At 36.6% G+C, this 72089-nt stretch overlaps 6 protein-coding genes across 9 annotated transcripts in view; 3 read left to right on the top strand and 3 right to left on the bottom strand.

Moving 5' to 3' along the window:
* LOC112054071 (phospholipase A1) overlaps positions 1 to 4683 on the bottom strand; it is a 12021-nt gene extending 7338 nt beyond the window's left edge. Inside the window, exons 1-2 of the mRNA XM_024093727.2 lie at positions 4180 to 4683; positions 965 to 1089 (exon numbers count right to left, since the gene is read on the bottom strand). Coding sequence (XP_023949495.1) covers positions 965 to 1085 — 121 coding nt within the window. The 5' untranslated portion in view covers positions 1086 to 1089; positions 4180 to 4683. The remainder of the gene's footprint in view (positions 1 to 964; positions 1090 to 4179) is intronic.
* Positions 4684 to 19060: 14377 nt separating this feature from the next.
* On the top strand, positions 19061 to 20133 carry LOC112054070 (carbonyl reductase [NADPH] 3-like). The gene has a single exon (XM_024093726.2). It carries the CDS (start codon positions 19162 to 19164, stop codon positions 20011 to 20013), a length of 852 nt encoding a protein of 283 aa, XP_023949494.2. The 5' UTR covers positions 19061 to 19161; the 3' UTR covers positions 20014 to 20133.
* Positions 20134 to 21401: 1268 nt separating this feature from the next.
* Positions 21402 to 56613, top strand: LOC112054073 (snake venom 5'-nucleotidase). 4 transcript variants are annotated; one of them, XM_052889562.1, is made up of 16 exons: positions 21402 to 21582; positions 22554 to 22696; positions 26960 to 27080; positions 27750 to 27857; positions 28442 to 28528; positions 29210 to 29376; positions 30040 to 30138; positions 30971 to 31093; positions 31714 to 31879; positions 33449 to 33627; positions 35325 to 35480; positions 36286 to 36465; positions 43796 to 43920; positions 45397 to 45498; positions 47154 to 47250; positions 48036 to 56613. In XM_052889562.1, the coding sequence occupies exons 2-16, from the start codon at positions 22571 to 22573 to the stop codon at positions 48117 to 48119; spliced, it is 1920 nt and encodes a 639-aa protein (XP_052745522.1). In that variant the 5' UTR covers positions 21402 to 21582; positions 22554 to 22570; the 3' UTR covers positions 48120 to 56613. The 4 variants fall into 4 exon arrangements, with proteins under 4 accessions (XP_052745522.1, XP_052745528.1, XP_052745516.1 ...); XM_052889568.1 differs by lacking the exon at positions 22554 to 22696 and having other exon boundaries at positions 21403 to 21582; XM_052889556.1 differs by lacking the exon at positions 21402 to 21582 and having other exon boundaries at positions 22544 to 22696.
* LOC112054069 (uncharacterized oxidoreductase SERP2049-like) lies at positions 37055 to 39117 on the bottom strand. Its single transcript, XM_024093724.2, has 2 exons — positions 38478 to 39117; positions 37055 to 37697 (listed from the first exon to the last, which is right to left on the bottom strand). The coding sequence occupies exons 1-2, from the start codon at positions 39002 to 39004 to the stop codon at positions 37478 to 37480; spliced, it is 747 nt and encodes a 248-aa protein (XP_023949492.2). The 5' UTR covers positions 39005 to 39117; the 3' UTR covers positions 37055 to 37477.
* A 785-nt stretch (positions 56614 to 57398) lies between the features above and the next one.
* Positions 57399 to 61928, bottom strand: LOC112044684 (protein SYS1 homolog). The gene is made up of 3 exons (XM_024080603.2): positions 61556 to 61928; positions 60264 to 60385; positions 57399 to 59716 (listed from the first exon to the last, which is right to left on the bottom strand). Exons 1-3 carry the CDS (start codon positions 61733 to 61735, stop codon positions 59527 to 59529), a joined length of 492 nt encoding a protein of 163 aa, XP_023936371.1. The 5' UTR covers positions 61736 to 61928; the 3' UTR covers positions 57399 to 59526.
* A 1428-nt stretch (positions 61929 to 63356) lies between these two features.
* LOC112044689 (uncharacterized) lies at positions 63357 to 66220 on the top strand. The gene is made up of 4 exons (XM_024080610.2): positions 63357 to 63743; positions 64141 to 64250; positions 64901 to 65126; positions 65818 to 66220. Exons 1-4 carry the CDS (start codon positions 63675 to 63677, stop codon positions 66100 to 66102), a joined length of 690 nt encoding a protein of 229 aa, XP_023936378.2. The 5' UTR covers positions 63357 to 63674; the 3' UTR covers positions 66103 to 66220.
* The last annotated feature ends 5869 nt before the right edge of the window (positions 66221 to 72089 follow it).

Genomic DNA, 72089 nt, shown 5'->3' with positions numbered 1-72089 from the left:
TTATGATGTAAATTGTAAAGCATTTGATGAGGTTGAAGGAGATAAGAAGCGTTTGCTTAAAAATGCAAGATTTTAATATGTTGATTAATTAATGTGAAGATTATCTCTGTCTTCGTTTGTTAGTGCATATCACTTTGTCTACTTTTGGAAGTATTTGTGACTTTGAATGTATTACAGTAAGGTGTGTGAAATACAAGCGCAATTTTTGCGCAAAGGATCATCCTGGCTGTCCAGCGCGAAAATGCAGCCTTGCAATATTCTTGCCGCCATTCTACGTGGCCATGATTTGTATAGTTATTAGGATAAGTTAGCTTAAATTTCTTTCATAATAAAAATAAATTTAGAACTAAATGCTGAGCTGGTACCTTTTTCAAGATTGTGCCAACATGACAGTGTGGTGTTTGATGCTTCTTCTACTTGAGTTTTCGTCTTGCCTTGCTCAAGTGGTTGAGGTATTAGACGCGGCAATAGTGCTTTGGCATTGTGGTGTATATCGGTGTAGTATGAATTTTAAAATAAACGTTTTATTGGTAATTATCACAGAACAGACAACGCTAAAAGCTAACGCTTTTAGCAATAGAAGTAGCAATGGGGCGTGGCCCGCGTACACCCGGGTGTGCGGAACATCGCAAGTGTGTCCGCGCATGTACTAGCAGTCTTGTTGTGTTCTGTGACAAAAGGAATAAATAATATTCAACTCTAAAGTAAGGGTGACATATTTAATTAGGAAAAGGAATAAATAATATTCAACTCTAAAGTAAGGGTGACATATTTAATTAGGAAAAGGAATAAATAATATTCAACTCTAAAGTAAGGGTGACATATTTAATTTTTCACTAAATATTAAACAGCCATTTAGGCCACGCCCCTGCTGGGTACGCTGGTTTCAATACAAAGAATTGGCACTTTATAAATCTAGTTACCTCATAAATCTGTGGTAATTATGGTGTTTTAAAGTACGTACATTCTGGTATAAGCCCGGCTGGGTACCCTATCTGTGGTTGCGGTTCAAAAGCGCTGACGAGTGGTCCCAATAAATGGAGGAATATTGTGACGAGTGCAGTCACTTGGTGAATACCGTCCATCTTTCTGAAACAATGATTAATTATGCTTAGTTTTAATGATGATTAATTTTAATGATCGTATGCAAACTTGAAGAGTCCTAGGTTCATTTATAACTGGCAAATTTTTGCTTAGTTGAGAGATGAAAAGAGTTTTACTACAACAAAACTTTCGGTTGTTTTAAGCACGAGTACGCCATCGGAATAATTTTAAAGTAGAAGACTTTGAGAGCATGGGCCATGGTTTGATTATTTTAGAGCATGGGCCAGGAGCGAAGCTATCAATGATACGGGGCCCAAAGATTACAGGGGCCCCTTACGTGTGAAAGCAAAAATAAAAACAAGAAAAAACTGCAGAAATTACAAAAGTAAAAAAGCAATAATTTGTGGTAAAAGAGTATATCAAAAACTAAAGGGATTTTTCCGGATTACTGCTTGTCTATTGGGCTACTAAATTTGATACAGGGCCCTTCAAAGGCATGCCACTGGCTTGGGCTAACTTGTCATCAATACATACGAGTACATATACCTATCTAACAGCTAGAAAAGTGTCTGTCTGTGATTCCAAAATCACTATGTTTACTCTTGAGACAAATAACAATAATCTCTTGCGCTTGTGCTTAGTTATTTACACGATACTAAAAGCATCGAGCTCTTTTAAAACTTTGGTATGTCTGTCTGTCAGTTTGTCCTGGCAAACTTCTGGAACAGCTGTATTGATTTTAGCGGGTCTTTACTGGTAGATAGAGGAAGTAAACTTGAGCAACATATATAGCCTATAGGCTACTTTTAATCCCGATAAAATTCATGGTTCCCGCGGGATGAAAATGAACTGCCCTCTAGCCAAGTGGCACGTCGATTCTCTTTCTACGATCGCTAACGCTTCGAAAACTAGAAAGATGCATGGGAATGACAGATCGTGATCACGTGACCTGTCGATAGCAAATGCCATTCCCAAACATCTTTCTAGTATTCGAAGCGTTAGCGATCTTAGAAAGAGAATCGACGTGCCATTTGGCTAGGGAGGCTGATTTCACGCGGACGAAGTCGCGGACTTCCACTAATTTTATAAGAAACCATGAAATTCCAGCTTTAACAGACTCTGACTTAATTGCAAGCTAGTTTTCGTAGTTTCAGCTGAACGTTGTTAGTAAGACAGTCTTTCTTTTATACATACCTACCTAGATAACAATGCTGATTACACACTGACAGATTAAATACATATAGATAGTTTATTGAGAACGGCCATAAAGATGATTCTTAGATAAATCGTAGGATTAGTGTTCCCTAGATGTCGCCACATACAACAAGATGATCGCTTTCGGTCATTCACTGGGGTCGTTTACACTGGGTATCCATCAATATATAAATCGTTAGACGGGCGCCTCCATATTAAAGAACGCATAATGTTATGTCATTACTCAAAGACGTGCACGCACATCTTAACTTAGTGTGCACGTCTGTGCCCATGCTGTGACTTAAAAAATATTTTACTGTTTTTTTCTTGTTTATTCCCTTAATTATGCCTTCGTAATCGTTTTAGAAGTGTAAAAGCACAAGCCGCAACACGAATAATGAGAAAGATGTTACTTTTCATTGGTAAGTATTTGCGAAACCAATGACAATTCCGCGACGCTTCGAGGCCCATCTAACGATCTACGATCGATGGTAAAATCATTAATCATTTCCCAAATATTAAAGTAATTGCATGTCTTTATATTTATTCTTTTTATAAAATATCTAGGAAGGTTCCTATTTTTGTATCATAAAACTTCGATTATGAAATTTAAAAAATATCACAGCGACATAAAATATTCACGTGCTTATTGTAGTTTAAATTTAATAAGTAAATTGTTGAGTTTTTATCGATTTATATTACACACTAGAGAGACTTCACTAATGAGATATAATTATGATAATATATCTCATTAGTGACTTCTCAATGCTCTAGGAAATAGGCCTTTAGGTGTGTTATGAATATATCACTGGAGATTTAGATTACAGATGAGCATTTAGTTCTTAATTGTCGATTTGTTATTTTCTTTCTTTATTTAAAAATTCTGAACTCGCGCACCCCTTGTAACTACACGCCCTTAGGCACTCTATGATAGCCAAAATTCTGATCCAGGACTGTACGAAAATTCATACATAGTAGCCGTGGTATATTAGAGACGACTTTTGCATTTGAATTAGTATGGATATGCATAAAAATAACGAAAACAATATGCAAATCAGACAAACAATTTCTGAGAAACCGGGACATACAAACATAAGTTACATACAGCAGTATGAATGAAGAAACTCAAGCTTAAAATTCTGTTAAAATTGGCTTATTTCTTTTGTCTTATTACTAATTTCGTTTACATAATGATGAAGGCAAGATGGTAATCTTCATCCTGATGCTTAGGTCTATTCGAGATCTTAATCATAAGCTGTTCTTGCAACACATCGTGAACACACACTAGGAGATGAAATTTAATAAAACCTTTGTTTATTTCTGACTAGATGCCCTGCGGTTTTACTCGCGTAGTAGGTACCTACTGGTTCACGTGGGAATAAGCTATAAATCCCCGAATACTATAGGCTATATTATATTCCTGTATTCCTATCATTATCACTGCTGAGTATCCTCCAGAATGAGAAGGGTTAGGCCAATAGTCCACCACGCTGGCCCAATGCGGATTGGCAGACCTCCCACACGCAGAGAAATAGGAAAATTCTCTTTTATGCAGGTTTCCTCACGGTGTTTTTTCTTCACCGATTGAGACACGTGATATTTAATTTCTTAAAATGCACACAACTGAAAACTTGGAGGTGCATGCCCCAGACCGGATTTGAACCCACTCCTTCCGGGGTCACATCTACTGGGTAATCACGGCGTCTGCTAGTATTGAATAAAATGCATTCTGCTTTAAGCAATAAAACTCTAAAATGCAGCAAATAAATAAAAAAAAACGAGGCTACGTGTACAATCCTATGATTTTCCCACCAAAATTTCATATGAAAATATTGTACTAATTAACTCTCAAAATTAGCACGAAAAAAAAGATTTCAATAAATTGCGCGTTCTTATTCAAGGGTCATTGAATTGAATTAAAAAAAAATCAAATAAACTTACCCACGTATATCTTTGTACAATGGCGATTTTTTTTTATCTAAACATAATGATATTGTTTGACTTTGCTTTACTTGTTGGTAAGTACAACAAAAAAAAATTAAATTAAAAGTCGTATTTATAGGATTTCACTCGCAAATAACTCACATTTATTAATTAGTTATTTACTAATCTATTTTATTACATTAATTAACTAATCTATTTAAAGTGAAACAAATTTATTTAGCTTCTACCTCCTTTTAGAAACTATTGGCAAGATTTGGATTCCAGTCATAATTAATTTTAAAAAAACAATACCTTTATATTTTTAAATTTAAACCATTATTATTAGTTACTAATTTCTTAGGATCATATCTTTAAAACGAAATACATATTACACTAGTTTTAATTTAAAACACCTGTCAGATATCATACTTTTTTTAATTTATTATCTGTAGCAATAAATTTGAAATTAGAACTGAGTTGCGAAAGACATAACACGCGCGCGGCCAACGTTCGACTATCGGATACAAGTTTAAGGGCAAGGATCCAAAGCGTTCAGTTTCTCGGCAGGTCACTGGCACATCATTATACCTAAACACATAAATACGTACAAAGGGTACAAACAATAAAAATAAATTTGCAGAAAAAATCCCAAATGATGCCTGTAGATAATACGTTAATTCACGGTGCAGTGCGATTTATTTAAACAATAAACTCTTTTTTTTCTTGACGCTGCGAATCGTTTATTTTTAATCTATATGCAACAGATTATTTTTAATCGACTTGAAAAAAAGGAGTTTATTGTACGATTTAAAAATAGCAAATTATTAACCGATTTGTAAAAAGGTAATTCAAAATTAATAATTTAAAATTGATTTATTTCAAGTAGGCTCCGTTTACAAGCACTTTTGATATGTCAGTTGACTATTTGTAAAGATTCTACCACCGGTTCGAAAGGCAGGTTCTGCTGAGAAGAAACCGACTAGAAACTCAACAGTTGCTCTTTTAAAAAATATCATACAATATTATAATTGATGACAACATTACAATTTCTTATAGTTTCACTTCCTGTGTGAAGGTGGAAGCTGATCCAATGGCCTCCAAGCATCAAAGTCATCACGATATTTTTTTTATAGGTAGGTAGGGAAGAGAAGAGTGCAAGTTTTATCAAAAATCGGTTCAGTTTTGAGATACACGGTTAAAATTGTGTACCTAAGTAGAGATAGACAGTTAGATCGGTAACTAGGAAAACGTGTTTAACTGAACTGAAATAAAAAAAAAATAATATAAAATGCATGTCCAAGAATTCGACATTAATAATAAGCGAGTAACTCTTGAGTTGGCTAAATAACTGTGCTGGTAACACCTACCACTGACGAATCCGTTAGCATCATTCACCTAAAATGTTGGTAGGATTGCACTTTTTTATCAGTTTAATATTATAAAGCTGAAGAGTGAGTTTGTTTTCTTGAACGCGCTAATCTCAGAAACAACGGGTCCGATTTCAAAAATTCTTTTAGTGTTAGATAGCCCATTTATCGAGGAAGATTATAAGCTATATTTTATCACCGTATTCTTACGGGAACGGGAACCACGCGGGTGAAACCGCGCGGCATCAGCTAATCTTAATATAAAACTTATACATCGATGTATAACCCCGACTACGAGTAACTACGAATTGCACATACCACGGTTCTTAAAATGGTGGTAGCATTGCATTTTATAATCATATGCGTAGGAGTAATTACTAATTACGCGTACCACGGAGGAATTCGTAAAGGTACCTACCTAAAATGTTGGTATCATTGCACATTATAATCGTAAAATTTTTATTTTATTTATTTTATTTTTTATTTATTTACAAACTTACAAACTAGCATTACAGGTCAATACAAAAATAATTTAAAATCTCGTCTAAAAATATTAGCGATTAATTGAGTCATTATTTTTGTAAAAATAACAAAAATAACTGCGCTGGTAGCTCGAGAACATAAATACATAGTTTTATTTTGTAACTTCATTCATAACTTTGGAAATCGTAAGATTTTCTAAATGAATACCTTTCTTATGAATATTCAGGTTAGATGATAACTGTAAGCTATATCCTTATCTGACGTGTTAATTAAGTATTTTTTCATTTTTTTTTAATTCTTGACAAGTTTGCCCTTGACTACAATCTTACTTAATGGTAAATGATGATGCAATATAAGATGGAAGCAGGCTAACTTGATACGAGGAGGAAGAATTTCTAAAGTTAGTTTTTTTAGTTGTCCTAAACTTCATCATTGTCAGCCTTGATGGACGTCCACTGCTGGACATAGGCCTCTTGCATAGACTTCCAAACAAAACGGTCTCGAGCCGCCAGCATCCAGCGGCTCCCTGCAACTCGCTTGATGTCTTCGGTCCACCTAGTGGGGGGGTCGACCAACACTGCGCTTTCCGGTGCGGGGTCGCCATTCCAGCACCTTGGGACCCCAACGTCCATCGGCTCCTCGAACTATGTGGCCTGCTCACTGCCACTTCAGCTTCGCGACTCGCTGAGCTATATCAGTCCTAAACTTACTTACTTAATATTAAAGGCTCATACTTGGTGGAGATACTCAATAACGTGCAAGGCACTCGAGTAAATACTATAATAATTAACTATCTGGCATTTTATAATCGGGATCAATGTCTTCGTATAGTAATTATTTATAGGACTACGTTCCACTGTACTTATTAGCTATAGATATAAGAATGTCAAGGTAAAATGGTACCCCAGCTGCTCAGGGTCGTTGTACATCCTGCAACTACTGCATTCTTAAGGGCACAGATGAACTTGATTGTAATAAAGTTAAGTACCTACTTACGCAAACTGGAATTCAATAGCTATGAATTTACATTTTTCCCATACTTCATTAATAAATCTTTATTTGTTATTTATAACAATACGATTGTCGATAAAAAAGTTAAGTGCATTTCCACGTGATGAGTTCCAGCCTTTAATTAATTATTATTATATTTCGGAAATTCGATATCTATAGGTACCTACATCTTACAACATATTACATTTTTTAATGTTTTTAGTTGTTTTTTCTATCAATAAACACATGCGTTATCTATACTACGTAATACTATAATGGGGAAAGATTTGATTGATTGTTTGTTTGTATTGAATAGACTCTACTAACTACAGAACCGATTTAAAAAAATCTTTCACTGTTGGGAAGCTACACTATTCCCGAGTGCTATAAACCATATTTTATCCCCGTATTCCTACGGGAACGGAAACCACGCGGGTGAAACTGCGTCTGCTATATATTCACAAAACTGCTTTTGTGATGGAATGATCATATTATGATGCAAAGTTAAACGCGAGTTATTCACATAAATAATTAATAATATATTTTTTCACCATGAAGAAACCCATGACCCGGTTATATAACTAAACGATTTGAATAAATTATTCTGTTACTAAACATTTCAATGCCATATCGGAAAATGTTGTGTTTCAGAAATCGTCTTCTTTAAATTAAAATATAAAAATTTTTAATAATGTTTACTTCCCGTAGGCAGTTTGCGTTGACCCCAATACAGCGAATACTTTTTTACTTACTCCTTTGAAGTTCCACTTTCAGATCACGCAGTAACACCGTCCGCGTAAGATTACTTTTTTGGATTAGGTATTTTTTGTGTGTTTCGTTTTCATTGTCTTCCTTTTATATTTCTATTAGCGGACGCCCGCGACTTCGTCCGCGTGGAATTTAGTTTTTCACAAACCCCTCGGGAACCATGGATATTTCCGGGATTTAAAATAGTCTATGTGTTAATCCAGGCTATAATTTATCTTAATACCAAATTTCAGCTAATTCGGTTCAGTAGTTGAGGTGTGAAAGAGTAACAAACAAAATCATCAAAACCATCAGTTTTCGCAAATCTCGGGAAAACGTGGATTTTTCGGGATAAAAAGTAGCTTTTGTGTTGTTTTGTGCCAGAGTAAAATCTATTTCCATTCCAAATTTCAGCTAAATCGCTTCAGTAGTAGCGGCGTTATAGAGTAACAAACATTCAAACATCCAAACACCCATACAAACTTTCGCGTTTATAATATTAGTAGGATTGTAGGTACTTTGAGTACGTGCAGACTTTACACTCTGAATTAGGAATACTGCAGTTGCGGTAAGTATTCCTATTCAGAGAGTTAGTTTAAGTTAGTAAAATTATACTTAAGTAAATTCTTGTATCTAAATATAGAACTCGGAATCCACGTCGATACTGATGTTCATAAATGTCACTTGTCCCGTAAATGTCACGGGATTAATAGCATTGTCGGTTTAAAAATAATGAGTAGGTAATGACCACTTTTCTCAATGTGGGCAATCAAAGTATGTTTTTTAATTTTTAGGGTTCCGTACGTATGTACCTTAATAAGAGAATATACAACAATAATAGTCACTTTGTTGCCCCTCCCTACGGAATTCTGCCGCCAGGCAGGGCATGTCCGACTCGCACGAACTAAAATCATCATCATTATCCCATATACAGCTCAATGCTGAGCTCGAGTCTCCTCTCAGGATGAGAGGGGTTAGGCCAGTAGTCCACCACGCTGGCCCAATGCGGATTGGCAGACTTCACACACGCAGAGCATTAAGAAAATTCTTTGATGTGCAGGTTTCCTCACGATGTTTTCCTTCACCATTTGAGACACGTGATAATTAATTTCTTAAAATGCACACAACTAAAAAGTGCATGCCCCGGACCGGATTCGAACCAACGCCCTCCAGAATTGGAGGCAGAGGTCATATCCATTGGGCTATCACGGCTCACGGAAGTAAAATAGCCTCCCCCAACTCCTCGGTCATCACCAAACCGCCTACTTCGTGCTGAGCATACTTCGATCAGTTATCATTCCTCGCGTTCCTTTTTCTCTTGTCTACCTCCCTTTTCCTTCAGACCATTATTATTCGTAGCGTGTTAGTGCTCGTATGTCTGTCTAGATCTTTTGTTACAAGATCCTCGATTGCGGGTAGTATTACCATCCATTAAATATGTTATGACGGAGGGGACATATTAGTGTAAGTATAAAAGAGGGTATGATGACTTAAGATCAGTTGTTTGTTAGGCAGCGTGGACGCTGTCACTAATTTTTTGTGTTTTGTGGTTTAATTATTGATCATAAATTGTTAAGTGTTTTTAATTTTTTCTTTTTTTTTTTCTTTACAAGCTAGCCCTTGATTACAATCTCACCTGATGGTAAGTGATGATGCAGTCTAAGATGGAAGCGGGCTAACTTGTTAGGAGGAGGATGAAAATCCACACCCTTTTCAGTTTCTACAGGGCATCGTACCGGAACGTTAAATCGCTTGGCGGTACGTCTTTGACGGCAGGGTGGTAACTAGCTAGTGTGGGCATGGAGAACATATTGGGTAGGGAAGGTGAGTGTTTATGCATTCTCCAGTCACGTCATTATCTTGAGGACGCGTCGAATTATCCTGTTAAAACTAAAACTCCGTCACTCAACTCTTTTACCCCTTAAAAGCTGTGAAAGTATCAAACTTACGAAAAAAAGATACGGCCGATTATGCCGCTATTTTATTTCCACGCTGTCAAGGGAAGAATTTAAAAAGTACTTTCCGTTGGCCTAGAACTGTGAAATTTAGCAAGTAAATTAACTAAACAAGTAGGCTATTAGTGTAGGAAAATTTTCAGCTCGAGTTCTTTAGGTAGTTACTTATATAAAAAAAATATTTGTCACATTTAATCTATAAAACTAACATTACCAGCTTTAATTAAAGATTTAAAAACAAATATGTACCTGAAAGGAAACAAAAATGGCGAAACAGAAGATTAGCATCTATCGTAAATTAATTATTTGTCTTAAGCTATAAATAGAGCATTTTAACCTTTGGTAAACTTAGCGTTAAATAAAGCAAAGCAAATAAAGCATTCCTCTCGTTTAACGTAGCTTCGCTTACTCTGGTGGATAACCCTATAATGTTTCAAACGCGACTGTTGAGGAATTGGGTCTAGGAGACACAGGTGTAGTGTATTAAGTGATAAGTACTGACACAGACCTTAAAACTATTTACATCGTATTGATGTAAACAATCACCCTATAATTAATTTAATCTTGTTACCCGACTGCGTCAGAAGGAGGGTAATGTTTTTCGAGCGTATGTATTTGAGTATGTTTGTGTGTGGGACCATCGGAGTAAAATTTCCTAAGTAGAATTTATTCAAGTCAGGAATAGCATTGTCTATAATACAAGGTATGTGTTAAAAAAACTAAAAAGATCGAAAAAATAATATTATTATAAAAACAAAAAACCCGAATTCTATATTATTATAAATTCTTTGTAGCGGCGGGGACAAATAATATTTTCTTACGGGCAAAGAACGAAATACCAACGTTTGTCATTTAGTTAGAACTTCACGAGTATATCGATATTGTGATACTTGTTTTTCTCTTTTCAGTTCATTACGCTTAGGCAGCCGGGTTTTTTTGTTTTTATAATAATATTTTTTTTAACTAGTCACTAGGATACATCAATTTGAATTTCTAGTGACCTTCGTTTGATATTGCAAAGAGCAAATGCCTTATTCGGAGTTCTTTTTTCGGAAAATAGTACTGTTTCGTTACATTTTTAGCGGACTTCAAAGTAAAACATAAAATAATCTCCTTCAAACCGATCAAAATCCTCGAACCCTGCTACCTTTCAGAGCCACCACTGTCCAAACTCCTCTTACAACCTTTCATCATCATCATTATCATCATTATCAACCCTTATTGTTCGTTGTTAAGTTCTCTTCGAATGAGAGGGGTTAGGCTAATAGTCCACCACGTTGGCCCACTGCGGATTGGCAAAATTCACACACGGAAAGAATTGAGTTTTTCCCCCCGTCGCCCGCATATCATAGGAGTGTCATCAACGAACTTGCCAAGCTATAGCATATAATGTATGATTTATTTCTATTGACCTTTGACATTTGAAATGATTAACAATTCTATATTATTCTAAGCTACTCGACCTCGTCACTAATTCCTGAACTATCAAACCACAAGATTGTTTATCATAAAAAAAATACCTTGAAAGCCTACATAACCTCTTGTATAGGCACACTTAACAGATAATATTATCTGCTACTTGAAAGTAATTATTATTAATTGTGGCTTATGAAAAATATCCACTAGACTTTTTGCTGATTGAAAACGTTTAGCATAAATTTCGTGAAGTAATTTGCAATGTTGTTAGGATTCCGTTGTATCGTGGTAAAAACGGACAACAATCATACCTTTGTAAATGTAAAATTTAATGGGGTTAAAAAAGTGATTGGTAACCCCATTAAATTTTGCATTATTTACTCCGAAAATATTCATTTTAGAACACATGTTCCTTGAACATTTTTAATTAGTAATATAACCCCAGAGCTATGGGAAACACTCCCGAGCATTCTGTATACATATCAGCTATTATTGTAAAATTATAAAGGCAAACACACTATTGAGTAATGAACCTACACATATTTAACTGGGCACGCTCGACTGTTTTTTTTATATTGCCTCTGTGTCTTTGACATTCAATAACTGTATGGTGAGACCTTGCTAGGTTATTAGGTTATTATTTTTTGATCAATACATCCTCCACACGTTTAAATAAAATAAAATTATCAGTTATTTCATAATAGTCGAGTGATTTATTGTTGATAATATACATGATACTAAAACACAAACAAAATTTTTGTCTGTCTTATTGTCCAAGATACCTCATACCTAAGCCGAACCGATTTGAATAGGACACTGGAAGTTAGAGGAGGTTATTTAACAACATAAAGACTACTTGTAATCCCGGAAAATATAATAGTTCCCGCGGAATTTGTGAGAAACTAAGGATTCTTAAATTTGGTATAATGATGAAATAACTGACATTGTCATATTTTTTTATAAATAATATTCCGCATTAAATCGAATCATAGTGCCAATTTATCTTTATGGAGACAAGCAAAATGTCTTTGACCATTTTGGATTAAATTTTGCAAAAAAGAATCATCCAAATCAGTTAACACTATTAAAAGTTACGCGCAAAAAATATACGAGTCGAATAAAGAAGATCCTCCTTTTTTGTCGGTTAAAAACGAATTAAATGTTCAGAAGGTTACATCCATTAGGCCACATTAGACAGTTAGGCAATTTTAAACTATTTCAAGTTCAAAGTACTTATTGTACGGTGTATGAATGTTAATAGTTTCCAGGTACAACAGCGGTCATTGTTGTTTATAACTACGTCCATTCTGTTACATTTTTGCTTAGTTCCCACATCACGTCAGATGCTGTGTAAACAAGCTCGTTTTATTTATATTATGTACTAGAGGACGCCCGCGACTTCGTCCGCGTGGAATTTAGTTTTTCACAAATTTCTCGGGAACCATAGAGTTTTCCGGGATAAAAAGAAGCCTATGTAATTCATACTATAATATACCTCAATACCAAATTTCAGCTAATTCGGTTCAGTCGAGACGTGAAAGAGTAACATACATTCATATCATCAAAATCATCGGTTTTTGCAAATCTCGGGAAACCATGGATTTTTTCGGGATAAAATGTAGCCGATGTGTTAATTTGGAGTAAAAACTATTTCCATTCAAATCGCTTCAGTAGTAGCGGCGTTAAAGAGTAACAAACATCCAAAAAAACACATACAAACTTTCGCGTTTATAATATTAGTAGGATATTTTTTCTACGAGTATAAAGTTGTTTTCGATGTTTATGGGATAAAACTTTCCAACCAGTTTCTTGACCTATGTTTTTTAAGAATATTAGCCATATATATTTGGGTAAAACGGGCCCAGCAGGGCTAGCATGGGCAAGGAAGAAATTTATCCATGGGGAGAGGATAAAACGTTTATCCCCCACACTCGTTATATCCACTCTCCGAGCATGGGCACGCCGGTGGATATATTATCCCCGGTGGATAAACGGAGGGAAAGACTTGTCCACCCATTGTAGATATAAATTGGCATTATATAATATTTACGATATTAGTGTCAATCGGGGATTAATTTGTCTTTTTTATAACAAAAAATATAAAAAAATATATTTTAAGTGGCTCCCATACAATATACTTAAAGGTAATTTATCGGAACCCTTCAAGCGTGGGTTCGACTCGTAGTTGGCCGGTTTATTTTGACTACTAAGGAAAATATAGATCATAACTCATATTATAACACTATTTTTTTATTTATTCGACTAAAAAACAAGCCTTTAAAGTGGGGAATCTCTAAATGAAGATAATAATTTACACCCTACCTCTTTTAATTGATGAATAATATATTTTTCGTAGAAGGCTTCAAAAGTGGATTTAAAAAATAAGAAAACCAATGTTGAACAATGGTTATGATTCACAATATTTGTCAGAACAATTAACAAATAGTTTGATTTGTAACCAACCAAAATAAGACCCTAGGAAAAGAATGACCTTGAGTGGAGTCACGCACTTGTGTACGCTGTGTGTAGGGTTAAAGGCCTTTGACAGTTAACAAATACTCTCCTTTTCCACTCAAGTCACTCTCCCCGCCTATCCCAAGTACTCCATAAAGAATTACACGTCAAGAAATGTGGACGGCTCGAACGCCACGAGCATACTGAAGCCGACGACGACGACCGGGTCTTCCTCGGTAACCGTCACGGGTAACGGGGTAACAGTGATCGGGGCGTTGGCCCCTCTCTGTGGAGTTCAACGCCGCCTGAAACGACAGGCGGGGCACTGGGTGGGGCCTATTTAGGTCCGTGGTGTCTAATCCGGGTACGTCAGATCCGGTGACCACGCCGTGTTGCGATCGAGCCCGCGGATGTCGCGGGCGATCCGCGGAACAGCGGCGGGGGGGAGTAAATCCTGATGATTCTTCGCCCACTGCTCAGCGAGGTCGAGCTCGTCAGAGAAACTCCGACTAGCGCCCATCAGCCAGCAGTGAGGAAGTGGTCGTGTCCGGTGTGTTCAGGAGATCAGGTCTCGTGGCAATCCTCGTGAGTCCGGCGGTCGCCGATGGTATGGCGCGATGCCTCGTAGGTGCTGGGATCGCGCTCCGTCAGCGCGAACGAACATTGAGATACTCAGGCGGCGAACATGGTCATCTAGGCTTTCCATTTGTAGGTCCCTGGAGATCACCTCGTTCCGTACGAAACGTGGGGCAGAGATAATTGTGCGGAGAGTCAGCGATTGTTGTGCCTGCAGCGTTTTGCGGCCTGACTCGCTAACCAAAGCGTACCACGCCGGGGCTGCGTAAGTGAGGCGCGTGCGGATGTACGCCTTGTAGACGCCCAGTTACGCACGGAGCGGCAGGTGAGACGCCAGCACAGGGTATAGAAGGGACCGTGCGGCGCGAGTCTGCGCGACCACGTTCTTCTCGTGAGGTCTCATGGAGAGTCTCCTGTCTATGGTTACCCCGAGGTATTTAGCCGTCGGGGACCACGTGACAGTCTCTCCTTTTAGCGACACCGGGGGCGGTGGGTTTCTAGACCGCCCAATGTAGATCGCCTGAGTCTTCGCGTCCGTCCGTGTGGGCCCGACAGCGATGTGGTGATAATTGCAGCGTCGTCGGCGTACAGCGCGAGCATGGCGCCGTTCGCAACTGGGATGTCGTCCGTGTATCTGCTGTAGCAGACGGGTGACAAGAAGCTTCCCTGGGGCACACCGGCACGGATGGGTCGTTCCGTGGACAGAGCGTCTTCAACCGCCACTTGAAAACGTCTGTCTTGTAGAAAGCTGTTCACAGTCTTAACTACTCGGCGAGGAGTAGTAGACGTGGACAGTTTGTATACCAGACCGGTGTGCCAGACGCGATCAAACGCTTTCTCCATGTCAAGGAATACTGCAATGGAGTGTTCTCGCTTGTTGTGGGCGGCAGCGAGGTGGTGCAGTACCCTCGTCGCTTGAAGCGTAGTGGAGTGTTCGGCGCGGAAACCAAACTGCTCGTCGCGTGGCTGTAGATGGGGCGTGATGTGCAGCAGAAGCAACTTCTCAAAGATCTTCGAGGTGGTTGATATCAACGTGATAGGACGATAGCTCTCCGGCAGCAGTATATTCTTCCCCTGCTTGGGGAGAAGGATGACTCGGCCGAGCTTCCACGCTGAGGGGAAGTACCCAGCCGACCGTCCGACGAGCACCTTATATCGCAAGTCGTTCCCGCCAACCGATCGCTACCTCTCTCTAAATCACTACTCTTTACGGAAACAAGTCGCGCCACCTAGCGACGGCAGGAGCCAACACGACGGACGTCATATTCGTTTAAGTCAGCCATTGACGATCAATTATTCTCACGTTTCTGCAGCGCAAACGGCAGCGTTTTATAAGTCGAGCCGTCATGCACGCAGCGACCAATGGTACACGATCAAATATAGTCGTGGGTACTGCAGAAACGCAAGAATAATTGATCGTCAATGGCGTGCGTAAGACTACTATTTCCTACTATATTTATATTTATTACGCTTAAAAATATAATTATTAATTAGTAAATAATTTTTATTGTAATTATGTACGAGTACAATGTTTTTCCTGCATTTAATGTAAAATAATATGTACCTAGCAATAAAATGTATAATAATAATATGTACCTACCGCAATTACCTACGTTATATCAATTACTTATTTACCCATGCATGCATAAAATATACCATATTAAAATGTAGGTAACTAAGTATTTAAATTTTATTTTTGTTTTTCTTCCTTCCCATCGGACATCCGGTTCCGGTCATCATCATTCTGATAATCGATCGTTAAAACGGCAAAAGAGACGATTAATCCAGAGAGGTTCAATAACCTATCTGGAATAATCGACCCGCCGGCATTTCGAAATATTTTTCTTATATGACTAACGACGAATGGGTGCAATAGTGTTTAGTACAATCACGCTGCTAGAATGCGTCTTGGAGGGGTTAGCGTGATAGAGGGGTTCGAACTGTTGTATGGAGGCTGGCCTTTACCCATAGGTGCCTACCACATACTCCTACCTACAACGTGGTAATAAAAATAGCCGGGGTTTTTATAACTCGACAGTGTAAGTTTCGAATTTCTCTCTACCTTTGTCTAACAAAATACTCATAATCATCATTATCAGCCGATGGACGTCCACTGCTGGACATAGGCCTCTTGTATGGACTTCCAAACAAAACGGTCTCGAGCCGCCAGCATCCAGCGGCTCCCTGCAACCCGCTTGATGTCTTCGGTTCACCTAGTGGAGGGTCGACCAACACTGCGCTTTTCCGGTTCGGCCATTCCAGCAGCTTGGGACCCCAACGTCCATCGGCTCTTCGAGCTATGTGGCCTGACCATTGCCACTTCAGCTTCGCGACTGGCTGAGTAATGTCAGTGACTTTGGTTCATCTGCAGATCTCCTCATTTCTGATTCGATCACGCAGAGACACTTCAAGCATAGCTCGCTCCATCGCCCGCTCAGTGACTTTGAGCCTACTAATAAGGCTCATAGTTAACGACAAAATACTATAGACAGAAAAAGATAGAGACGACTTTTAAGCTTGTACTGTCGAGCTAGAAACATCGTTGATTCGTTACATAATACATTATACTCGTAGAATACAGACGTAGATATAACATGTTGAGAATTTTCCACATAAAATCACCATTATTATGGTAGTTTACATTTCATACATACTAATATAATTATGATTAACTGTGAACTAGAAGATACGGTAGGTATTTAAGACTAATAAAACACATATGTTTTATGTGGTAAAACTAACATTGAAAGATCTCTTCCGAGTTCCAGAGTAGGTATGTACCTACTACCAACTGTGCTTATTTGTACCTTTTCATTCCTACGGCATTAACAACGAATATTCATTTTAGTATTAAAACTATAAAACTATGTATATAATATATCTACTACGACTCTTGACCAGGGTGAACTTTGTAGACGCAAAAATGTACTGCATACCCTGAGTATTCAATATGAACTTGAAAGAAGGAATGTTCCATTTTGGATTATTTGTACCTTAGTTAAAAGTCTTGTGTACGCCACTAACCCTGTTAGCTAATACAAGTAACTTTTTAAGAAGTTGGGCGTCTCATAAAGATACTCACGGAAAATTAGCTTGATAGTAATCAATTTCGAAAATAATCATTTATTATAACTAAGTACTGCCTGTAAGCATCGTTAACAACTTGATTTTATTGTATAATTTAAGTATACCTACCTACACGTGTAGTTACTCAATTATTCGCTAATTAAACGCCTTGGATGAGTATAATGTATTCAGTCAGCCAGTATTATTAACGGCAATTAAGTATCAAACAGCATTTTTAAAATAATAATAAAATCTTTTTAGCAAAAATATTGAACCAACTTCAAAATCATGAAACATATGATGTTATTTTTCGCTTTTTAGTTTATTTTCATGATTTTGAAGTCGATTCAATTTTTTTGTTAAATCATCTCAGTCAAATTCACCAACAAAATTTGTCTTTCGTTTTTTTTTTGAGGGGGACGAGGTAAACTCACAAATCGAAAATATTTAACACCTATAAATAATATATCCTGAGTCCTTGCACTGCACACAACTATCCACATAATATCTAGCTGCTACACAGCCACTAGGTCATATCACTACAAATAAATAAACTGCCATAGCTGACCTTCAAGGAAAATATTATAATTAAACCAACAGTATGTAACATAAATCTTTATTTATCATAACCTTGGTATTATGACAGAATAATAGATGTGTTAATTAGTTAAAATTCTTATACCTTTAGAATAAACAGACCCGTGATAGCCCAGTGGTTATGATTTAAAGCCGGTCCGGCTAACACGTGTCTCAAACGGTATTATTATTATTTTTATAAAAAGTCATACAAGTGTGTCCACAGATCCTCATTACGGATCGCACGAATATTCCGTAAAATTGTCCGACATTTGCGATGCTACGCCTTTAATAAGCTGTTGGTCCCGGTCATTATTATGACCCGATGATGTTTTATAATCGCAGCCCGCCAAGTCGCCGCACTTGCAAGATGGCTTGGTTTTGTAGTGGGTTTACAAAAAAAGGAAGTTAATATTGAATAATAATTTAATGATAGGCATAAAAATCAAGGCGAAAAATGACTCCAGGTCAAGGTTATAATATTATTATAAAAAAAAAAACAGGTCTATCGTGCATAAAAACGATTAATACTTGATACTTGTAGTAGATAAATATGTTCTAATAAAGTATACCTATATTTAATAAAGTATATAATATGGCTGATGCTTGAACCTACTCATCTATAGGTACAAATAAAGAGGATTATCGGCCTCTCAGGCTTACTTTATATTGCTGCAGTCCTGAGTTCAATTCCCAGCTCGGGTAAATATAGGATTTTAAAAGCTGTTTTATAAATTGGTACTAGTACTAGTGTGATAGTAGTCGTATAAAGGTACCTAATTATACAAATCCCAATTTTATTTTTCTTAGTCACGGCATCACGCGAGAATGGCTGTACCAATTTTGCTAGGTAGGTAAGTACCTAATTATTTTTTGTTGTGTTTTGTCAGGGTTATTTAATATTAGGAGTAGATTATGAAGGAGAAAATTTAGAAAGTTGCCTAGTAGTTCATTAGGTTGCAGTTTTACATTACACTTTCAAATTGATTTTATTAACAACACAGGATGGAAAAGAACAATCAGGGAATTTTACGCAGACGAAGTCGCAGGCGTCTGCTAGTATTAGATGTAGGACACAGATTAATAATAATAGGCAGATGGAGCGCACGGATCTTTATTCTGTGATGTAGGATAGTAAATTAAATCCAAGTTCTACATAACTCGTAGTTATGTAGAACTTGGATTTAAACAAATAGTTAAGTTAAACAATTATTGATAACATTATCATTTTGTACCTACCTATCACTGCATAAAAAAAACAAGACAGTTTCTGTCAGTCTCATTTCACTATCGTACATTGAAGGTCACTGATGCGTCAATCGCAGTTGGCATAAAATAAAGTCTTAACAAATACTTAACCATCGACCAGTATGGAAGACAAAGTTGCAGTAGTTACCGGTGCAAATAAAGGCCTAGGATTCGCAATTGTGAAAGGTTTGTGTCAAAAATACAGTGGAATCGTGTACCTGACAGCACGAGATGAATCACGAGGTTTGGAAGCTGTTAAAAAGTTGAACGATCTCGGATTAAAAGCAAAGTTTCATTCACTAGATGTGACAGATGAAAATAGCATCAAAAAACTGGCGGAATTTATCAAAACGGAACATGGTGGATTTGATGTGCTTGTGAATAACGCTGGTATTTTAGAGTGGGACGAAGTTTATCCTACATATGAAGTAGCGAAAAGAAATATTGAGACAAATTACAAAAGTTTATTAAATATTGAGGCAGTTTTATATCCCTTGCTAAGAGATGGCGCCAGAGTCGTCAATGTGTCAAGCGCGTGCGGACATCTTTCCAATTTACGCAACAAAAATTGGTTGGATATATTATCAAAACAAGATCTCAAGGAAGAAGATATAAATCATTTTGTTGATGAATATTTGGAGAGCATTAAAAATAATACTTTCAAGAAAGAAGATTTTGCAGATGATGGAAAACATGCAGAGCACAGAGTTTCGAAAGTAGCATTGACAGCTTTAACTGCTGTACAACAGAGAAAATATCCAAACTTTAGCATTAATGCTGTTCATCCTGGACTAATAGATACAGATATGGCAAAAGTGGAGGGGGGTGTTAATCCTGACGAGGCAGCAAAGACGATATTGTATCTGATTCTAGATGCTTCACCTAAATTGAAAGGAACTTTCATGTGGTTTAATAGAAAATTAATCGATTGGTATGACTATGAAGGTGAATATTATTATAAACATGGTGTGTGATAATATACCTACCTACTAGTAACTACCTAATTTAGCAAGTTTAAATATATTGTAAATGGCCTGTAACCTATTTTTTTATTTTTCAATTTTATTGCTAAATAAATAGCAAAATATGTAGTAGTAATTTTATTTCATTATAAATTATTATTATAAAACGAATGAAAGTAGAAAATCTCGATAGGTTGCAGAAAGAAAAGGAAAATACCTATTTAAATAACTAGCGGACCTGGTCCAGCTTCGCATAATTGCACTTCTTCCTTACCCCTACCACTACTATACCCTACCCCTACCCTAAAAGAATGTCCGTAAAAACCACTGTCGTATTTCAAGGAATATTCTAAAAAAATATTTTAAAAAACAAAAAACCATAAAGCGTACTGAACTGAATAGAGAAAAACAAGTATCACAATATCTTTATATAGTTCTGACTAAATTCTTTATGTTGCCGCATGTGGTGACAAAATTGGTATTTCATTCTTTGCCCGGTTGCCCCTAAGAAAGTATTAAGAATTTGTGGTACTGCAGGCTTGAATTGACTGCGGGCTTGAATTTTTACTACAGTTAAAGCTATTAAACAAAGCGTTAATATTTTTTTTGTTCATATAGAATTTATGTAGTCCAATATATTTTTGTTTTGGAACAGCACAAGATCTCATTATTTTTTTTATAAATTATTTTCTAATTTTTCCCACACAAAAGACAGTTAGGAACCAGTGATCAAAACGTCACTTTGACAGTTGCCTACCCCAATAAAGATGAACAAAATGAGCTAAAAAGTATTTCTGATGATCACAAAGGGCTAAAAATATAGTAATGATCTCAATCAAAGAATATATTATAGTGCGACACAAAAGAGTAGAAATTAAATGAGGGTGCTGTAGTCACATATTGTGGTTCTTATGGTAACTCTGTGTTCTGTCACCCACTTGGTATTGCAACTATAAATCTAGCCCGCGTTTACTACTACTATTACTAGCGTTACTATTTAACCCGGTAGAAAGAGAAGCATTTTGTGTTATGGGTAGGTGATTTCATGGTTTACATTTATTAAATTTTAATAAATTCAAGTCCTAAATAAATTGTATTTATTTTAATTTGTCTGGTAATTATCCGAATTTCCACTATGAAATTAATAATCTGATAAAACTATCAATAATTATTGGTTGCTCTATGTTGACGGATCTTTCTGATGATGACAGTAAATATGATGTTGCTACACAGTGAATAGTTTTAGTTCCAGTAGGTCTATTACTTCTCTTCTTCAAGTCGCACATATATTTGTCTCAATTCAAGTCTTTATTTTTCTAAATTGTAGTCGGTTTAGAAACTGCGAACGATTATGAGTACAAAGGAACGCAAAATATTTGACATCCGATCGAATTTGACATTTAACTGACAGTAGGTTTTAGGAATTCCGTTTGTGGGTGTTGCACTAAATTTTAAAATTTAGAATTTCTTATAGATCGAAATTTATTAAAATAAAACCGACGTACTAGTGTATTGTGAATGAAAAATATTTATTTAAACAAAATCCCAACATTTATATCACATAAACAACGAAACTGTTAGGTAAGTTCTGCTAAATTTATGTTTTTAAAAACATTTTGCGCAAAAATCGTATTGGACAAAAGGAATATAGCGATTATCTTCGTTCATAATATGTAAACAACAGTGTTTATTACGTGAACTGTCAGTGGAATCGTAATAAATATAGAATGCGGTATTAAGACATTGAAAATCGTTGCCCAAGTGCCTAAAATAAATTATCGCAGTGCTGAGTACCTTGACCTTAGTGTTGAATATTAGTATGCTTAACAGCACTGCGGTCTGCGGAACCCTAGTTAGATTTCACTTACAGTTTCACGTTGTACGATTTCTCACACCATAGTTCTCGAAATTGTTTTAATTTTAAAAGTAACATTAACAGCTCTAAAAAATGTTTAAAGTGACCTTGAATCCAGTGAAATCTAAATTTAATGAACACATGTTCTATAGCAAGATATGTGAATGTGTAAACAGTATTGGTGACATGTGTGACTGTATGAAAAGTAGCTTTTAACTCGTGAGATGAATAAAAAAGTGTTATGACCTCCATTCTCTACCTACTCACCAAAATAACAGTAATTTAGGAATATGAATGTACTAATCTGTGATAGGGAAACTGTTATCTGAAATTGGCTGTTTATTAAAAATCTGTACTTTGAACCCCATTTTAACACAAAACTTATGCTTGAAAGTGATGTGATGTGACATAGATTAACTATGTTTATATCAAGCCTTAAAGGCATTTAATCACAAACTGATAAAATGATTTGAACAATGATAATTAAAATAAAATGCACTGGCTTTATATAAAACTATACTTAATACATATAATTATGTTATAAAAAAGAAAACAGAATAATATTAGTTATATTATAATCATGTGGAAGATGTCTTTTAATAAGTGATATTGTTTTTCTAACAACAGAATCTAAACTCTATCTATAATAGTAATAGTGTATAAACTTGTCATAGACAATCATGAAAAATGTTTCTAGTGAAATCAGTGCGTGTGATGGCATCATTTGCCGCACAAGCCGCCCTCAGGTCAAGATGGAGCTCTTTGATAGAGTCGACGAGCGTAGATGTGCCGGGGGAGGTCACAGACAGTGTCCGATCTGTTGTCGGATGGCTCAAACAGGCATGGTCTATTAGCAATGTGCAAGTGCTATAAATGTTCTTGATATATGTAGTTTTTGTCATTTAGTATTGCTTGCATTGTAGTTTCTACAGTGGCGTACTTGTGTGGGGACAATTACCAATTACCAGGCAGCATATGAAATGAAACAGTAACAGTTTTGTCAATAAAAAAATATATTTTGTTTGTAATTGACAAAAGGTAGCATGAAAATATCCCTCTTACATAAGCAGAATGGCTAACCCAATTGGCCAAATGTGGAAAAGGCCCAAGAAAAAAGAAAATCTCCCTCTTCTAAGTCGTAGTCTAAGTCGCAGTATTCTTGGGCCTGCTCTGTTGATCAAGTCTTCTTATCAATTTGTAACCATTTCTGAGCAATGGTAGTTTATCATTATTTACAATAAGTTGTACAATGTAAATCAGGGCCATTGAATAAAATATTTTAACTTTAATGTAATAATTGAAATAGGGTAAGCAGCAAATATTCATTGGGCCCCGGGCTGTTTATTTCCCGTCAACCTCCTGATATAAATACCCACACTACGCCACTTGAGTTTGCTAGTAGTAGTAGTTTATTTCTATATGCACCTTATTTAATCTCAACAAATTAGTATCAAAAAACACTTCTCAGCTAAGTATGATTAAATTAACGAAAATAGCTTAGAAAATAAGGCTTTTGTTAATAAGTCATTGACAACCTTACACTTGTGCTAAGTGTTTTACATCTTCATTTTTATCATATGCATGTGTAAGATCTGAAATACCCAAAGTTAGTGTTTCTAGATTCTTACAACATCAAGTAAAGCATACAGTGGCAGATTTACGAATTTGTTGCCAGTAGGCTATTGAATTTTTGCTACTGGACTCTGAAATTCGATAGGTCTCCTTGTTCGCAATCAATACAATTACCTTAAATTGTGTCAATAAAATGGCAAGTTTTAATATGTTATAAGACAGGACTAAAATATTAAAATTATCGTTACATTTTCTTTATTTCTGTAGAAGAGAAAGTTTTTTGGGTCAAATTTGCCGCCCTAGGCTCCAGCCTACTTAGCCTACTGTCAAATCCACCACTGTAAGCGTAAATAATGAAATCAAAGTAAGAGCGTTCCACCTTTCAGTCTTTACATATAAAAATATTTATGTAAAAAGAAAAAATATTTAAATTAATTTTTAACTTCCCAGTTTTATCATTGCTCATACATCATCACTGCTTATGAGGTCATGAGTTTATCTTGATAGTAAAAAATGCTTAAAAGAACTATTTTTAACCGACTTTTAATATAGATCAAGGTATAACTAAAAAACAGGCTGTGAATAGAATTTCATGTTTAAGTATTTTATAAATTTGAAATAACTTAGTAAATTTAACCTCTGCAATTTTTTAATCTTGTTCCTCCTTCACTAGTATGATTTAAGAGGACTTTAAGATATCACAGGAATCTGCAACATAGCATAGTCCTATCCTTTGGATGTGGTTTTGTTCCTCACTGCAAATGTTTGGATTGCTATTCTTGCTACCATTTTAATCACCTACATACAATGTGAGCATCTTCAAGCCAAGAGTAAATAGGTTCAAGAGTAAATTATCATTATAATATCATGTCATTGCTTACAGTCAGGAATAATTATAGTCAAACACCAAACATTACCCTGTGTTAAAGAGTCCACTTTCTTTAAAATTGTTTTAAAGTTAATTTTCTATTTATATCTTTACTTTTTGTAAAGATATAGAAAACATTAAAGATAAGTCCCACTGCATTACATATATCTTTAAGCCAGAGAAAGAAGCGTAGGAAAAGTTTGTGTGTTATAAATAGTAATTGAATAATGATAGCTTTATTTGACAAAATGGAATAGGTGTGAAAATTACTTTGACATTGTACCAATTGTAATGGCCTTGTGTCACCCTTTTCTAACCATTATATGTCTGGCTAAAGTCACCATATTGATCAGAACTGAGCTATGATGAACAATGATATCGAGATTGATGATTGTATGATAACCAGTCAGTCAGTTATACAGTGGCAGACATACAAGTGTCATCGGCAGGCTATTTAATTCTGGCTGCACCTATTGGATCTCTAAAATTCGATAATCTACTTCTAAATCGTATTAATTTAGTTTTATTTTCTCAGAAAAATTGCAACTTTAAGATTTATGTATATTGTCTTAATTACATCAGATGGCCTAGTGGCAGTTTGATACTGTTACTATCGCGTTTACGTAAACGCGAATTTCAGAATAATTGAAACAGTGCCATCTAGTGGCACTACTTACTGCACAACTGTTTCAATTCCATATAAATTCGCGTTTACGTTAACGCGATAGTAACAGTATGAAAATATTGAAAACTCCCACTAGGCATACGGTTTATCGTTGAAATTTTCGTTATTTTATTAAGATTCGTTTTCTCAATGTATTTTATGTTCTCTCTACGTATGTTCGTAAATAATGATTGGTTTTATTTATTTCTGCAAAACGAAAATTTTTGGGCTCAATTAGCTTCGCTCCCTAAAATTTGCCGCCCTAGGCTCCACCCTACTCAGCCTACTGATAAATCCGCTACTGCAGTTATTAATACCAGACCAGGTTGGTTTAGACCAGATATTGGTAACCTTTATAGTAAAATCTGAAAATTGCAATTTACAAAATTGTACGGTTTTTATAGAGCCAAATTTTTCTTACCAATATTATAGAAACTGCTTGCTATAAAGGCACTAATGCCTGTGATTTATTCCACGGTAATTGGACTATTGAAAAATGTAAAACATAACAGTTAAAATGGGAATGATAGGTAGGTACTCGTAATATGAATACATTGATTGATGGTGTGTCTCTGGCATGTCCATGCAAATGGCATAGGCCTCTGGCATGGACGTCCAGCAGCTGATAATGATGATGATGATGTTTAGAGCTACCACCCTAACTGGCAAAGCCGTACAGCCAAGCGATTTGGTGTTTGAAGTTAAGCGGTGTACTATGTGTTGCCGCGTTAAATTTTAATAAACCTGTACCTACATCTTCCAAATACCTAATGTCAGCCACTGACGATCAAGTAATCTCACATGTCTGCAGCGCTAAGGGAGAAGCCACACGGTGCGGTATGGTAACGACTGCGGCGTCCTGCATAAAAAATATCAATGATATGCCAGAGGGCGCGTTGAAGCGCCGCACCGCAAGCACACTTTTTGCTGCGGCGCCGCAACAGTGCCATAATGCGACGTCGCGTACCACATGTGTACAGTGATGCGGCAAAATGTTACCGGTGTGGCTTCATTCTAACGGCTTGACTTCCGATAAAACTGATCATGTGTTTGGTCGCGATCGGCATAATGTCATCACATCACATCATGACCAATACGATCACGACCAGTTTTGTCGGCTATCAAGCAGTTAGAGCTGCAGGAATGTGAGATTATTTGATCGTCAGTGGCTGACATAAACACGCTTCTATACGTCATGGTTATTTAACATCAGGTGAGATCGCGCGCATGTTACGAGTGCATGCGACTCCTCAAATTTACATTATCAAACATAACATGTTTGTCATGCCCATGACATAATTAATAGTTAATTATAGAATTCAGCGATATCGTTGTTCGGCATTCAAAACTGTGAATATGTAAATTTTACGAAGATAATATTAAAATGGAGCCTGCGTAGCCATTTTTTATTTTATGACAAGTTAGTGACTTGAGGGGCAAAGCTACCAGATTTGAGACAATTTAGAAAATATAAAATTCTAAATTGACCGAGCTGGGGATTAAAGCCAGGATCGCTTGGGAACAGCAGCGCACAAGTGTTTCCAAAGATCCGCACCGTACACATCATATCAAACGGATTTTTAATTTTATACGGTAGATAACATCCGTTCGATGCGGATCAGTGGACTTATATGACTTTTTAAACAAAGAATACTTAAATCTAAAAATACGTACGAATTACGATGCGGATCTGAATTCTGAGATCGCCTGCCATTTGCCTAGGCTCTCATTGTAGGAGGAGACTCGAGCTCAACTATGAACAGAATTAGTTGTTAGTAGCGGCGAAGAGTTTATACAAGCCGATTCCCGTCGGGTAACCTTTAAAAATCAGTGCATATTCATTCTTGTACTGTATCTAGATATATGAGAAACCGGATTTCGTATCAAACTGTATGAATTTTCTTTTCTTTGGGACGGCTTACCTTCATCTAAATTCCATTCTTCGCCACTGGTTGTTAGTGATGATGATGATTGATGACTTACTTCATTACGATCGCAGGCATCGTTGGAGGTGCGGCAGGTGGGGCGGCGCGCGGTGAGCCAGCTGGCGGGCCGGGGCATGGCCGACGACGTGCTCATCGTCCACTTCAACGATGTCTACAACATCGAGCAGACTACAAGTAATGTCACATTAAGTCTTTTACTTATATACAGGAGTACTTTTTGTGGTTCGCAAAGTATTTATATTTTGGTAGGAACATAAACGAAATTTAATAAATACGTTTTTTTTTTTATTAACTAACTAGTAGCGAAAATGTTTACGTTAAAACACAGAAGGATCAGAGTTAAAGCTTGAAAATAACGCTTCCATTATTTTGTTATTTTTGGGGTCCGGAATTGAAAAAAAAATATATATAAAGTACCTACTGACTAAATCAGTGTTGTAGAAAATATATTCTATTATCCATACAGAAGCACTAAAAGAAATTTGCGCACTAAAAAAAATATCTGCCTGAGTAGGTAGGTATATTTTTTACTATTGCTTTTAGTTTTAACTATGTCTCACATAAAAAATAAAAAATCGTCGACCGAGAGCTTGCTTATAGCCTGATGCGTACATCATTTTATGAATATAAAACATAATTTTTATACAAGATATTTTTAGGAATCATATCCCCATTCTCCGAACCATTAGCTTTGTGCCAACTCTTTGCTAGATACCCTTAAAGTTTTCTAAAAAAACGTTATTTTACGAAAGCATGATTCCTAAGGGACTACATTTCTCATTTGTGATGATTCACATGTCGAAGAAATTTAGGGTAAAAAAATTGATTTATTTATACGGACAGACACGGAGCCGGTGGGCGGTGCATTGAGGTTCAGCACGGCTGTGAAGGCGCTGCAGCATCTGAACCCACTCGTACTATTCAGCGGGGACGCCTTCTCCCCTAGCATGTGTATGTATCTTTTTATTGCCTCTAGAAATACCCAATGGTAACAATTATGTAACTCCTTGTACGTCCGCGGGAAGAAATCATCCCGATTATATAATGATTTATTTATTTTGCTATCATCCGCGAAAAGTCGACGAACCCATGCGACAACGTCACCCAGGTCCGACAAAATACTCCCTACGTACGTTTCACCCCGAAACCGGAGCATTCTCAGGAGATATTGACTCTACAACGTGCAATTGCAAAGTCATAATAATAGGATGATAGCAAAATAAATAAATCATTATATAATCATGATGAACTTCCGCAAAGTAACGCCTGGTTCTATCCAAAATCATCCCGGTTTACAGGTAGTCCCTGATAATGTAACTTTCTATTGTTAAAAGAATTTTTCAAACCAGTCCAGTAGTTTTGAGATTTTGTTAAAAACATATACTTTTGGGTCAGACCAAAGCTAAATCATCTTCTGAAATAAGAAAGTCTATATATCTATTTGCACTCATTGTTATGCTCTTACCTATTATCTAATAGTTTCCTTCATCTGTATAAATTCAAATACGATTGTCAATAAAAGATTTGTTTTCCAGTAAGCACTTTTACAAAAGGCGAGCAAATGGTGCCTGTGTTGAACGAAATCGGAACGCATTGTGCAGTTTTTGGAAACCACGATTTTGGTAAGTGACATTTAAAGCTATAGCATCCAGTCCCTTTTTAGTCGCCAGTCCCGTACAATTTGCATGTATAGTGGCATTCAGTTTTCCACAAATACCACGAGAACCATGGGGATTTCCGGTATGAAAGTATCCTATGTGTTATTCAGAGTAAAAACTATTTCAATTCTAAATTTCAGCCAAATCGCTTCAATAGCCGCAGCAGAAGGAACAAACACACACTTACACACGCAAATTTTCGCCATTATAATATTAGTGTGATATGGAAATGCATGACGTTAGCTATGTTCTCCAAAATTCTAAAAAGCATAGATTCAAAAAAATACGACAGGCTTATACTTTGACCTATCCAAGGCATTTGATTTTGTGAGCCATTAAATTTTGGTTGCAAAATTAGAAAAGTAGTGATAAAAAGACATGTACTACAATGGTTAAAATCTTACCTGTGCAATCGAAGTCAGATAGTTATAATAAATGAAACTATTTAAATACGGCAACAGAAACATCAGATAAGGTGTACCGCAAGGGAGTATATTATGACCTTTTTTGTTTCTTACCTATATAATTAACACTTTTAATGCAACTAATTATCATTCGCAGATGACGCAATTATTGTATCTACGATCAAAATTACACATATTAAACTACACGCAAATGAAATAAACGTCACAAAATATGTTTCAGATTTCGGTCTGGATGTCCTGTCGAACCTGGTCGCTCAGTGCAACTTCCCGTGGTTGATGTCCAATGTGATAGACAACGAAACGGGCCGGCCGCTGGGTGACGGCAAGATCACACACGCACTGCTCTGCAACGGACATAAAATAGGACTCATAGGATTAGTGGAGCAGGTACTTTACCTGAACGATTGAGGGTCACTGCCTCGTTGGTTGGTTGGGTGTGGTTTCGGATCACGAGGTCTTGGATTAGAGTCCTGGCGACCAAACATCGTATCTCGTGAAGAGGAACAGACAACTGTCAACCGATAGCAGCGAAGTCGGAAATATCGCTCTCTTTCGTTGCGTTGGGACGAAATGGGAGATGGGACTACTACTCCGCCGCGATGGTTGATGGTTGACATTTTGTCTATTTCTCTACATGAGATCGTTTGACGCATGTTAGGGATACTAGTTCGAGCTACGTAATACAGGGCCATTCATTATTTTTAAGTTTTCAGTAAAAAAATTTTATTTTTTGTGCAATAAAGAATTAAAATAAATAAATAAGTAAAATTTCTTAGCCCGGATTTTTGGTGGTATTCACCCTTGCCTTGGGGAGCACGTTAAACCGCTGACACTTAACATTAACAGGATAATGATTTAATATGTTTGTATTGATTACGCTCTAAAATTACTTTACCTATTTGAATTCGTCCACCATTAGAATTATTTATTCCTGATCAAAATGGGTTATATTTCATCGCATATTTCCTTGGGAACGGAAACAGGTAAAATCGAGTGGCGTCTACTAGTACTATGTTATACTAATATAGTTCTTTTTATTGTTTTGGACAGGAATGGCTGGACACTTTGGCGACAATAAACCCTGAAGAGGTGACGTTCTTAGACTTCCTACAGGCGGGCGCTAAACTAGCCTCGCAGCTCAAACAAGAGGTATATATTTATTTATTTACACTTAATTTGAACATATATTGAACATTGAACAACTAAGTTACGATATAATCATTATTAAGTTAACTAGTTTTAAAGGAATCACTTAAACCTACATCCATCGGCCACAAGTCCGGGATTTCGCTCAGGGTTGACTGCCACACGATAGTTCATCCAATTTTCTACCCGATTTCATCCTTGATCAATTTATAATTACAGGGTATATGTAATTAAAGTGATCATTTCAATCGCTTGACAGTATTGTGTGAATTTGCCATCCCTACAATACAGCGGATTGCGTAGTCGATAGATAAGTAACTTTGTTAAATTAACATAATCTGAATCAACCAAAAAAAAAAGCGGCACGGCCATACCATACTTTTCTCGCAGCAATTCAAGCCATTTTAGACCCCCAATATAATTCTCATAAGAAGCCTCAAAGTCACACAGCGGCGAACGAGCTATGCTCGGAGTGTCTCTGCGTGATCGAATCAGAAATGTGGAGATTCGTAGAGGAACCAAAATCACCGACATAGTTCAACGACTCGCGAAGCTGAAGTGGCAATGGGCGGGGCACATAGTTCGAAGAGCCGATGGACGTTGGGGTCTCAAAGTGCTAGAATGGCAACCCCGCACCACCAGGTGGACTGACGACATCAAGCGAGTCGCAGGGATTCGCTGGATGTAGCTCAGGATCGTGATGTTTGGAAGTTTACAAAAGGCCTATATCTTGCAGTGGATGTCCATCGGTTGATATGATGATGATGTTGATGAATTCTGTCTCACAATCCAACATCATCAACGTATTTACTTGTTACATTATGATGTTTTCCAGGGTTGTGAATATGTGATAGCACTGACACACATGAGAACCCCGAATGACATCAAGTTAGCGGAGGGGTGTAACGACATCGATCTCATATTGGGAGGACACGACCATGTCTATGAAGTTTTAGAGGTAAGTGTAACACATGACAATACTACTAAAGTAAACTGATTAAATTACATTACTTTATCACCTAGTAGTAGCGAAGACTGAAATTTTCTAGTAGGTAACCCGTTAATGTGTTTTTTAGTCTAAATGTGTTTTTGGCTGAGTATGTTAAGTTATTAACATCCGTTAATAATTTAACGTTCTTAACACTTTTAAAAGGTAACCCGATAGGGTTGTTGGAACCATCGCCCCAACAGTACCTCCTGGTTTGATTCCCAGCTCGACTCAATTTAGGATTTTATATGTTCTAAATTGAATCATAATTTTAAATTAAGCCGTATTAGCCTAGTGGACCTCTGCCTTCAATTCGGAGGGCATACTTTTCAATCCGGTCCGAGGCATGCACCTCCAACTTTTCAGTTGTGTGCATTTTAAGAAATTAAATATCACGTGTCTCAATCGGTGGAGAAAAAACATCGTGCAAAAACCTGCACACCTGATAATTTTTTTAATCCTCTACGTGTGTGAAATCTGCTAATCCGCATTAAGCCCGCGTTGTGGACTAACCCATGTCATTCTGAGAAGACGCTCGTGCTGAACAGTGAACTGAAAATGACTGTGGTAAATACGTGTGTCTCGCTCAGGTGAACAACAAATACATAGTGAAGAGCGGGACAGACTTCCGCCAGTTCAGCAAGATCAACATAAACTTCAGCGCGGAGGCGGCGCGCGTCGACATCACCGACGTGGCCGTGAGCAGCGCTTACGCGGAGGACCCCGTGCTTAAGGCGAAGGTCGACAAGTACTCCGGTGGGTATTTTAGTTTTAAGCCTAACTTGTGGGCTGTGGCGTGCACAAAGTTATTAAGTAGGGTAGGCATTGTACGTACAAATTCAATGTAAATCTTGATATATAAATGCGAAAGGTCTCGAAATCCGCTTGACGTGCAAAGCTGAAATTTGGCAGAGAGGTAGTTTACTGTAAGAGGGCCGGATTAAGGAGGTCTAAAGGCGCACGAAGTCGCGGGCATCCGGTAGTATGCAATATACATTATATGTCAGAAGTATCAAACATTTTGTACAAAATGCTAAATAGACGTAACGTTTATGCAATTTGAATTTGTAGTTTAGGATAATATGATGAATATATTTAAAAACGATTAAATAAAGATATATTCTTTTTATTTCTTTTATCATTTTTAATACAATTTTACAGACTCTCAAAGATTGGTATTGTTTTTCTTACTAGCTGACGCGGCGTGGTTTCCCGTTCCCGTAGGAATACGGGTATAATTTAAAGCCTGTAGCTTTCCTCGATATATGGGCTATCTAACACTGAAAGAAAATTTTCAAATCGGACCTGAGTTTAGCGCAACTATTTCCTGAGATTTGCGCGTACATGCAAACAAACAAACAAAGAAACTCTTCAGCTTTATAAAATTAGTATAGATTTTCAAGAAATTCTCAATAACAGCCTGGTATTGAAAAATTGGTGATTGTACACCGTTTCTCGGAGAAAACTTTAAGCCGTCAGTCCATTATCATTTCCACATAATGTTGCTTGTAACAAAGTGAATCGTATTCGCCTTAAGCAAAACCGCATTCATTCAGTCTGGTATTTTAGTAGGCTATTGAAAATAGGCCAGATTTGTTGATGATGATGGTGACCCTAAGCCCGAGAACAAGCATTGTGGTGGGTCAAAGCTCCATATATAAGTAGAAAAGACTGCCAGTATTGAAAATAGGCCCGATTTGTTGATGATGATGGTGACCCTAAGCCCGAGAACAAGCATTGTGGTGGGTCAAAGCTCCATATATAAGTAGAAAAGACTGCCAGTATTGAAAATAGGCCCGATTTGTTGATGATGTTGGTGACCCTAAGCCCGAGAACAAGCATTGTGGTGGGTCAAAGCTCCATATATAAGTAGAAAAGACTGCCAGTATTGAAAATAGGCCCGATTTGTTGATGATGATGGTGACCCTAAGCCCGCGAACAAGCATTGTGGTGGGTCAAAGCTCCATATATAAGTAGAAAAGACTGCCAGTATTGAAAATAGGCCCGATTTGTTGATGATGATGGTGACCCTAAGCCCGCGAACAAGCATTGTGGTGGGTCAAAGCTCCATATATAAGTAGAAAAGACTGCCAGTATTGAAAATAGGCCCGATTTGTTGATGATGTTGGTGACCCTAAGCCCGCGAACAAGCATTGTGGTGGGTCAAAGCTCCATATATAAATAGAAAAGACTGCCAGTATTGAAAATAGGCCTGATTTGTTGATGAAAGATGTCACTTTCAGCCATGATAGACTAGAAAAGTCTGCTATTTTAGTAGGCTATTGAAAATAGGCCAGATTTGTTGATGAAAGATGTCACTTTCAGCCATGATAGACGGCAAGATGGACGAAGTTCTCGGCAAGTTCTGCGTGCCTCTGGAGGGAAGGTTCTCGGTGGTGCGGCGCCAGGAGTGCAACCTGGGCAACTGGGTGTGCGACGTGCTGCTGGCGGCCACTGGCGCCGACCTGCTGCTCCTCAACTCTGGCACCTTCCGGTCAGATCAGGTGGGTCCAGTAACTGTCAAATCCCTACGAAAACTGTAATTGAATGAATTTGTTGTCAAACGGATCTGGTCAAGTTAAGCAATTTAACAACTTTTCAGTTTTTTTTAGAAATTAAGAATAGAAGAATAAGAATAGTTTATTTGAAAAAACTCAGTACACAAATTTCAAATGACGTCCTGGCCCTTAAACTAGGTAAGCCTGTTTTAACGGCCGCGTGGCGCAGTGGGTAGTGACCCTGCTTTCTGCATCCACGGCCGTGGGTTCGATTCCCACAACTGGAAAATATTTGTGTGATGAGCATGGGAGTTTTCCAGTGTCTGTGTGTATTTATACATTATATAAGTATTTATATGTAGTATATAATAGTATATTAATATTATAATATCAACTATCTTAGCACCCATAACACAAGCTACTCTGTATGCTTACTTTGGGGCTAGATAGTGATGTGTATTGTTTAAGTATATTTATTTATTTATTTATAAGCCTGTTTCTTAAGGGCCAAAAGTATCATGTTTCTCAAACGGTGAAGGAAAACATCGTGAGGAAACCTGCACGCCAGATAATTTCTTAATTCTCTGCGTGTGTTAAGTTTGCTAATCCTCATTGGGCCAGCGTGGTGGACTATTGGCCTAACCCCTCTGATTATGAGAGGAGACTCGAGCTTAGCAGTGAGCCGTATATGGGTTGATAACAACGACGACTTTACTTTATTTTACTACTAGCTGACGCCGCGCGGTTAGATCCGCGTGGTTCCCGTTCCCGTAGGAATACGGAGATAATATATAGCCTGTAGCCTTCCTCGATATATGGGCACTAACACTGAAAGAATTTTTCAAATCGGACCAGTAGTTCCTGAGATTAGCGCGTTCAATCAAACAAACAAACAAACTCTTCAGCTTTATAATATTAGTATAGATTGATTTGCTCTTTCTTTTTTTCGTGTTTTATGTAGTTTATATTGTTTTATAGTGTATATTGTTCTGTTTATATCCCAAGTATTTTTGTGTCAACTGTACAAGCCAGTTATTGATGTTTATGTTTTAAATCTGTATTTCCAGTATATCTATTTCATATCATATTATGTAAATTATTATGTTTTGTTGGCCTGTTCAAATAAATAAATAACTGGTAAATCCCTACGAAAATTGTCAGTTTGACAACTGCAATGGAATGAATCTATTTGTTTGAGAACTTGAAACTCAATGAATGATCCCCTGGGGGTACCCCTACAACGTTTATGGATTCCACTGTAAGTGTTCCCGCCACTAACTTCGTTTTTGTGGTTTCATACATTTTATATGAACTCTCCGAATACTATTTTTATGTAGGTATAATTTCTTTTGAAAGTATAAACTTATCCTACCTCCTCATAGTAACCATATAGTATTATTGACCCGTGGTAGCCGGATATTCCGGAGGGTGTGGGTTCGAATCCGGTCCAGACATGCACCTCCAACTTTTCAGTTGTGTGCATTTTAAGAAATTAAGTATCATGTGTCTCAACCGGTGAAGGAAAACATCGTGAGGAAACCTGCATACCAGAGAATTTTCTTAACTCTCTGCTAGTGTAAAGTCTGCCAATCCGCATTATGCCAGCGTGGTGGACTATTGGCCTAACCCCTCTCATTCTGCGAGGAGACTCGAGCTCAGCAGTGAGCCGAATATGGGTTGATAATGATGATGATTATTCCTAGGTGCATCCAGCGGGAGATTTCACCCTCCGCGATCTGTCAACGATAATCCCCATGAGAGACCCCATAGTGGTGGTGGAAGCGAGCGGGGAGACCATCCTCAGGGTCCTGGAGAATGCCGTCTCCAAGTACCCCAGCCTGGAGGGCAGGTTTCCTCAGGTAATATTAAAGAAAAGAGATTTCTTACACTATAGAGCCAGATATATGGACAACGATCAACAAAGATTTTATGCTATTAGATATGTTTGTATCGAATGTCGTAATCGAGGCGAACAAATGTGGCTAATTTTTTTTTTTATTCTTTACAAGTTAGCCCTTGACTACAATATCACCTGGTAAGTGATGATGCAGTCTAAGATAGAAACGGGGTAACTTGTTAGGAGGAGGATGAAAATCCATACTCCTTTCGGCGGCCCCTTGGCGGTACGTCTTTGTCGGTAGGGTGGTAACTAGCCACGGCCTAAGCCTCCCACCAGGCAGACCTGGACCAATTAAGAAAACGTCAAACGGCCCAGCCGGGGATCGAACCCAGGACCTCTGTCTTGTAAATAAATAACGTGACTACAATTTACAAAGTATTATTTTTTTTTTATTTGTTTATATAAAAAAAAGTATATTTACAATGACAAAACTAAATGGAAAGGCAAATGTAATTATAGTGCTAGTAATTTAATCTGCTATGTTTAACAAATCAGATTTTTTAAATCCTAATTACAACAGCTACATCATTGAAAAAACTTATTAAAAAAAGAAATAATTGAAAAATCCAAAAAATATATAACTTGGTCACCCTAGGGATTTTTGGAAAACTATGATAATTAAGTGGTGTATCTACCATTTGCGTATTAACCATTAATTACAGGACACCCTGTAATATCTTAACCCTGCTATAAGGGTTTCGTTGTTTTCCTTTTGAAGTACATAACCCTAAAATGGGAGTCAAGATTTATATTATTTTCTCTAGGTAGCAGGCATATCGTTCGCATTCGACCCCAGCAAACCCCCGGGCGAGAGGGTCGCGGAGCAAGTGGTCAAGATAGGGGACGAGTACCTCCAGAGGGAGCAGAGGTACCGTCTGGCGGTCAAGCAGTACCTGCACTCCGGCAACGACGGGTTCACTATGCTGCCTCAGTGTCCGGTTCTGGTGAGTGGTCACTATTTTTTAATATTGAAAGAAAGAAAATAAAGGAGATGGTCTAAAATTGTATGGAGCCCAGGTCCAATCATTGTACCCTAGCGGAAATATAAGAAAATGTTTTTTTTAACTATTTTTGATTATACAAATCTACGAATTTGCTTTAATTCTTTCCAAATAATATTCATTATCTCCCAAGTAATGCAACACTAATATGGGTAATAATGGCGGATTGATGACGTTTTCAATGCAGTAATCGATTTGACGTTTGCTGTCAATTGTCATGTCATAGTTGCTTTAAGGACGCCATCTTGATATAACTCAAAAACTTTGGTTTTATTTTATTTATTTATTTTTATTTAGTTACATTTATTCACTTTAATAAATTTTAATAAGATCCTTGTATTTTTTAAATTTTGACCATCTCCTTTATTGAAATTTAAGTGTGCAGTCAATCTCACACTAAAGCATATCTGTCTGTAATCTTAAAAATAGCTCAGCATAATATGCTGTGCATTACATAAAGACATAATGCACGACGCTGATTTTCAATTGTTTTATTGTTGAATTGTGTACTGTGTTTTAGGAAAAGGACAAATTTTTTTTTTGTGTTTTTTATTATATTTTAATCAATTTTTGTAATAACAAAACTATGACGCACATGTGCCGTAATGTAATGTAAAATGCACATATGCCGTAATGTACCTAATATAAAACCTTCATCATCCGTCTAATAACGAACGGTACTTTTTAAAATCATAGCAAAGAGTTTTTATGTCAGAAAAGTGTTCAACATTTTATGAATAAAATTAACTTTGTGAGATAAAATACAATAAATTAACATTTAATCTTTCGTTTTAATAATTTTGACAATAAATGATTTATAATTAACAGAAACACAAAAATATTAATTTATTTTATGAGTAATGGTGTTTTTCGTGCATTTGAAAAAAATATAAAAAACTTTGAATTAGAGTCCCTAAAAGTTAAGCTTTGAAAAACGAAGTATCTTAAGGAATGCTTAGTAGCGTTTTATCATCCAGCCGTTGTCGCAAAACAAGTTGGAGCCAGTAATAGATTTCGCTTTGTCATTCGCTACCATGAGCACCAAATCCGCTATCTCCTGTGGATGCGACACGCTGTCGAGAGCGGTGTGAAATTTCAGCACGTCATAGGATCCATCGTAACCGGAATTCTCAATCAAATCCGTGTACACAGGACCTGGACTTATTACGTTTACCCTAGAAAAGAATAGAAAAATACTTTAGTTAAATATTTGCCAATGACATTGGTGATCATGGATACGATTAATCTTAATAGGTATATAAATGCGAAAGGTCAGAAACCACTTGAGATACAAAGATGATATTTGGCAAGGGGATAGTGTACCTATAGATAGTATCCGACCATCTCGCAAAAACGATTTTGCGAGATGGTCGGATCGGATTAAAGAGGTCTAAAGGCGTACGAAGTCATGGGCAAGACGCCCATGACTTCGCATGTATACTTAATTTTTTTTAATCGAGGTGTTTTTTTTTATTGAGAAAGACATTAGAGACTTAAAGTAACTTATCCTAATAACTATACAAATCATGCCCACGTGGAATGATGGCAAGAATACTGGCTGCATTTCTACGCTAGACAACCAGGCTGACCCTTTGCGCAAAAAATGAGCCAACCTTTCTGACACCTGTCGAGATAATGCAGCCGTGGTAAAATAGTTCGAAGAAATTGAATGAATGCTTCTTGAACATGAAATGGAAATAAAATTCTAATTTAATTTGAAATCATGTCAATTGTGATAAAAACAAATTCAACTTGATCTTTGTATCAATATCCAAGTTTATTGGTACCCCCTATAAAGTTTTTTATTGAGGGCATTGAAAACGTAATTTTTAAACTTCCTTATTGTCATTTCTTTACTCTTAAATGGCAGAAAATTAAAGTTATTGACAGTCATGCAGTGGAGATGATTTTTAAACAGTTTCTGTGAAGGTTTCTCAATAAAAAAATGTGCTAACCTAACACCGTGAGGTGCCAAATCCGCTGCCAAGTACGCTCCAAAATGATTCAACCCAGCTTTGGATACCGCATACGATATAGCTTGAGCACCAAAACTCGTACTGCGACCAGTAACACTCGAAATCATAACAATGTTCCCCTTAGTTTTGATTATATGCGGCACTACCAAACTGGTCATACGGAAAACCGCGCGTAGATTTATGTTCATAGTAAAATCGTACGACTCCATTATATTTTCATCGAAAATGCTCGCAAGTATCGAATTTCCCGCGTTGTTCACCAATATGTCTATCTTGCCGAACTTTTCTATTGTCTGTTGGACGATTCGGCGGGCGTCGGCGTCGATTGTAATGTCGGCGCGCACGACCAACGCGTTGGCGCACTTCGCTTTTGTAGCCGCCAACTTCGCTTCGTTCCGTCCAACGATGACCACCGAAGCGCCTTCCGCACTCAGAGACATCGCCACCGCGGCGCCGATTCCTGAACTCGAGCCCGTCACTATTGCAACTTTTCCTTTGAAACTCATTTTTTTTATTGTTAATTTCTGTCACTTCAAGATTTGACACTGAACAATTTTCTGCAATCTTTAATATGTATGTAGTCTTGGCTCGCCGAGTACAGAGGTACTACGCAAAAGAATTACAAGACTGTGTAATAATGAGCTGAAGCTAATGTCAATGATGTTAAATACTGTTAGATGTGTTACTAGGTCATGAAAAATGAGCCGCTCAAAAGAGGAAATTTCCACATCTAAATGTTAGTTGTGGTCAACAAAGAACGTTATTTAAACAAGTAATACCCAAATATCGTCTACAAGTGTTGTTGAGTTGAGTTGTGTGTTCAGGAAGTGTAAGAACTATATATACATAACTATATAATGGAATTGTGCATGTGTGCGTTCAGTTTTGTAGCCTATTGTTCCGATCACTTTTTGCGGTGATTTTGTAGGGACGTAACCGATCTATAGTATAAAATTATCATTGGCTAATGTACCTAATCGTACGTTTATTGTTACGCCAAATGCAGACTGGAACATAAATATCTTGTACGATAAGAATAATTGTCAATTTCCATTTTTCAAGGTCTATCTCTGAGCTGCAATGTTAGTGTGTGTATGCACTTACGTTTGTTTATAAAAACATGAGCACATTAAATCTGAATCGGTTTGAATTTTGAAGTTTAAATTCCATCATATAAAGTTTTGATAAAATTCATATAGCGCATCACCCAGGACATTATTAAGAATCGTTTGTCACCTCATTCATTAAAATCGGTTCAGAACTTTAGGCACTACGATGGTACTGACACGCATATATACATACATACATAGACTGGCAAAATCATTACCCTTCCTTTTAGCTCACTTGGCACACCAAAACACGTAATTGATAGGCAAGGCATCAGCGTTGCGATAACTCCCATACTAACTAGAAAGTTAATTCTCTCTCTCTCTCTCTCTCTCTCTCTCTCTCTCTCTTTCTCTCTCTCTTATGTTAAGTTTCTCTAAGTTATCTCCTTCTCTCCTGGCAATGTGACCGAAGTACTAGAGGATCCTTTGTAGGAGCAATCTTCGCCTCTTCTTTCGAGAAAGTTGTTGGACTGAAAATTTTCAGCTTTTATAAAATTTTGGAGATCTGGTCTTACCATAATATAATACTCTTAGTCCAATATAAGCCCAATATGGGTTCAAAGAGTCATATAAATAAGATATTTTTCTTATCTTCAGCACTGTTCTTATTTTCAAATTATTATTTCATAAGCTTCAAAAACACCGGACTTTTTGTTGTTATCTTTAAATGCATGTAGGTATTTGTAGATTAAGAAAAAGTGATATATATAATGAAAATATATATGTTGCCAAGTTGCTAAGTCAGTTCTAGAAATAAGAAGTTGGGATAAAGGGTTAAAAATGAAAAAGTATTATAATTTTTTTTGTTCTCTTATTTCGATGTTTAAGTTGATACTAAAAAAACACATGAAAGAAAAAAGAATACCACAAAAACCATTTTACAGTTTATGCTGATAATGATGATGACTCAGCATTCATCATCAAAACTCTTTATATGGTCAATAAATCACCCCTATTTTTCCATCCTCTTTTATACAGGTTACAACTTTTTTAAATTATGTAGAACCAACTTCGAGGTACTCCAAGAAATAAAAAAAATAAGGTATTAAAATCGAACTACTCGATAAAAACGTATGTATGACCAAGCAACATAAAAAATATACCCGTGGAATTTGATAACCTTCTCCGTTTTTTTCGTTGGTTGATAAAAACGAAAGATCAAGGTTGGATGCAATCTATATGAAAAAAATTGTGCGTTATACAAGACTTTAGATATCTTACACAAAACTTGCCCTATAAATATCGAATACATAAAAAATGGGACCACCCTGGAATGAAACCCTACAACACGAAAAAAGAATTTTTAAAATCGGTCCATAAATGACGGAATTATCGCTGGACATACATAAAAAAAAGCATACATACAGCCGAACGTAGAACCTCCTCCTTTCTGGAAGTCGGTTAAAAACCAAGAATCATCCAAATTTATGCAGACGTTTGAAAGTTATGGGCGCAAATACATTTCGTGAATCATTTTTATTTATGTAGGTAGGTTAATATAGGTAGTTCTTTGGGAATTTTGATGTTTTATACGATTTATGCGTGAGAAACCAGACAACAGTGTGAATAACTTTTTGTATACATACTTAATAACTTTGTAATTTATTAATCATCATCATCGTCATCATTATCAACCCATATTCGGCTCCGGCTGAGCTCCAGTTTCCTCTCAGAATTAGAGGGATTAGGCCAATAGTCCACCACGCTGGCCCAATGCAGATTGGTCACACACGCAGAGAATTTAGAAATTTTCTGGTGTGCAGAGCTTCTTGTAGCAATTGTTCGGAGAAACAAACTTGTGCCTCAATGCAGCAATATCACAAAGTTATTTGAATTCAAATCCGTTTGAAAACCAATGGATTATTTTCTTGTAAGTCTGTCGCAAGGCTCCTTAATGTTGGAACTTCTTTTTTTACGGTATAAAATTAATTGACTTTGTTTCGTATAGCATGAATGGCAAAGCTATCCAAGTTTGAAACAGTTTTCATGTTATCGTATCAGCCGATGGACGTCCACTGCAGTACATAGGCCTTTTGTACGGACTTGCAAACATCACGATACTGAGCCACCTGCATCCAGCGAGTCCCTGCGACTCGCTTGATGTCGTCAGTCCACTTGGTGGGGGTCGACCAACACTGCGCTTTCTAGTGAGGGGGTCGCACTTTAAGACCCTAACGTCCAACGGTTCTTCGAAGTGTGTGCTCCGCCCATTGCCACTTCGGCTTCGCAACTCGTTGAGCTATCTCGGTGACCAGAGATACTCCTAACATTGCTCGTTCCATTGCCCGCTGTGTGAATCTGAGTTTTCTTATGAGGCCCCTAGTTAGCGACCAAGTCTCGAAACCATAGGTAATCTCTGGCAACACGCACTGTTCGAAGACTTTTGTCTTCAGGCACTGAGCAATAGCGGACGAAAATATGTCGCGAAATTTCCCGAATGCGGCCCAGCCGAGATGGATTCGGCGGTTCACCTCTTTCTCGAAATTGGACATACCTAACTGGATCGTATGTCCTAGGTATATGTATTCGTCTACAATTTCGAGTGCACTGTTCTCAACTATAACTGGGTGGAGCGAAACATCAGCATGACACATTATTTTCGTTTGGCCATGTTCATTTTCAGGGCCACCTGTCGAGAAACTCTGCTGAGGTCATTGAGCATGGTCATCAAGAGTCTACGCCATGATGACTAAATCATCCGCGAACCGCAGTTGAGTGATGTACTCGCCATTAATGTTGACGCCCAGTCTAGAAGCTTAAAGACGTCCTCCCATGCGGCGGTAAATAGTTTTGGAGAGATTACATCTCCCTGACGTACTCCTCGCTGCAACTGGATTGGCCTCGTAGTCTGATCCTGAATACGTACTGACATAGTGGCGTTTTCGTACAAGCACTTCAACGCTTGGATGTACCTGTAGTCAATGTATTTACCCCAAAGTGCCCCAATCTTGCCTTGTAATTAAGTACATTACCACCGCTGATATTTCACCGACAAAGGGCGGGCCAATAAAAGTGTTAATAAAATCTGCGTATCAGGTGACCGGACTCGTATTAGATAGTGAGTAATGATGAGTAAATTTATTGCATAAACATAAGTATTAAAAATGATATTTCATACCACAATGAAGCCAAAACAAATCAATGACGGAACAATGACGTTTGACAATTCAGCTGGTGTTGTCATATAAAAAGTTCCATAAAACTCATTATCATAAACTACCTCCCTGCCAAATTTGATCCTAGTACGTCACGTGGTTTTCGAGATTGAATTGAGAGAATGACCTCTCCCATTTATATATTAGGACTGGCCGACGCCCCGCGTTTTCAGCTGCGTAGTTCCCATTCTAGTGAGAATACGGCGACAAAATTGTGACACTCACAAATAACATGGTTATATAAAGGTAAAAGAATTTTCAATATCGGCTCAGTAGATCCAGACATACCTATACCTTACCTTATCAGCCGATAGACGTCCACTGCTGGACATAGGCCTCTTGCATGGACCTCCAAGCACAATGATCTCGAGCCGCCAGCATCCAGCGGCTCCCTGCAACCCACTTGATATCCTCAGTCCACTTAGTGGGGGGTCGACCACCACTACGCTTTCCGGTGCGGAACATCCCTAACATCCATCGGCTCTTCGAACTATGTGGCCTGCCCATTGCCACTTCAGTTTCGCGACTCGCTGAGCCATGTCAGTGACTTTGGTTCGTCTGCGGATCTCCTCGTTTCTGATTCGATCACGCAGAGAAACTCCAAGCATAGCTCGCTCCATCGCCAGCTGAGTGACTTTGCGCCTTCTAATAAGGCCCAGTCAGCGGCGACCAAGTAGGTATACATAATATAGACCTATACCTAGAACACCACAAATACCTAAAGTTAAATAGTTTAAAATACCTAATGAAAAAACTAACAAACGTACTAGTCGTCTCTACGATTTTCGAAAGTTTCCCTCGATTTCTAAAGGATGCCATCATCAGATCCTGACAGGAAAAAAATGGGACCACCTTGAAAGTATACCCTACGAAACAAAAAAGAATTTTCGAAATCGGTCCACAAATGACGGAAATATCGCTGGACATACATAAAAAAAACATACGTACAGCCGAACTTAGAACCTCCTCCTTTTTGGAAGTCACTACAAATACCAAAAGCCAAATAGTAAAATGTCAATGTCTGTCCCGCCAGGTATCAGACGACATGTGTCCAGAGATCGGTATGGCGATACAGAATCACTTTGCGGCGATCAACGTGCGCACGGGCAAGTCGAGGCCGTCCAAACACAGGCAGTCGCTCGTCACGCTTAGCAGAAGGTAGGTGCTGTATACAGGTGTTCAGACCGTAGAAGGCATTCATAGACTAAAGGCATTCATAGACTAATAATGCAGTCTATGAATGCAGTCTATACCAAAGCGATAATATAATTCAAATATGGTCCAGCGGACATTACAGCTATCAACCCTTATTCAGTCCACTGCTGAGCCCGAGTCTCCTCTCAGAATGAAAGGGGTTAGGCCAATAGTCCACCACATTGGCCCAATGCGGATTGGCAGACTTCACACACGCAGAGAATTAAGAAATTTCTCTGGTATGAAGGTTTCCTCACGATGTTTTCCTTACATTGGTATACGTGGCGTATTGTGTAGTGACACTGCTTTTAGCATCGAAGGTCGTGGATTCGATTTCCAGAACTGGAAAATATTTGTGTGATGAGCGTGGGTATTTTCGAGCATTGGGCCAGCATGTTGGATTATTATTAGCCTAACGGTTCTCATTCTGTGAGGGGACTAGTGCTCAACAGTGAGCCGAATATGGGCTGTTAATGATGATGACGATGGTCCCGTAATGGAATGTGGCAAGTAACGCCGAGAGTTTATTCAGAAATATCACGTCGGCAAGTTTGATGATGGTGCTCGCTAGATATGGCTATAATTAAGTTAAAATATAATTTTAATGGATACTAAAATTTTTATTTAATTTTTTTATATACTGTCAACTAAAGATTATTGTAATTAAGGACCCCAAGGTCTTATTTAAGTAATTTGATTTAACATTGTAATTTTTACGTGGGTATGACGGGGTTACATGCTAGGTAATCAGCTTGGCAGCTGAATTCGTCATTGTCGCCTTGGAAAATGATTTGCTTAGTTTTAAATAAGTTTGTAAAATGGTGATAAATAAAAAAAAATAAACCTTGGCTGAGTTTGTTGTGGGCTCTTCTCGGACCAAGGCGCGTTTGGAACCCTCGTAACTTTAATTTTAAGTTTACAGTTTTTTTTACTTTTGAGGTTCAGAGTTCGAATTCCGGGTCAGGCCAGCAAAAAAAATCCATAATGGGGTTTTTCTTATAATAAAATTCTTAATAGCAGCTCGGAGTTGGGAAGTTGGCGGTGTTGGCACACCCCCGTGCGTCGAAGAGCACGTAAAGCCGTCGGTCCTGCGCCTGATCTTTCAACGGTCATGTCGGTCTGCCGTCCCATCGACTATGAGAGTGAGAGACAAGAGAGTGCACCTGTGCATGCGCACACACTAGTGCACTATAATATCTCCTGCGTACATGGTTAATCTCATCATAGGACGCTGAAAAGATAAAAAAAAAAACAATTTGGTTGGAAATATAATAAAGGTCTAATGTGTAAGGCTTAAATAATACGACGAATCGCTTCATGCAATGGTAGGTGTGTCCTGCCATTCCGTTTCGGGGCTTCTAAGTGCCAAACTGATGGTCAGGGCTCTTGAGTGAGGAATTTTGTCACATTTGCTTTAATATTTAATTATTATTGTTATAGACATAGTCTGGTGAAGATGTTGGACGGCAGCGAGCTGGACGGGCCCCCACCCCTGCGTCGTGCCTCCTCAGTGGCTGTCGAGCCTCACACAACCTACCACAGGTACCACACTAACTCACACCCCACACCATAGGCACTACACTACTTTATACTACAGGTACCACACTGCCACACACCACTGGTACCACACTACCCCACACCACTGGTACCTACCACACTACCTCACACCACAGGCACCACAATACCTCACATCACACTACCTCACACCACAGGCACCACAATACCTCACATCACACTACCCCACACCACGAGTACCACAGTACCCCACACCACAGGTACCACACTACCTCACACCACAGGTACCACACTAACCCACACCACAGGTACTACAGTACCCCACACCACAGGTACCACACTACCTCACACCACAGGTACCACACTAACCCACACCACAGGTACTACAGTACCCCACACCACAGGTACTACAGTACCCCACACCACAGGTACTACAGTACCCCACACCACAGGTACCACACTACCCCACACCACAGGTACTACAGTACCCCACACCACAGGTACCACACTACCTCACACCACAGGTACCACACTAACCCACACCACAGGTACTACAGTACCCCACACCACAGGTACCACACTACCTCACACCACAGGTACCACACTAACCCACACCACAGGTACTACAGTACCCCACACCACAGGTACCACACTACCTCACACCACAGGTACCACACTAACCCACACCACAGGTACTACAGTACCCCACACCACAGGTACCACACTACCTCACACCACAGGTACCACACTAACCCACACCACAGGTACTACAGTACCCCACACCACAGGTACCACACTACCTCACACCACAGGTACCACACTAACCCACACCACAGGTACCTACTACAGTACCTCACACCACAGGTACCACACTACCTCACACCACAGGTACCACACTAACCCACACCACAGGTACTACAGTACCCCACACCACAGGTACCACACTACCTCACACCACAGGTACCACACTAACCCACACCACAGGTACTACAGTACCCCACACCACAGGTACCACACTACCTCACACCACAGGTACCACACTAACCCACACCACAGGTACTACAGTACCCCACACCACAGGTACCACACTACCTCACACCACAGGTACCACACTAACCCACACCACAGGTACTACAGTACCCCACACCACAGGTACCACACTACCTCACACCACAGGTACCACACTGACCCACACCACAGGTACTACAGTACCCCACACCACAGGTACCACACTACCTCACACCACAGGTACCACACTAACCCACACCACATGTTATCCTGTAGGCCTAACATTTGTCTTTTTCTCTTCACGACATCTCGTGAAAAGACATCGTCAGAAAAAGACAAATGTTAACTAATGTTATCACAATCGAAAATATCGCTATCTCATTCATTGAGTTGGGACGGAAGTGATGGGACTGAGCAACTCTGCCGCCATTGGTCGGCATTTTTCTATTTATCTTCAAATATTATAACACCCGCATTATTGTAATTTATAACGAAATTATAATAATGCGGGTGAAACATATATCCATACATACAGATGTTATGTTGGCTATGTAAGGTGCCCATAATAAGGTCTCAACAATGCTATTTATAAAAACTAGCCACGACCGAAGCCTACCACCATGATCGCTAGGCTAAACGGTCAATAAACATGATAATGAAAACCATCTTCGCAGATTAACTCGACGCGCCTCTCTAGACGACCTGGAACAGAATGCGTGTGAACTGGCACCTAAAATAGAAAACAGAATCATCATTCTCGACAAACCAGAGGTTAGTATACCGAATAATATACTGTTAAAAACTAGGGTTCGAAGATTTGGAATAAAACACCTGGTGACTCGTATGAGACTTTATTCCACTCATTAATCCGAGTATCAATACACTCTTCCAAACGCAGGGAATTCGTTGTCCAAAATCGTAGCCGAGTTTACTATTGTTCACTTGTATCGCTGGTTGGATGTTACTCCAGTACGTTCCGAAATTTCGGCCCGCATTTATACCCGTCACAATGATTCTAGATCATTCTGGGAATGCCTAAACGCGTGTTGTTTATTCCACGAATTTTAACAAAAAAACAATAACAAAAGATTGTCTAAAATTATAAATGGTTGAGCGACTGTGAACCTTATGTAAAGTTTAAGTATATAAACTTACAAACTGCAAAAATCCTCTGCCGCGTCTGTTTGGCTGTCTGTGTGTTCGCGATAAACTCGAGAACTTTCCGAAGCAAGGGATTGTCCTTGCCTCGGAAAGTTGCATTACCTTGGATGTTGAACAAGTGGGTTATGAATGTCTCTTATGAATTTTTTAAACTTGGCGTTTAATGATGTGACATTAAAAGTTGGGAATATTATTTTATCTTGGCTTATGGTGATAGGTTCTGAGAGGTGACTTGAGCTCAGCAGTGAGCCGAATATGGGTTGATAAACGATTCATGCAAGTCTGCTGTTTTAGTAAACCAATGGGCGTTTAGTATTGTGCGGAATGCTAGGTTCTGCCTTCTCTGGAGTATTCCAATGTTGGAGTGACTGACTGTTTTTATTTATGTCCATCAGATACTCCAAGAGCTGTTGGCAGAACGGGCGAGGTGGGAATCAGATTCAGTGATAAAAGAAGTCGACGACGAAGATTCTCCGTAAATATGACACAAGTGTACATTACCATGTTAGGTCATTTGTTGAACTGTAGGTTTAGCGTTCGTCAGTCATATATTGTGAGGAGACATCTTGTCGATCAGTATATAGCTCTCTCTTTCGTTGCTATAGGACGAAAGAGATAGCAGTAAATCGTCGATTCCAACGCTATTTGTGGATAATATTATGTCTTTTTATCAAGATATCTCGTGACGCGATATCCTAGGCCTATACTGTAAGTATCTTAACATGTCTTTATTTGAACTTACATAATCAATCATCATTTCAATTCATATAATTATATTTATTTGTATATTATTCGTTCGCGTGAAATTCTGATTTTCAGAAATCCCACGGGCTTAAATAAAGCTTTATTTGAATATTTTTATCCCAGAATTTTCCGACATAAAAAGTGGCCTGTGTTAAATCGTTTCAGTAACTTTGGCGTTAAGGAGTGACAAACGTACACACTTACACACAAAACTTTTGCCTTTATAATATTAGTATTATGTGTTGTGAGAAGTGTGATTGTACAAGACAATTAGACACAGAAAAAAATGTAGTAGCTTATTGTACAATTTGCGCACAAAGATGATCGTTTCTCTAAAGCAGTTTTTCACGCTGTGACATGGATGAAATATATGTTCATGTAATATTTGGAACAAAGAAGAGTATTTGCTTTCTAATATATATATTTTTAATAAGACCGGTTCCCCTTCAATTACTCGAAAAAATACTGTTAGAAGTGGGTACAATAGTCTAGCGAACGGGGAACGAACCATAGCCTCTCGGCGATGAGTCGCACCCCTTTATTGTAGAGTATATTAAAGACATGTCAAGATATTTTATGTCCAGTAAATTATCTATATCACATTACAAGTATACAATCGAAGATTTATTAAAAAAATTGTATATTTTAGCTTATTTACATAAGTATTTGTTTTTTAAAAACCGACATCAAAAGTAACTGTAAAGGGATAACAAATATTTTGTTTATAGAAATTAAGTCGTATTACATATAATGTATCGAATTATTGATTTTATTTCCTGTTAATGTAAACTAAATGTAGTGTGTGTATAAGTAATCTCGTGTGCACCCATTGATGGGTGCAGTCGATGTGGGCAATGGTACATGGATCAAACCCTAAAGTAAATAAAAATCACAATATAATCCAGCCACTTTAAATATGAGGCAAAAATTATAAGTCAATTGACAAGCTTTTCATATAGGTTAACATTTAAAAAAATCTTTAATATCGACCGATTTTGATGGATGAAGAATGTGAGTGCGTAGGTCCTCCTATAAAAATATTTTATTCCGTCTGCACTCACTGAAAGGCAACGCCGTGTTATCCGATTTGCACCCATTGATGGCTGAAACCGGTGTGTCTCGTCTGCACCCATTCATGGGTGAAAAGTGTAATCTCGCCTGCACCCATTGATGAATGAAAAGTATAATCTCGTCTGCGCCCATTGAGTGAAAGAAGTGTTGTCTTTTCTGCACCCATTCATGGGTTAAACTAGTATTTTTCCGTCTGTGTCCATTAATGGGTGAAAAGTGTAATCTCGCTTGCACTCATTGAGTGAAACTAATATTGTCCCATCTGCACCCATCAATGGGTGAAACGAAAAAGTTGCCTCGTCTGCACCCTTTGAAGGGTTAAACCAGTGTGATCCCGACTGTACCCATTTAATGGGTGCAGTAGGTGAACCACTTATATGGGTGACATCCTCACATATTAATAACAGCCACCGACATAAAAATACGTAAAATGTAACTTATTTAGTAATGTTTACGTTAAAGTAATATTTTTTTATACATTATTAACTGTTAATTTTGCAATTTACTATTTTATTATTGCAGAGTTTTATTTTGTACGCATGTTACTGTTGACATTATATTATATCTATTGTATTAATAGAATCGATTTATATTTTACAATCAAGTAGATCTACCTCAGATAGTATTCTTTTTATGTATGTTTAGCTGAAATATTTTCGCACCAAATAATATTAATTATTATAGTCTGGCAAGTTCTTTGATAACACTCCCATGATATGCGGGCGACGGGGGGAAAGACTGCGTGAGTGAAATCGTGCGTGCGGGGAAGTGAAGTGCATCAGTCGTGGGTTTTTCATTCATCGCTACCCCCCGGTCTATCGGGAGTGTTACGAACGAAGTTGCCAAGCTATATTAATAAATAGTAATTTTTGTTTGTGTAGAAACACTGCCACAATAAAGTTACATAAGCAGTGCAGTTGTCACTCCATAGATGGAAAAGCACTGCCTACTCTTAGGACTAATTACGAACCTATATAAACATATCTATTGGTGTATAATCTGTATATTTAATGCTTACTCACGCTAAAAACCTTTGCACGCCGCTGCACATGAGGCTTAACAGGCGCAGATGGTGGTTCACTTAATAGTGGAGTAAATAAATACATACAACAAACATATGCAGGAAGTCCTCTAAAAGAACACCGATTTTGATGATTTTTTTTTTGTTAAGTTTGTTTTTTAATACCTATTATTTAAAATCAGAAACCTTTTGGCGTGGGGAAGAAATTATTTATATTGTAATATGCTATTTATATAATAAATAATTAAAAAATACTACCGACTTCAAAAACACGTATGGAGAAAAGTAATAAGTGAAGCAAATATTATCTACTGATCACTTTAAAGGCGGTGCCAATGGTCCGATGAATGGGTAGACAATCAATCGTCCCCTGTTTTCCTAGCTTTAGGGTTCGAATTGTTAGACCATCTTCTCTTTACCATAAAAAAAGAATTATCAAAATCGAATAATTGATTAACTGTCTCGAAATAATTGTCTACGTTTGTTTACATATCGCTCTCTCTTTCCTCTCAACGCAACAAAAGAGATAGATATATTTTCGAATTTCCGAAAATTTTGAATTGATTATCGTTCTGTCTTTTCGCGATGGGTCAAAAGAGGGAGAAATATGTGATTCCTACGGTTTTCCCGCCAAAACTCCGAAAAATATTGTCACATAGATGTGTGTGTGTTGCAGTTTAAATTTAAAAAAAAATCCGTCTGATTTCTAAACGCCAATTTATGCTAGTTGATAAAAGTATTGAAAAATGATTTATTTATTATATTATTATATTATTTATTATATTTTATTTTCAATTAGATTATAAATATAACAATTAAAATCGATACTGTAATAAATATTTAGCTTTACACAATTCAGAAGCTTAGAATTATTTACAATAGTAATACACGCCTTTTTATTGCCTTGCGTAGAAAGTCTCATTTTAATATTACTATTTAATGTTTTTATTATGAAAATATATACATATTATATTTATAATTAGAATAATATTAATTAATCAATCATTATTATTATTATTGAAAAAATAATTATGTAAGTTGATAGAAACTTTTGTCTTCCTGTGTCAATGTTAATTCATTTATAGCCGCTTTTTATTATAAACTAGTAGATAGTAGAACCCTTCATATTGGTATGAAATATAACATAATATGTTACTCGATGATAATATATAGCTATATATTTTATTTTTAAAATCATAGACTTCGAAATTGGTTCAGCAGATCCAGATAACACACAAACTTTATAGTAGGGGAGCCCGGGATGCTAAATTTGCAGTTACTAAAGCGTCATAGAGACTTTTGATAGACATTAGATATGATAGATTAGATGATAGGAAATAGAAATGGTTATACTGTACTTTTTTCGCTTTCTGTGTTGGGAAAAAAACTGCTGAGTTTAAAGGCAATTTCGATTACTTCGACTTACTGGAATAATCAAAAAATATTAAAGATTATTTTTGAGATTATTTCCTTCAAAATAAGTAAAAATTTAACAGCGCTTGTGGCTCGAATACTGAAATATAAGGGTTTTATTTTGTAACGTTGGAACCCTTCCATTACGTTCCGGCCAAATTTTCGAAATGCACAACCTTTTAGTTTTAGCTATCATGGAGTACTTTTTTTTTGGTTGCCTAAACGTATCCAACAATATTAAGAGCTCATACTTGGTGGAGACACTCAACAACATGCAAGGTATAGTCTCTTATGTTCAACTGCCGCGCTCGAGTAACTGCAAAAATCCCCTCTTTGGCTCCTCTACTATTACTCCTTTATTAGATTAGTACCTATAAGATACACCTAATGCTATTGTTTTTTCTATTTTATAGGTTAATATTATATTGTTCGTTTATATATTTATTGTTAAGTACATTAAGAGACACCACAAAAGTCATTATTTTTATTTTTAACGTTCTATTCAATGTCATTGAATTACAGTACAACCATATCAGTAGGCGGATTTTGACAGTTATGTTAGTATTAGCTGTCAAAATTGTGTCATGTGTGAGTAATTTAATTCTCCTATTGTAATTATTGTTGTGTATGTCTTGTCTGTAAATAATAATTATTGAGCAAGAGCCTGTGATAGCTAGATCTTCTACATTTTATAAAAGCTGGAAATTTATCAGTCTGTGTACCTATCATAGATAATTACGGTAGGTAAAGCTCGTGCGGATCAACTTGACACCTGACACGAATTACATTTGTTTACGGGACTGAGTGCAAAAATAAGTTTTGATTTATTAGTATCCGACCGAATTTTTGGTTTCGGCCAAGGCTCGGCAAAAACATGGGTTCCGCTGTAGTTAATAGGATACTTATAAATATTATTTTATAGTAGGTATAAGGACCTACTTACTGACTTACTGTAATAGAAGCAAATCACTGGCTCATTCCTATACTCGTATACGGCAGCGCACGTCCGCTCCCGTCTAGCGTCGGTGACAGACTGCCTGCTTACCCCCACTACTGGTATACATGAGACAATGTAGATACCTATATAAAATAAGAGCCTTTATATCCCAGTGGATACGACCTCTGCCTCTGATTCCGGAGGGTGTGGGTTCGAATCCGGTCCGGGGCATGGACCTCTAACTTGTCAGTTGTGTGCATTTTAAGAAATTAAATATCACGTGTCTCTAACGGTGAAGAAAAAACATTGTGAGGAAACCTGCATACCAGAGAATTTTCTCAATTCTCTGGTATGCAGGCCAATCCGCATTGGGCCAGCGTGGTAGACTATTCTGAGTAACTCATTCTGAGAGGAGGCTCGAGCTCAGCAGTGAGCCGAAAATGGGTTGATAACGATGATGATCTACTTATGTAGACACAAACACTACAGTAAATATACTTTAGTGTTTCAAAAGATTTATTAAAAAAATATTTAGTTGTCTATGGTACGGTATGAGCTAAGCTGAAAAAACAAGCTTTTATAAAATGGCGAAAGTCTGACAGATGCAGGCTCAGACCTATCGAAATAGTAAATAGACTTAGAAAAAAGACAAAATAATGGCTGAATACCAGTTCAATACGTAACGAATAATTAATTAATTATTATAAATTTAAGTATGAACAAAGATATTACTATCCACTCGAACAAGTTATTCTACTGACCAGTATTTTAACTAATTTTTACATATAACTGTCATAAACCATAGAACATATTGTGTAATGGTAAAGAGCCATTTACAGTAATTCTGAAACGAAATGCCTTTTTTTTTATTTATTCGAAAACTGTGAATGCTTCTTTTAATTGACACAACTTTAACTGTTATTTATACCCTAACGTTTATAGTTACGTTACGTGTAATTTTATAGTAAGCAATTTTATTATTGTGCTAATTGTATTTTACAATTATTATCATATCTAAAATGACAGCAAATAAATCAGTGGTATCAATTCAAATCTGAAAATCTATACTAATATTATAAAGTTGAAGAGTTTGTTTGTTTGATTCAACGCGCTAATCTCAGGAACTACTGGTCCGATTTGAAAAATTCTTTCAGTGTTAGATAGCTCATTTATCGAGGAAGGCTGTAGGCTCTAAAGTATCCCCATATTCCTACGGGAACGGGAACTACGCGCGTGAAACCGCGCGGCGTCAGCTAGTTATGAAATAAAAAGACATATTGTGTAAAATAAAATAGTGCTCATGTAATACAGTATTTTACCTTTTTTTATAAATCTTATGAGAATATCATTCGACCTACACATTTTTTTTTGTTTTTTTGTTTATTTGGGTGATACATGACAGATATGAATGTCTATATGTATAAATAATAACTAAACTATACTTAAATACACGCACCCCATGAGTAAACGAAGCTAGTGCACCTAACATTGTAGGTAACAATAAACGAGGTAAAATATACTAACAGCATCGTTCTATGATAATGTCTTAGTAGACTCCGCGCCACAAAAGAAGTCTCGCAGCTAAAACCTGAATTAAAATTGACAACACATACCAAATATCAATGAGCGCCAATAAGACATTACCGCAGCTTCTTCGGGACCTGTTTCGTGGCGCGGAGTATAATCGGTCGGTAAGTTGCTACAACCAACAATATTATCTGATGTGTACCTACTTACTATAGCTGGCAGTGGTATGCACAAGGTCTTCAACCAGGATAGCCACTATTATACAGTGTTTTTGAGAAATTCATACACGCGTGTATTGTCCTCACGAGTTGTCATTGAAAAAAAAAATAAGAAAATGAACTTATGCTAGGCTATACCTACCTTAGGTTTTGACGACCTCCGTGGCGAAGTGGTGTGCGCGGTGGATTTACAAGACGGAGGTCCTGGGTTCGATCCCCGGCTGGGCCGATTGAGGTTTTCTTAATTGGTCCAGGTCTGGCTGGTGGGAGGCTTCGGCCGTGGCTTGTTATCACCCTACCGACAAAGACGTACCGCCAAGCGATTTAGCATTCCGGTACGATGTGTAGAAACCCAAAGGGGAGTGTATTTGCATCTTCCTCTTAACAAGTTAGCCCACTTCCATCTTAGATTGCATTATCACTTACCATCAGGTGAGATTGTAGTCAAGGGCTAAAAAAATACATCACAATTTACTGTAGTCGACACAACGAGAACCTTTCAATGTTTGGCATAACTCAAAAGATCCTCCGACTCGCACAAGTAGGGTTCCGAAGGTACTATTGTCTATAAAAACGGCAAAAAATCCCATTTTTTTTTAGGATTTGTTATTATAGCGGCAACAAAAATACATCAGTGAGAATTTCAAATTTCTAACTATCACAGCTCTTGAGAGGCTGCTGACTAACAGAGGGACGGACGGACAACGAAGAATTAGTAATACGGAGCCAATACCCTTGTGAACGGAACCCTAAAAAGGTTTCTAAGCAACGTACCGACAGATTACTCATAAGGAAATGGCGTTTAAAATATAAGTAGTACGTATGTATATAAAAATGAATAGCCTATCATAAAATTATTAGAATATATTTAAAATATAAAACAAAAATAATAATAATAATTTAACATTAATATTGATATTATAAGAAGATTCACACCATAGACAGGGAAGAACATAAATGCATAGAAAGAGAGTGCACAACGATCCAATAAGAATAAATATATCCTGTTGGTAATTACAGCCTCAACCTATTGCAAATTATAATTATCTACTGATAACTACTACCACTCAGCTAAAATTACTGGTGAAAAAAATGTTCAGCTGCTGATGTCAAAATCATAACTATTTAATCTTTAAATTACAACGGCACTCCAGTCAGTTGTCTATTGCCTTCGCTCTCTACGCTTCACGCATTGTACTTTTCTGTTTTAATTTAATAGGTACACAATGCTATTTTCAGTCGGTCACTTGCTACATGATATCCTATGCATCAAAAACATTACACACACATTTTAATATTGTGTTAAGGTACCAGATCGTAGACAGATAAGGAAATAGACGATTGGCGTGCCGTTGGAATGGTGCAAATCTCTTTTGTTTATAAAGTCTCTGTATGGTGCATGTTACCACTGTCTATGTGCCAGCTAAAAATACATTTATATACTGAAATAGGTAGGTATACTTAATTATTATGTATGTAACGTATACCGTACGTACGTAACCTACACTTACGTTTAACATATACCCTTGACACATTGTACTTTTCTATAGTAGCATACAATGCTATTTTCAGTAGGTTTCATAATAAATGGCATCCTTTGCATCAAAAACACCACATACACTATTGAGGTGCCAGATCGTAGACAGATAAGGAAATAGACGATTGGCGTTCCATCGGAATGGTGAAAATCTCTTTTTTTTATAAAGTCTCTGTATGGTGCATGTTACCACTGTCTATATGCCAGCTAAAAGATACATTTATATACTAAAATACTTATTTATTACGTATGTGACGTATACCTACCGTTCGTACGTAACCTACACTTACGTGTACGGACTCCATTAAATTGTAAGCTAATGTTTAATAAATAAATTGTAAGCTATATAGTGTAGCAGCACGCTGTGAGTGTAAACGCAAGCAATAGCTTTACTTTAGTAGTTGTCTAAGTTGTATTGTGAAACATTGTGATAACTTCGATATTTTGACTATTATTTTGTTGCTGATACTAATTGTTTTGTTTTGAAATATATCTTTGTAATCAATGGCTAAGTTTTATTTTATCACTTTTCGTAGCTTCAAGCGTAGTTTCAAGCGTAGGTACCTACTGTATAGTATGAAGATATAGTCGGATGCAATCACTTAGTGGTAACTGATGGTGCAATCTCAGATGGAAGCGGGCTAAATTGTTAGGCGTAGGGTGGAAATCCACACCCATTTCGCTCTCTACACGACATCGTACCGGAACGCTAAATCGTTTGGGAACATACATGGCTTACCACTGGAGCAACATAGTTATACATGATAAACAAAACATGACCGTTAACAACCCATATTCGGCTCACTGTTGAGCACGAGTATCTTCTCAGAATGAGAAGGGTTAGGCTAATCGTCCACCAAGCTGCGCACGGCCCAATGCGGATTGGCGGACTTCACACACTTGGATAATTTAAAACAATCTAGCAGGTCCCTACGCCGGTTTCTTCACGATTTAATTTATTTAAACACATAATAAAAGTTGGAGGTGTATGCCTCGGAACGGATTCGAACCTACGCCCTCCGGATCGATGGCAGAGGTCATATTATCCACTGGGCTATCACGGCTCTACAAACACAAACATCTCAAACTATGGAACCTACCAAATAGGATTTTAAATCGCAAGGTGTTCAAATTGCATAATGAATAATATTTTTAAATGGTAGGTATATTTTAATAATAATATTATTAATAAAATTAATTATTTTTAAAGTATCTACCTAGTTCAACAAGTCTTATTAAATTAGGTAGGTACTATAAAAATAAAATATATTTCATTAAATAAAACTAAAATTTTTAAATGGTATTTTTAATAATAATTTATTTACAATTAATTATTTTTAAATTATCTAACTAGTTCAACGTCTTACTAAATTAGGTATTATATAAAAATATATCAATAAATAAACTTAAATTTTCGTCGAAACGTTTTATAGTTTGCATCAAACTATAATACTTATTCGAATATTTAATTATAATTTCAGAAAAAAACATTTATTTGAAGTAAGCTTAGTTCTCAAGCACTTTTAGAAATGTAATGTTTGACTATTGGTAGAGAATCTACCACTGGTTCGTAGAAACGTCCTGCTGAGAAGATAGCCGGCAATAAAATTAACATTTGTTCTTATAACTTGAATAGTAAATAAATAACAGTTAATTTTATCGTGTTAAGAATAAAATAATTATTAAATATTGTCTTTGCATTCTATATAATAATATGCTTTAAGAACATAACAAGGCCCTAACTGTGTAATTGACAAGTGACGTCACTTGTTTGTCCACATTTTCCCAAAAACCGATTTATTTTAAATTCATAGCCTGTTCGTTGGAATACTAACATCAGTTATTTGATAATTTAAAAATAAAATTAAATTAAAAAATATTTTATAACATTATTATTTCCTTTACCTATATTTATTTATACATACTAAATATAGGGCGACGTCTTGTTCGAGTCGAGTTCGTGCCTTTTTTATAAAATACAAAATAAATTACCTATGAAATGATATTATTATCCCTAATATGTATTACACAATTAAACGTTATAGTAACTGCGTTATCAACTGAGTCCATAATAGGCTATTTTGAAGGTCTACTACAAATTCTATAGTCAGGCCTGCCTCCTTACAGGAGGGGCTTTGGAGATAAGCCCACCACACTGCTCCAATGCAGACTGGCGGGGTCAAGACATATAAATTAATCAAATAATGGTCTCACGACTCAGTTGCTAACGCGCTACCATAGTCAATTACAGCACAGCCAAGCATTTTATTAATCTATTATTATTACTTTCTGCCTTAAAATACACATTTAAATAGAACCTCCTCTTTTTTGAAGTTGGTTAAACACAAATTAAATAAAATATTTAATGAGTATCAATCGCTCATGCAGACAGTATCATACTTATATTATAGTCCATCCAATATTTTCAGATATGTTGCCATAATGGATGGACTATATAAACTTCACAACCTAATTTAGCACAGATGTATCTGTATCTGAATCCTAGCTCAAGACTGATGATGATCTATATGAAATGTAAGCTTTTTACTTTTCTTGTAACAAAACACTCATTGGCATAGTACGTGAATGTATGTGTTTTTGGAGTAATTTAAAGATAATTTAAATTAAATTTATTTTTCACAGCATGAACTGTTTCTTTTAAAATACATTTTGAAGTTTGTTTCGTTTTCGGTGTACCTATATTGTTCATAATTTTATAAAATTTGACCAATATATCTTGTTTTAAATATAAATTCATTATAATACATGTCTTACCATCAGCGTCCAAAAACAAAATCATAAAAATGTATGTAAGCGTGAAACTGATAACATTAGTTCATTATATTAAAAATCTAAATAAAAATGTTTATAATTTAAATAGTTTATCATCAATTAAATCAATTTATTAACTGTAGGATACTTTATCTAATAGTTTAATATTATTAACTTCAGTAAATATTTACACACAATATTCATTTTCCAAATCACTTTTACAATAGTTGAAACAGGAGCACTCCAGACATTAGTTTTTAATAAAACAGTAAATTTTTCTGTAAAATTCATGTATAAATACAACCACTACCACCAAATACACCACTGGGGAATGTGGCAACTGATGATTTACAGTACAGGCTGGAACCACGTCATGACGTCCATGTCGTCCAATGCGTCGGCGGAGTTGTCCTAGTCCCATCTCTATCGTCACAACGCAGTGAAAGAGATAGCGGTATATCCTCCTTCTCTTCACAAGATATGTTGTTGATCGCTTGTGAGCACTACAGGAGATTATTTACACTTATTTAGTCAGTTCAGCAATTCAGTCCATACATTACACACGAATAGTCCATTCATTATGAGCGCATAGTCCACTCAACATATGCGAATAGTCCAACCATTATGTAAATATTACAGTTAACTTTCATAAATCCACTTTAGCGCCGATATTGCTGAGGGGTATTGCTTGCAATTCTGTGCGCAGGCACAGAAACTCGCCAGCCACACACATTATGGCAGCACAAGCTATGTTGAGCGCCCACCAGGAGAAAGTGAAGGGGAAACTGTGGTTGTACACCCAGCAGAACAATAAGTGAATTCCAAGGAAGGTGCAACTGAAATAGAATAAGCAATCATTCTATGTAATAAAATCTTTATAACAAAAAAGTTTTAAAACTTTAAAGATGAAGGCGGTGCTATGCCAAATAGGCTCTTAACTTAGGTTTTAAACCAATCTACAGAAGGGACATAAGCATGATATTATTTTACGCTTTATAAAGTGTTTTTCAGATAGCATGGGTACACTGACAGTCGCCTATATGATGTTCATATTATGTACTATTATTTTGAATTACAGCCAACTTTCAAGAGTGAAACGAACGTCACCCGCACCATCCTACTTGAAACGAACTGTAGAGTAGGTAATGCAACATTGAAGTCAGAATTTATTGTATGTACTGTTGTTTAGTGTGTCTTAGAATAGTGACCGTAAACATAACAATAATGTGAAAATTAAATAAGACCAATGTGGAAGTCTTTCAACCAAAATAATTTTCAGAATTGGTTAATGCGTAATGAAGTTGATGAGAGTGCCTTAGGCTATATTCTATCTCCATCTTCTCAGAGGAACAGGAACTACGCGGCTAATGCAGTAATGCTTACCTAAAATCTAAGCACAACTTTGTTCTTCCCACCAGCATCCACAGAGCAAAGGCTCCTACGACAGCATTCAGCACAAATGCCACTATCACAGCTCTGCCTTCATCATCTTTCACTTGGATTTCCTAGAACAAAACCATCATCACACAAATTAATAAAACAAAGTCCCCCACTGGGTCTGACTTTCTGTTAACATTAAATTTGAAAACTACCTATTCATGCACCATGTATGCAGTTTTCACCATTAGGTAGATTGGTTTAAGAGTATAATTTGTATTATATTTGGATTAACAGCCTATTTACATTGTTATTTGAATCTTTTAGAACAGCCCACTAGACAGCCAGGCATCCCTCCCTCTATACAGGAGAGCGGATATGACACCATGCTTATGCAATGCAGGTTAGCGGGATTAAGGTGACAATGTTAAGATAATGTCTACTATCAGATTGTAAGTATAATGTTTGTGATTGATAGCTTAACTCTCCGCAGCAGGTGGTGTAACTCACTTGTGTAACTAACTTTGGGCTGAGAATTTTTGCCTAAAATACCTTGGAACAAAGAAAACTTCAGTATGTATTACATACCTACATACATGTACCCAAGATTTGAACCCAGGATGTTGTGATACAAAGGCACAGGCCAACAACTGGACAAATGAGACTGGCACTATCTATTAATATTGATAAGCTGAACGATTTGTTTATTTCTCAGCAAATACTGATCCGATTCGAAAAATTATTTCAGTGTTAGATAGCTCATTTTTGAGGCTATATTTCATCTCCATACTCTCACGGAAACGAAAACCGCGCTGATGGAACCGTGCAGCATCAGCTAGTTGTTTAGTAAAAACGAATTTCTAAAAATATGTAAATGAACACTGTTTCGTTTAAGAGAATTGTGTTCACACCCATTGCTTTTATACTATTAGATACATTAAGTGCCACAAAACTGTTGCAAACTTAGCTAGCCTGAGCATACACTTGCACAATTTTGTGTTTACTTACATTATAATATTTATGTATACACAACTCAGAATTGTAGACTATATTTAGGTATTATCATGTTCAAATAATGTGTTGCTTAATACATAAGTGACTAAATTAATTTAAGTCAATTAGGTGACTTTGTTTGCCTCAGTTTGGACGCGCTAACGTCATATTTAATAGTAGAAAGTCATAGGTCAAACCTAAGTCTAGTGCAATTGTTTAATAAAAACTGATTTATATAAAATAGGTAAATGAACTCTGTCCTGTTGGTCCGACAGAATTGCATGATAAGTCATAACTTAGCTCACATGGTACTGAAACAGATGGTCCAAAGTCCTGGTGGATGTCGTCAGGTCCTGCATCACAGCGATCAATAAACTTAACGTGAGGTATAGTATGAACTGCATTGCCACTATCTGAGACACTATGAGGCAAGGATCCCATTGCGTATAGCGGAATGAGCCAGTCAACTTCTTCATCTTAGACATCTCCGTTCGCAGGAGATTCAACTCCAAACATCGATTGAAAGTTCGCTGACACGCCCGTGGCACTTTTGAATGACGCAACTATGCATCCAAAATGAAATTACAATAATGTTTTATGGAAAAAAATCATCGTAACTTTAGCATGAAATTATCAATTTACGCCAACTTTTCGAAATAATATTTTGTCAATTTGACATTGACTTGTGTCACTTTCTTTAGTGTCTTATTTTTTTTAAACAGATTTTAAGATTTTGAATCTAGTATTATTGAGCCTGAAGTGCCTGAAGTTTTGGTATTCGCCGAGTACAGACGAATAGGCTCGAATATGAGTACCTAAATGACATAATCGGTTATGTGACTCAAAAAGTGATTGACTGTTTCATTAATTCTATCGTTTCCATCGTCTACAAAAAGGGTCACATGCAATGAAAGTTCACAACTTCACATTGACTTTTTCGCGGACTGATTCGCATCCGTCCGCAAGATTATTTATAGCACAGGTCGTACAAAAGTTAGACATTTCAATAATTATTATTATTCACATGTTGTGTTGACCGATAATAGATAGTACTGTGGACATGTTTTGATTCCATCTCTGCTTATCAATTCATTATCATTAGGTCACATCGCGGTCAAGTATTACGGAGTCAACAAACACTTAATTAAGTACCTACCCCTAATCTATTTGATCTTACTTAATTATTATCTTGTAAATTAACAGTTAGTTGAAAGGTTATTTATTTTTATTCTAAACATAATCCAATGTTATCCTTGGAGATAATTACTCCCAGACAAAGCTACATAATATTATCAGCGTACTTAAAAGGTCTGACTGACTTGTTCGGACTACTTTATCCAAACTGTTGGTTGATGAGAAGTTGCTTCTCATCGCAAATGGCTTTGAGACGATTCAAAATTATTATCTCATACACCTTGCCTATGGTGGTAGACTAATTGGGCGGTAGCTAGCCGGGAGATCTCGGGGTTTTCCCGGCTTGTGGATGCCAATGACCGTGGCTTCTTTCCATGCGTCTGGGAAGGCGCAGTGGGCTTGGAGAACATTGAAGATGTTCACCAGGAGGTTGATTATCTGGACCGAGAGGAGCTTTAAAGCTTTATTGCTAATCGTGTCAGGTCCCGGGGCCTTCTTTTTGCGTAAGCCCTTGATAACCGCAGAGACTTCCTCGCATGACGTAGGGGTTAAGGGGACTCCGTCCGGAGGGTGGGATAAAATCGAAGTGAGTTCGGATTTCACTTTTTTCGCGTGTGATTTTACGAGTGCTTAAGTGCACGGCTTCGAGACTGTCGGCTAGACATTCGGCCTTATCGATGTCCTCGATCGCGTTTCGGAGGCCAGGGCGTCTGAGAGGTGGGGTGGCTGCGAGACGGTCGGCTTTGAAAGCTAGTAAATGCGTTACAAAAAGGCAAGGGAGAGCTAAATAAGTTTTACTTGAGTCGTGTGGTTTAAAGCACACTCATTTCTTGTATTTTAAGATATTCTTAGGAAAATAATACAACAATAATTATCTATATTATTAAGCAAAACACATTATTATTAGAAATTTTGAGCATTGAGTACATACTGGACTATGATTGCAACGGGAAAACTACGGTCGAGAGTGTGAACTGTGATTTTTGATCGTTAGGATCGCTAAGTGGAACGTACTCATTGTGAATTTGGACGAAGGCTATCAAAAAAGTTTTGTTGTCTGTCCCGAATATTTTTTTTTTGGACTTTTGGTTGGGCATCTTGGGCCTTGGGGAGGACAATAATTTTATCAAAAATAAACAAAACTTTTGTTTTGTTTTTACTCAGAGTTAGATGTCATGTCTTGGCTATAATTCGTAAAATAAAAATGAAAGAAATCCTAAAGTTTCCGGAATATTACTTTTTATAATCGTTTATTTTATAAAGTAATGTTGTTAAGTCTTTTCGTTAATAATGAATGAGAGAGAACGTGAGTTTCGTAAAAAACGTATTCGCTCCAGTAACTGGGACGAAGCAGAAAAGGTAAATCATGAAAACCATGAGTAAAAAAGTCCACCACCTAAAACAGGTAGTGCACTTTTATACTTACTGCAAAACTATGAGGAGGCCTCTTAAAGGCCCAGAGCCACTCAGCGGCGATGGAACGAACTATGCTCAGAGTATCTCTTCGTGTCGAGTCGCGAAGCTGAAGTAGTATTAGCCACATATTTCGAAGACCCGATAAACGTTGGGGTTCCAAAGTGCTGGAACCCTGCAACAAAAAGCGCAGTGTTGACGACATCTGATGAGCCGCTGGATGCATCTTCAGAACCGTGGTGTTTAGTGGAAGTCCCCACAAAGGCCTATGTCCTGCAGTGTCAACTTTTATAGGCTCATGAGATAATGATGATGATGTTGATATGAGTTTTTACTGTTCCAGCAATTATTTCGAAGTGTTCTGAATGAATATGTGCACATTTTGGAAAATAAATCTCTGAACACAAACTCAAATAAATTAAAAAATAAAGCTTGGGAAGAAGTCCACAATAAGTAAGTTTAGCATGCTTTTTATTTTAGAGAACAATCTAAGCTAAATTAATAAGTTGGGTGACGATTATGCTTAAGAGGATATAAAGTTTCAAAACACCAATCTAATTGCCCAGCTATGATTTTTATGTTTGGTTAGGGTAACTATGAGTTTGCAATTTCAGAACAAGAAGTTATCCTTGATATAATTTTTTTTAATAAACTGGCTTGACACCTTGGTTTATAGTATAATTTCTGAACTCATGAGTTCACAAATTATACTATAAATCAACCTTCTTCTTCTTCTTTCTTGGGCCTTTTCCACAGTTGGCCAGTGGTTGTCTGTTGTAAGTAGTACTCATGACCTTAACAAACATCAATGATTCTTCACACTATGTCATTTATTACTTTGGCTACTTGTTCTTAGTGGTTGTATTCAACGACCTATTAGCTGGTCAATTTAACATGAATGCTGCAACATTGTAATATTGAATATTTTTCAATTTAATCTTTACGAGACATGAGCTTACATTACTTTAAGAGTTAAGATAGCCCAGTGGATAAGACCTCTGCAATCATTCAGGAGGGCGTAGGTGTGAATACAGTTCAGGCAATGCCATGAAACAGTGAGACAACATATGGGATGTTAATGATGAATTTAATCTTTTGCTTAGGTTTAATCAGTTAAATAGCCGAAACAGAAATCTATGTGCTCTAAAGATACAATGGAAATCGATAAAAGCCCATAAGACTTTTCGAACTTTTAAAAAGGAACCAAGTGAAACAGGAGGAGAGCTAAGAAAAAAAGAGTCAAAGAATGAGGAGCCAAGAACAGATGAGCCTAGACGAGAAGAGCCAAGACGACTAGTACCAAGACTAAGACCAAAAGAAGGGATGAAGGTAATATTATAATATAAATGCAAATGTTACTATATTTTTAGCAGACTCACAAGTGGATTACAAAAATGAGAAAACTAATGTCAAACAAAGGTTATTCACAACATTTGTCAGGACAACTTGATTAACAAATTTAACTGTAACCAAAACAAACCCTAGAATGAAAAAGAATGGACCTTGAGTGGAGTCCTGAACTTGTGACTGTTGTATGTAGGGTTAAGGACGTCCTTGACAGTTAACAAACACTCCCCTTTTCCACTCAAGTCACTCTTCCCGCCTATGCCAAGTAACCCATAAAGAATTACACAATAAGAAATTTAGATGGCTCGAACGCCACAACCATACTGACTTATGACATACTCTTAACCCTACTTAAGAAGTGCCCATAAGTCAAAGCGAAGCTTGACCAGGTTAGCTAGTGTTTAATTAAAGTTATGAAATGACATACGTTTTCCTGTATTTCTAATTTGTTTGTTGGTAAACAGTAGGTACACCTCAAGTATGGTTTGTTTGGATTTCAAATCTAAACAGTTGTCCTGTTTTTTATTAATTTTGTTAAAGTTATATACCCACTTCTTTTTATTAAACTGAAGCAGTAAAAGTCCAGTGACTTCTATAAGATCTTTGACTTTGAACAGTTAAGGAAAATGTTATGTAATTTTGTTAACTCTTATTATTGTTTTAATTTTTTCAGGAGTACAAAGACTACATAAATGGCATGATAAGCCATACCAAAATGCTGAAGGAAGCAGAGCACAAGAGGTTTATGGAGATGGCAGAAGAGGAGCACAAGAGAAAGTTGGAGATGGCAGAAGTAGAGCACAAGAGGAAGATGGATATGGCAGAACAAGAACACCAGAAAAAGATGGAAGAACACGATATAAAAGTGGAGATTGAGAAAGAAAATCTGATATCTGCCATGTTAACAAGAGAGCTTTTAGAAATAAAAAAACAAAAACAAGAAAATTTTAATTTGTAAGTTAGGTTAAAGTAAAGTAAGTAAGTAAATAAGTAAGTTTAAGTTAAATTATAATTATGTGAAAATGTATTTATTTTAAAAATATAAAACCATAAAATAAAACCTATAAAACCATTTACTTATCAGTTTCATTTGAATTCTTTGGACTTACTTATAAGAAAGAGAGGGCGCTGGTGTGCCATTGTTTACTTAGTTACCTCTGTATTTAAATTACTTTAAAAATAGATAAAGTACTTGAAAAGTGTCTAAAGTGATAAAAATATCTTGCTGCTAGGACGTTCTTTCGGGTCAATTGTGGAGAGTGGTGAAATCAGTCTGTGCCCGTGCTAAAAAGTGAAAATAGAAATCAACAAAATAACGACAAAAATCGTGTACAATAGCATTCATAAATACTAATAAGGAAGCAAAAATAAAGCGATTAACTTGCGAATATAGTGTAAAAACTTATTTATGAGTGTAAATATCATACACAAGGTGATAAAATTGCGAGTTTCTTACTATTGCCAATTTAGAATAAATTCAAAAATTGCAGAATCATTCCGGTAAGCACGCCATCTATTGTACTACGTAGGAACTTTTTCGTTAAATTGATTACCATATGATGTGCAAGCCAAGCAAGTGACAGCTCGCCACGAAATCGAGAAATTTACACACAAGCACACAAGAGGGCAGTATCGTTATCAACAAATATTTTAAAACGCTAAATGTATCTTCTAGCCGTTGTGATTATAGATGTTTGATACAGTACTAGTACAGTAATGAGCAAAAATAGGTAAACTCAGTGGAAATTTTATAACTTTTAAAGTAAAGTTTTATAAACCTATTATTACTGTTATTATAATCTATTGCTATTTATCATAATGGAGGAAGTTTTAATTGCACTCCGTAAGATCCAAAAAGACCTCGATGAACAAAAAAAGGAAATAACTAAGAATGGGGAAAAAGTAACCGAACAAGTAACTGAAAATATAATTAAAATATTGGATGACAAGTTCAAATCATGGGAAGAAAATCAGGCAGATCTTAAAAGAAAAATGGAAAACCAAGAACAAAGATTACAATTACTCGAAAAACAAGCTAGGCAAAGAAATGTGGTTTTCTTTGGCATAGAGGAAAATGAAAAATCATACTCAAACTTGGTTAACATTATTATAAATTTTATTGATAAATATTGGTCAATAAATTTGAATTACAGTGATATTCAATCAGCAAGAAGAATAGTTAAAAAAACAGACAAACCAAGACCATTAATAATTACATTTACGACACTAGGTTTGAAAATTGATATCATAAAACAGAAGCGAATGTTAAAAGATACATCTTATTATATAAAGGAAGACTACCCTCAATAAGTCATAGAAAAACGAAAAGAACTCCAAGAACAAGTAAAAATAGAGTACGAAAAAGGAAATAAAGCCATTATTAAGTACGATAAACTAGTAATATTTAAAAATAACGCAGATATAGAAAAACCACCTGAAAAAAGACTCTTATTACCACCTCCTCTATATTACCACCAAGTAGTTCAAGCTTACATAATATGCCACGCAACAATCAACCACCAAAGAAAAACAAGTATTTACCTACACATGCCACCCCATTAAGGTCGTCTAGTTTTTCTGAAGGTGCAGTAAAGCCGGGCATACTCAACTTTCTAGTAAACAAAAATGGCAAAAACCAGGTAGATGAGAACAATAAAAACAAAATTCAGATCTAGCAATCAACAGTACCTCTCTCAGAAAATAATAACAAAAATCAGACAAAAAACACATCACATCATCTTCCAAGCCGGCTGGTCACCGAGGAAGAGTACGACTACAACCCTCCAAAGATACTATCATCAGATCAACTTAAAATATTTGAAAGAAAAAATAATCAGCTCTACATATTAACCTACAATGTTAGAACTCTTTCGTCTTATGATAAAATATTAGAAATGGAAAATGCATTAGCGCACATAAAATACGATATAATAGGCTTATCAGAAGTTCGGCGCGTCGGAAATGCCATAGAAGAATACCCAAAATTTATTCTTTGCTATACTGGTAAAACACAAGGGAAATTCGGAGTTGGATTTATAATACAAAAGCATCTTAAACAATACATGGAAAGCTATGTAGGTATGTCTGAACGGGTTGCTATGCTAAATTTAAAAATATCAGAAAAAAAGTTTACAATCATACAAGTATACGCCCCAACAGAAGCAGCAGACGAAGAAGAAATAAACACTTTCTATGAAACCGTGTATGAAGCAATTGACAAGGCATACAAAGATTTTATTTTGATGGGGGACTTCAATGCTAAAATTGGTATGCCACAAAAAGATGAACTCTTAGTAATGAAACAGTACGGGTACGGAACAAGAAACGAAAGAGGACAAAGACTCGTTGATTTCGCCATCCAAAATAAGCTATCTATTATTAATACTTTTTACAAGAAAAAAGCAAAAAGGAGGTGGACTTGGCGATCCCCAAACGGAAAACATAAAAATGAAATAGACTTCATACTATCAAATTTCCCTGACTTATTTCAAGACATAGAGACTCTAAGTGTAAATTTTGCATCAGACCATAGACCGCTTAGAGCCAAAATATCACTCGCTAAGCAAATAAAAAGAAGAACTAGATTTGTTAATAAGAAAAACAGTGCACTTAAAAACGAAGTAGAAATAGAAATATATAAAGAAAATTTAAAAACTCAATTATCTCAACTCAACATAGAGCCAGTAGAGTCTGTACAAGAATATCACGACAAACTTATAAATTATATTACAAATAGTCTACAAACTGCAGGAACTTCCAACTCGACAAAGACTCGTCATGCACTCACAGATAATACTGTAAGACTTCTAAAACGACGACAAGAACTACAAAGAACCAAAAACAAAACACGATCAATGAAAAATGAACTCAAAGCACTATACAAATTAATAAGTAAATATATAAAAAGAGACTACAAGCTCTATAGATTTAATACAATTCAAAAATATCTAGAACAACAAGGAAGTCTGAAAAAGAGCTATAAAGAACTTTTAACAAGTAAGACATGGATCAATAGTTTGAAAGACTCCGGGGAAATGGCTTACAGTCGAAAAGACATTATAAACATAGCAACTAGTTTTTACAAAAAATTATATAGTGATCTAACTAACGAAACTAGAGACACTAACCGTCTGAGAATTGCTACGGAGGTTGAGAAACTCTACATAAAACCAATAGAGTCCTCGGAACTTATAGAGACAATAAAGAGACTGAAAACAGACAAAAGCCCAGGAACAGATAATATCACGAATGAGGCCATAAAAACAGCTTGCTTTATACTAGCTGAACCATTAACAACCCTATTTAATTTGATATTCGAAACTGGTGTCACACGTTCTCAATGGTCGGAATCGGACATTATATTATTATACAAGAAAGGAGACCCAAATGACATCAGCAACTACCGGCCTATAAGTCTTTTGCCATGTATATATAAACTTTTCTCTACAATAATAAACCAAAGAATAAATCCAACGCTTGAACGAAATCAACCAATTGAACAAGCTGGTTTTAGAAAGAGTTTTTCAACTATCGATCACATACATACATTAGAGCTGATAATTGAAAAATACCAGGAACAACAGAGGCCGCTCTACATTACATTTATTGACTACCAAAAAGCCTTTGATACAGTTTCACACGAAAGTATATGAGAGACTCTAAGAAGCCAAAAAGTCGAATCAAAATACATAGAAATACTCAAACATATATATAGAAATAGCTCAAGTAGAGTCAAACTAGAAACTGTAGGCCCGAGCTTTCCAGTCAAGAGAGGACTGAGACAAGGCGACCCCTTATCCCCAAAAATTTTTATTGCAATATTAGAATCTGTCATAAGTAAATTAGACTGGAAAAATCGTGGTTTATACATCCAGGGCAATTATCTAAGCCACTTGAGATTTGCAGACGACCTGGTATTGTTGTCCGAAACATACACGCAACTACAATATATGTTAGACACTTTACACACGGCAAGTAGACAAGTGGGCTTAAAGATGAATATTAACAAAACCAAGGTTATGACTAACTACACTAAGTCAAATATAACAATTGAGAATAATCCATTAGAATATGTAGACCAATATATATACTTGGGTAAACAAATTGGTTTCAACAGAGATAGCAATGAACAAGAGGTAGAGCGAAGAGTCAAAAGCACTTGGAAAAAATACTGGGGTTACAAGGAGGTTTTTAAAAGCGAAATGCCCATTAAATTAAAGAAAAAGGTATTGGATTCATGCGTTATACCCAGCTTAACATATGCGTGCCAAACATGGAAGTTTACAAATAAAATAAAAAATAAACTAACTACATGTCAACGTGGAATGGAACGCAGTATGCTTAACATTAAAAAAATACAAAAAATAAATCACACTAAATTAAGATCTGCGATCAAATCTATAGATGCTGTAACACACAGCCAAAAATTAAAATGGAAATGGGCTGGGCATATAGCCAGACTCAAAGACAAAAGATGGACCAAAACCGTGACATCATGGAAAGGTCCAGCGGGCAAACGCTACAGAGGTAGACCATACTCTAGATGGGACGATGATATTAAAAAAATTGCAGGCCCACAATGGCTTCAAATCGCTATAGACCGGGAAAAATGGAAATCTTTGGAGGAGGCCTTTACCTGAGGGGGGTTCCAGCAAAATATAGTTTTTTTAAATAAATACCATAGAATATTAATTTTTAAAAGTAGGTAATTCTCACAAAATTGTATGTAAAATTGTTTGTACTGGAAATAAAAGGCTTTTTTATTTTTATTTTTATTTTATTTTTATTTATTTTATTTATTTATAAGAATATCTATACCTACGTATCCTATATAATTTTTATCATTTTTTATATACTTAATATGCTGATCAATCGTTACACCGAGTGATGTAAAAAATTCAAAATTATTTTATTGTTCTTGAAAAAATCCATACAAATATAGGATAAAACGGCCACTTATAAAAAAGTCCTTTGTTTTATAAAAAAAACATCACTTTTGCTGTAAAAAAAACAAAAACTACATTATACAGCAGCACTAATAAGGGTTGTGTTATAAACACAAAAATTAAAAACAAAACAAGCAATGATATATTTTATTTATACTCATTTTTAGAAAAAGTAACATTGCCTTCCTACAGGTGTACGGGGTAATGAGAACCACCACTGGCAACCAGAATAAGAGTATCTAACAAAGATTACGCACCTACTTAAAATATTTGTATTTACTTTTCTATTATTATTTTTTTATTTATTATAATTTATGTACAGATAAATGTTTTATGTTTACGAGGCTTTTTTTTTCTAGAAAAAATTATGAAATTGGGTAATGACAGCCATTTGACTCCAATTATCTCAAATACCTACTCATTTTGAAGATTTTATATAATTCGCAAAATACAGATAATCCTCCTGCACAATTCTATGATCTGTAGAATCCGTTGGCTAGTAAAACCATCGATCGTAGATCGTTAGATGGGTCTCAAAGCGTCGCGGAATTGTCATTGGTTTCGCACATTGAGTACGTCATCACTCGTAACACATTTCTCTTAATTCATGTTGTGGCTTGTGTTTTTACACTTCCAAAATTAACACGAAGGCATAATTAAATGAATAAATAAATGATTTATTGAGCAAAAAACATTTTTATACAGAATAGGTTGAAACGGCAGTTGTGCTAAAATCTATAAAAGATTTTGTGTTACAACCACCATCTCTTCACGAACGAAGATTACAATATTTTTAGCTGCAGTACAAGTACAATTAAAAAGTATTAAAATTAATTAAATTAAATTAATTAAATTAAATAAACTATTAAAAGTAAAAATTAAATATAAAACAAAAAAGTATTAAATTGTGATTTAGTTTATAAGGTAGCTTATACAATCCAATTTATACATAACTTATAATTTTTCCAATTTATATATAATTTGAGTTACAAATACAATT

Source organism: Bicyclus anynana, chromosome 2, assembly GCF_947172395.1.
Source record: "Bicyclus anynana chromosome 2, ilBicAnyn1.1, whole genome shotgun sequence".
NCBI classification, from domain to species: domain Eukaryota; kingdom Metazoa; phylum Arthropoda; class Insecta; order Lepidoptera; family Nymphalidae; genus Bicyclus; species Bicyclus anynana.
This window is presented reverse-complemented; position numbering and strand designations above follow the sequence as displayed.

Excerpts from the sequence above, each read along its gene's own strand:
- LOC112054070 (XM_024093726.2), top strand. The coding sequence starts at position 19,162 with ATGGAAGACAAAGTTGCAGTAGTTACCGGTGCAAATAAAGGCCTAGGA.
- LOC112044689 (XM_024080610.2), top strand. The coding sequence starts at position 63,675 with ATGAATGAGAGAGAACGTGAGTTTCGTAAAAAACGTATTCGCTCCAGT. Across the intron at positions 63,744-64,140 it reads ACTGGGACGAAGCAGAAAAG|CAATTATTTCGAAGTGTTCT; the intron begins GTAAATCATGAA and ends TTACTGTTCCAG. Across the intron at positions 65,127-65,817 it reads GACCAAAAGAAGGGATGAAG|GAGTACAAAGACTACATAAA; the intron begins GTAATATTATAA and ends TAATTTTTTCAG.
- LOC112054069 (XM_024093724.2), bottom strand. The coding sequence starts at position 39,004 with ATGAGTTTCAAAGGAAAAGTTGCAATAGTGACGGGCTCGAGTTCAGGA. Across the intron at positions 37,698-38,477 it reads TTGGCACCTCACGGTGTTAG|GGTAAACGTAATAAGTCCAG; the intron begins GTTAGCACATTT and ends ATTCTTTTCTAG.
- LOC112054073 (XM_052889556.1), top strand. The coding sequence starts at position 22,544 with ATGTTTCTAGTGAAATCAGTGCGTGTGATGGCATCATTTGCCGCACAA. Across the intron at positions 31,094-31,713 it reads ATGTCTATGAAGTTTTAGAG|GTGAACAACAAATACATAGT; the intron begins GTAAGTGTAACA and ends TGTCTCGCTCAG. Across the intron at positions 45,499-47,153 it reads CCTCACACAACCTACCACAG|ATTAACTCGACGCGCCTCTC; the intron begins GTACCACACTAA and ends CCATCTTCGCAG.
- LOC112044684 (XM_024080603.2), bottom strand. The coding sequence starts at position 61,735 with ATGTCTAAGATGAAGAAGTTGACTGGCTCATTCCGCTATACGCAATGG. Across the intron at positions 60,386-61,555 it reads ACCATCTGTTTCAGTACCAT|GAAATCCAAGTGAAAGATGA; the intron begins GTGAGCTAAGTT and ends GTTTTGTTCTAG. Across the intron at positions 59,717-60,263 it reads AAGTTGTGCTTAGATTTTAG|TTGCACCTTCCTTGGAATTC; the intron begins GTAAGCATTACT and ends ATTCTATTTCAG.